The sequence below is a fragment of the Diceros bicornis genome, chromosome 17, assembly GCF_020826845.1.
Source record: "Diceros bicornis minor isolate mBicDic1 chromosome 17, mDicBic1.mat.cur, whole genome shotgun sequence".
NCBI lineage: Eukaryota > Metazoa > Chordata > Mammalia > Perissodactyla > Rhinocerotidae > Diceros > Diceros bicornis.
Genome location: NC_080756.1, coordinates 14,963,656 through 15,035,744, shown reverse-complemented (window position 1 = coordinate 15,035,744; position 72,089 = coordinate 14,963,656). Strand labels below are relative to the sequence as shown.

At 34.2% G+C, this 72,089-nt stretch overlaps 2 protein-coding genes and 3 pseudogenes across 2 annotated transcripts; all 5 read left to right on the top strand.

Moving 5' to 3' along the window:
* Positions 1 to 23,112: 23,112 nt before the first annotated feature.
* Positions 23,113 to 24,005, top strand: LOC131416550 (olfactory receptor 6C3-like; annotated as a pseudogene).
* A 7,467-nt stretch (positions 24,006 to 31,472) lies between these two features.
* On the top strand, positions 31,473 to 32,414 carry LOC131415992 (olfactory receptor 6C1-like). The gene has a single exon (XM_058558053.1). It carries the CDS (start codon positions 31,473 to 31,475, stop codon positions 32,412 to 32,414), a length of 942 nt encoding a protein of 313 aa, XP_058414036.1.
* A 9,806-nt stretch (positions 32,415 to 42,220) lies between these two features.
* On the top strand, positions 42,221 to 43,185 carry LOC131415990 (olfactory receptor 6C1-like). Its single transcript, XM_058558052.1, has one exon. The coding sequence runs from the start codon at positions 42,244 to 42,246 to the stop codon at positions 43,183 to 43,185; it is 942 nt and encodes a 313-aa protein (XP_058414035.1). The 5' UTR covers positions 42,221 to 42,243.
* A 7,593-nt stretch (positions 43,186 to 50,778) lies between these two features.
* Positions 50,779 to 52,244, top strand: LOC131415995 (olfactory receptor 6C74-like; annotated as a pseudogene).
* An 8,099-nt stretch (positions 52,245 to 60,343) lies between these two features.
* On the top strand, positions 60,344 to 61,606 carry LOC131415994 (olfactory receptor 6C74-like; annotated as a pseudogene).
* Positions 61,607 to 72,089: the final 10,483 nt, after the last annotated feature.

Below are 72,089 nucleotides of genomic sequence, written 5' to 3'. Positions count from 1 at the left end.
AGCCATTAAAAATGATGAGATCCAACCATTTGTGACAACATGGATGGACATTGAGGGTATTAGGCTAAGTGAAATAAGTCAGAGGGAGAAGGTCAAATATCATATGATGTCACTCAGAAGTAGAAGATAAACACAACAACAAACAAACACATAGAGTCAGAGATTAGATTGGCGGTTACTAGAGGGGAGTCAGGGGGAGGAAGGTGACAGGAGTGATTATGCACATGGCTGTGGTGATGGATTGTAATGCGTATTTGGGTGGTGGACATGATATAATCCATGCAGAAACAGAAGTGTAATCATATATGCCTGAAAATTATGCAATGTTACAAACCAATGTTACTGTAATAAAAAAATTAATTAATTTAAATAAATAAATAAATAAAATTAATCAAACCCACTACACTTCAAAACTCAGGCAGTGTCTTACCAAGACATGGTTAAAACCCTCCTATTAATATTGACTCTGTTTGCCATATTCAAGCCTGCTATGGTCCTGTAAATTATTTATTGTTTTTGTGTGTGACAGACGCAGAAATTTTCTTATCGGAGAAAGCTAGCACAGCAAATTTTCCCATATTGCGTCAGAACTGTGAAACAACTGATGTTTTGTTGCGTATTTCCTGAATTTTAAAAACAGCGTGGAGTTTTTTTTTCTGTACATAAATAATACTTTCTTAACAGTGGTTTCTAGAGAAAATATTTTCCTACCTTCTTTTCTGATAATTTCAATGGATTCCTTTGTGTCTTTATTGGACAAAAAGACAAAACTGTAGCTTAGTTAAAATCATAGGATGTGTTCAATATCTATACTTGAAGACTGGGTTTTTTCCTAGGTTACAACCTTTCATATAACACTTCTAATTAAAGGTTAATGAAAACTTTCAGAAAATTTAACCAAACTGGAAAGAATGATAGAAATACATTAGGACTTCTCAGTATCTGAATATTGAGTTGTGTAGTGAATATGAACTTAAGTGAAAGTGGGAAATATTTTGAAAAATAAATAATTCTCACATTTCATCTTGTATTTGAATTATTCTGAAAAATAATTGGTTTTTATATCTGTTTAGTAATTTATCAATGTCTTGAAATGATTTTAATCTCTCTTAATTTAGTTAACCCATATATTCTACTCTGTACCGTAACAGGAAAACAAACTCTAATATACTTTGTGTAAGGTAAGTTAATTTTTAATTTTAACTTATCTTTTTCTAAAAGAAAAGTTACGGTAAAGCTTTAGAAATCCATGTCTGTGTATTAAATTTTTTTTTAAATTGTCTTATTTGAGCTATTCCTTTTGATGGAGAAGTAAGAATTCCTATAGTTAACATATACAAAAATATATATTTTTCATTTATAAGTGAGTTTCTATTTCATTTTCTTTCTCTCTGTCCATGAACTTGTAGTTGCATTGAATGAATCATGGAAGGACAATTAGAGAGCAGCTAATCTTTACATTTTGAGGAAGTCTAACAAACATGTTTACACTCCACTTAAGTTTAAATATAATTAAGGTTTTTAGCAAACTCAGAATACTTAGATTAATAGGTAACAATGATAAAATTAAAGAAGCAATGACTTTACTAGTTATATTCAGTCCCCCATGTCATAAAAATTCCATAGACAATGCTTGAAAAAGATTTATTCTTATTACTACATTAAATATAATAATATACATGTTATTATAATATAAAACACAAGTACATATTATAATAATATATTATATATAGTCTATGTAATTTTATTACAGTGGAAGAAGAGTGAATAATGGAAAAACTCTAAGGATGAAAAATAGAATTTTTTTTATGCTGTAAACACCATTATGCATGCATTAACAGGTTATTTATGAAAGATACACAAATTAAGACTGGTAGAAAGCAATCAGATATATTTAAGGCAAAGAATCTAGGGATTCAGTAGCTTTAAAAAGAATATTTGTGATAAAAGAATATCAAGTTATCTAGAAAAGCAGAGGAGTATATTTGAAAACTTTTAATCAAAGAGAAAAGGAAAAATCACTTGGGTGGCATTTGATTTTTTCTGTGATAACGTATATTTTAAGATAAGAAAGAAAAGCTCTTTTTGAATATTACTTGGAATTCTAAAAATTGGCTAAGACAAAGAAGCCTTGCTCTAATGTAAAGAAAATGATTAACAGAGAATCAATTACGTCGTCAGCGTGCTGGAGAGAAGCAGAAGAAAGGCCAGTGTAGCAGGAGCAGAGTGATGGAGGGGGAGGTGATGGGAGATGGCCTTTGCTAGGTAGCCAGAAACCAGATCACAGGGCCTTGCAGACTATGCTTATCACTCATTCCTTTATCAGCTGATTTAGAGGCCAGGTGGCCAGCCTGGGACAATGACGCCAGGTATAAATATATGACTGCGGTTCATTGGTGAGGGTGATGTTAAGGAAATTACTGAACAGAAAAAAACCATTGTTGACTTCGGTTTACTATTATTGTCGGATATTTTCTTGTCTCTAAACATTCTGTGATTCTCTGGATTGTGGCCATCAGTTCTCTAATATAATACTCCATTTCCATAGGCCGGGATAGTTTTTAGAGGATAACTAATGGAGGATATTGATCTGCTATGGATCATGGCAGCACTTTTGGGCAAAGAAGTGGAAAGAGAAGAGCAAGTCCCCTGGAGCCCTGCAAGTAGCATTGTTTCATTTCATTTTCACTTAACTACAGTGATTAGAAACCAACAGGAAACCTTGAAATCACATCTACGACAGTATCCTTCAGAGAGAAGAGCTTGGTCAAGGGACTTCTAAAGACATTGATTTTAGGTCGCAGAATAGAACGATCTTGTAGCCTCGAAAGGGGTATATTAAAAGAATAAAATGTTAAAACATAGCTAGCATTCATCAGGATTCCTAATGACTGTGTTAATTCCTTTTCATTTCTGTAGACTGAGCTGTAGGAAACCTACTCAGAGGTTAATGAAGAAAATAACTTGAGAGTTTACGTTACCTTTTCAGATTGCAGGCCTCAGCCCTCTGGTGGACTCTCAAAGCTTCATCTCTATAACCACTCTGTTTTCTACTGGAACTGTTGAAGTGATAATTTTATCATCAAGACCTATGGTTTCTTAATTGTGCTCTTGACCAAAAGAAATATATTGATATTCAGCCAGAATACCGACTTGGTTTGGTTTTTGGCCTTGTGCATTGTGTTTTGTGAGGATGTTTTTTAAGGCACCTGCAGATTACTCCTAAGAAAGAGAACTAACATAATAAAATATAAGAGATTCCATTAACTCTGTAACTCTTGTGGTTAACGAAAGCTATTGCTGATGCAGCTCAATGTTAAAAAATAGAAGAGGGATAGGCGGACCTTCTCGCTAAATCACCTGCTCTCAGTAAATTATTTCATTAGCAAGAAATTCAAATTAACATTTCTATAGTGACTCACTGATTCAGCAGAGACAATTTGGCACCCCAGCAATTTCAGCTCAAAGGAATACGCTGTGACTTACACAGACCCTCAGTGTCACAATAGCTTTTCTTTCTAGGGCCATTCCCTGCATTCCAGGTGAAAGAAATGCTACTATGTCATTTGTGAACCTCATATCAATCTACTTGAATTGCTCTGATTCAGATAGCAGTTTTGAAACCAATCAATTAACACTCAAAAAAAAAAGAAAACATCTGAGAAGTTGAGAAGTTGAGGACACTAAAAGAAGTCAAAGAGCACCAAGAGGCCAGCTGTCCGGGAGATACGGAAGACAACCACTGGGCATCCTCGCCCTCTGGCCTTTAGACAAAGGGGCCCAGCCTTCAGTAATGGACAAGGCATTTGCAGAATTCAGAGGCCGGGAATATAGGGATACTCTCTCCTCTGCTGTACTTCTTGACAAATAGAACATATGACAAACTAAAGTTAGTATTGAAATACTGCTCTATCTTCCATTGCAAAATGTAATGAACAGTTGCCACTACTATCAACTGAATCCTTAAGTCTCTCAAACCTTACAATTGATTATAGCACTCTTAAATTACCTTCCTAATAAACGACTTCATGAATTAAAAAAAAAGGAATTACAATCAGTAATTACAGAATATAGCTGCAATACTGTCAGTAAAAAGAACTGCAACTAGTATTTAAAGTAATTCTCCATTAAGACTAAAAGATAGGGCTTCTTAATGTATTTGTACAATAAAAAAAGTATTATGAGACTATTGTGAATGGAATAAAGCAAAAAGGAAGTATAATATAGGAAGATCAGTTTTGCTTTCTATATTTGTTTTATTCCCTAAGGCACACAGATTTGAGGCATTGTTAATGATTTACTAGGAATTGTCTAAGTGTTGTATATGAATAGGCAAGCAAATGGAGTTAGAAAAACTTAAGGAATGTGACATCAAAAAAAGAAAAAAGAAAAGGAAATACAATATGGAATTTGGTGATGAATGAATATATGTCTCAATTAACAAATTACATGAGCTATTAGCTAAATTCAGAAATAGGAAACATAAGATTTTTAAATAGTCTACTAGGGCAAAGTCTTTGAAAGATGAGTCATATATTAACACTAACCAAATTGTAGAGCTAAATTTCAAGGACAGATAAGCCTCCTAAGTGGTAAGTAGCATTCATTCAAGTATGAGCAAGGGAAGAATCTCACAACATTTTTATAGAGATGACAAGAATTGGAGACTCTGTTCATTTTCATGAACTTTAAGTAAATTTGTGAAAACGCGCATTGTTAAGTTTCTTAAAATGGAACATTCTGTGGCTGATAATGAAGAAAAATATTTTCGTGAACAGTACCATGTGCTACCAAATTGTAGTTAGCTCTTGAGTAACTGGCTTTATAATGATATTTCTCTCTTTGTTCTTGAGACTCAAGCTGGATTTCTGTGCTTCCAAAACTATCCAAAACTTCTTCTGTGAGACTTCTCCTATCCTGCAGGTCTCTTGCATAGATACACATTTCACGGAATTGACGGGTTTTGCCTTAGCTGTTGTGACACCTGTCGTCACTGTGGTGTTAGCAGGCCTCTCCTATACGGACATCATCAAAACCATTCTAAAACTCCCTTCTGTTTAAAAATGAGCTAATGCCTTATCCACCTGTTCCTCACACATGGTGGTTGTCTCTATTACTTATGGGAGCTGTAACTTGCTGTATATGAAGCCATCAGCAAAGGAAAGAGTGACTTCGACTCACTCTGTGCTCAACACCTCTGTTGCTCCTTTAATAAACCCTTTCATTTACACCGTAAGGAATCAGCAAGGATATGCTGGAATTTCTAGTAAAAATGAACCACAAATGGCGAATTTTAAAGACTGGCTTCTCTTGCTCAGCATATAATTTTGAGGCTCACCCATGCTATCGCGTGCATTCTTAGTTCATTCATTTTTGCTAATGTGATTTAGAAAATCTAATTTTATGATAATTGATTTAGCAAATTTACAATCTCTGGTGGCTTTTTGACATAGCCAGCTTTCCCTCTCTTATTCCCACACTTTCGTATTCTTATTCTCCATGAAATCTCTTCACAAGATTGAATCATTTACTTTGACTGGTGTTAAGTACACACCACATTCCAAAATGTCAGACCTTGACAGCATCTATCCTCCCATTAGGTCCTTTTGAAATAACCTGTCTACCAAAAGGAAATTAGTTGGAAGGGCTTATTCCCCTAAGTTTTGGTGACTCTGATTTTGAGCAAGGGCTCCATCTACTCATCACAAGATAAAAGGCCAAGCAGACGGTGGTAGAGAAAGAACTTTTTAATAAGCAATAAGCTAGTATGTTAGAAGATGACAGACTATCATCCTAAAAACACCCATTTTAAAGGGAACTTATTTGGAAATGACTGACATAAGGCCAACGGTGTTGGGGAGGGGGCTCAGAAATATCAGGTGATGGATGATGGCAGAACATTGGGTGCCTCACCATAGTGGATCTGCTGAATGTAACATTCCTGTGGCATCTAAGAAAATCTCAGTTACTTTCTTATCTGGGACAAAAGGAACAGTTTGGGCACAAGACATAAATTTTCTGCTAACTAGTTACTCTTTCTACTGGTTACAGATTAACTTGCCTACTTGCAGTTCTAATTGTTTTTCCAAAGCATATTGTGAGAATAAGATGCAGAGGGGAGCATGTGGCCTTGAGAGGTGAAGTTCTAAGAGTCCTCTGAGCAGGGTCAACTGTCTTTCATATTTCTTTATGGGCCACATGTGTAAATTCCAGGGGATTCTCTGTGTTGCATGTGATGGATCGTTAGTCTATGATGTGTAAAGTTTACAACTGGTCATTTTAGCTTCTCGATGCTCCTGCATGGTGCTTAGTCAAGTGGAGAGCTGTCAGCAAGCTACTTTCTTATCAGCAGTCCCCCTGCTGTTCTGCAAGGTAAGCTCAGAAATTTTAGTTACTTTGTTTCCCACATTAACCTTGTGGGAACAGGCATGGTTTCATTCTAATCCAGGAAAACTTTAACTGCTTCATCCTGGGTTTCAATCTCTACTGTTTTATCATTATTCCTCAATCTTGGGGAATGGGGCAACGACTGCACCAGCTGCTTCCTGCTGTGAAAGGGCAAAGATCAGGGTAGACGAATTAAACTGTTCTACCTTTATTTTAAAATACTTTTGAGTACTAGGTGGGAAGAAGGAGATATCCTTTGCATGATGAATATTTCAGTACTCTGATCAATGGCTTTGGAACAACTTTTAAGTCTACATTTTATAATTAAATAGATGACCACACGTATTAGCAAAATAGACAGCCTAAATTTTAGTATCCCCTCCATAATGGACCTTAATTCTTCAGGAATCCGGGAGAAGAGGCCTTTAAACCAATCAAGGTTAGGGCCTGGAACCTCAGGTGAAATCTGATGTAGCCAAGTAGCCCTGCTGTCTAATGGTCCAACAAGTAAGGTAAGAACCTGGGACTCATTTATTACTTACCATTAGAAGACTGTCTTTTGAACAGTAACTTGCAGTCTTTCAGGGCTTTACGTATTCATTCAGAAAAGTCAGTGTCTAGAGCTTGAAGCTAGCCAAGGTTTGGGTGATCCAGGCTCTGATGTACTTCTTTGGCATAGTTCCTGTTCCCTGTGGTCTTTCTCTGATGGTCCCATCTTGTGCTTCCAGGATTTTAATTGGACCGAGTTTCCATGACAAAGACTGTGAAGAGGAACATCTGACAGTGCCTAGTTCCTTAGTTCAGTTTCCCTCCAGGTCTTTTGGATCATTTCTAGAACACAGGAAAGGTCTCCCAAAGTTAGGCCTACATTGTGTAAGCAAGTAACCAGGTATTTGATAAGAAGATTTTCTAGAGAAACAAAAAGAAAAACAAGGTTAATGGTTGGAGCAAATTATAAACCAATTTTTGAGCCCAAGGGACAGTCAGTCAAGAAGATTTCTAGACGTCAGGGTTGAAGCATCTCTTGCAGTTCAAAATGTCTCCAATGATGTCATCAGGTGTTTAGGTAAACCTTTTGAGTGGCTTATATAGCAACAGGCATGAAGATTGTCCAAACATGGGCTATAATGGTGCTCTTTCAAGTTTACATCAATTTTGTCCAATTTCAGTTTGCAAGGCTTCAGGAAAAAGGGTGGTCTCAGTTCTCAATGATTTCAAATGAAAAGGATGGGAAAAAATTGAAAACATTAATTTGGAGACCTGTAGCAGATATTTGAGTAAACTAGAGTTCAGGATCCAGTCCAGTTTACAGATAGAAAACAAAAACCTCAAAGACAATTAACAGAACCAAAATCCAAAATTCACATATGTGTACTATAGTTTTTATTGAAACATAATTTTTCTCTGTAAAATCACCCATATTTTTACCAAAGATAGTCAAATTAAGACTCATTGGTTTGTAAAATAAACTAGTTTCAATAAACTTGGCCCAATTATTTAAATGAGTACAGGAAGAATAACAATTGAGGGCTGGCCCAGTGGTATAGCAGTTAAGTTCACATGCTCTGCTTTGGTGGCCCAGGGTTCGCAAGGTCGGATCTCGGGCGCAGACCAACGCACTGCTTGTCAAGCCATGCTGTGGCAGCGTTCCATATAAAGTAGAGGAAGATGGGCACAGATGTTATTCCAGAGCCAATCATCCTCAGCAAAAAGAAGAGGATTGGCAACTGATGTTAGCTAAGGGCTAATTTTCCTCACAAAAAAAGAAAAAAGAATAACAATTGATCATATAAGCTCTTTTAAATCTGTTTTGCTGGAACTTTTTATAGGGAGTATCAGATTGAACTTTAAAGGCCTCTCAAGGACAGGACAGCCAAGTCATGGACTTGTCATCAGACTCCACCTGCTATACCTACAGATTTGGGTGAATTTCTCTCTTCTCTTGAGGTTCCTCCAGATATCCTGAGGTTCTTTGTACCTGCCAAGGAAGTGACCTTCTTTACTCACCTGGTAAGGTTATTGGGAATCCTCTAATCAAGGTACTAGGCCAATCATTCCAAGTGGCTTTATATTATAAAGTCAACCTTTGTTCCTCAAAAGCTGGTCATATCTGAGTCTATGTATGTTTTTCTCAAATATGACACTCCAGTGAAAGCCTTGGTAATATAACCAGTGTTTCCAATTCTGTCCTGTTATAAGGAGAATAGATTCTTATTGAAGTTATGCAAATAACTGTATTGCCATGAATATAAGAATATTCACTCATCAAGAGTTTCTATATTCTGGAGGGATCAGATAGGGAGAAAAAGATAAATGTCTCAATTCTGTTTACAAATTCCTGTAAGTCATAGTTCCTTAAGAGAAAAGAGAAAAATATTTCCACAAATCTTGAAAAACAAAACATTAAAAAAATCAGCAACATTTCAAACAAAAAGTCATAAAAATTATAATCATCCTCATCAATTTATTTAGTCCCATGATATCAACTCTTAATCTTCTGGTAGAAGATTCATGTGGCCATCAGTTTCTCCATTTCTCATCCAGCTCAGTTTCATAATCTCAAAGTTTATCAGAAACCTGTATTTTAGAACAAGTGTCAGAGTCTTTTCCATGAATCTGTCTGAATATGAAACACATCTGCAAAAACATCAAAGTAAATCAACAACTGTTTGCAAATGACAAAACATTAAAAAATGGCAATTGACAAAGACTGTGACATATAACACTTTGAGATAATAGACAGAAATGATTGATAACCAGAACAGATCAGAATTTTAAGAATGTTATATATTTTTTAAAAAACCACATATTAATAATATTTACTCACATAACATAACCTAGGAAGGTTTATCATCACTTATTTGACAATGCTTTTCATGTAATTTAACATACCAAATAAGTTTAATTAGTTTAATATTTTCCTCTTTATAGAAAGACAGAACAAATTGTTTGAGAAGTCCCAGGGCTGATTAGAAATTCTTAAAGTTTCGTTTTTTAAGTCAAAAGAAAGACTTTAATTTAGGGGGAAGTTTGTAAACAAGCTTAGTTATCCATTTAATCAAAGTGACCACAGAAATAGTCAAAGGTAAAAAGAGAGTTAAAACAGTCAAAAAATAACTTAATAGAGAGATCTCAGTCCTTTTGAACATAGGAAATTATTTTTAAAAAATCATATAGATTCTCTGTCTTTTAGGTAAACTTACTCAAAGGTAAAGAAAAATCTCTTTATAACTTTTTTATCCAGAGCAGACCAAAAGTTCAAGAAAATTACCCTTTTAAGAGAGAGAAAGCCAAATTTTAATTTTACACCAGTTTACTTTTGATATTGAAACTCATTCATTTAATTGAATTCCTTTTAATCTTAGTCAACTTGGCCATGCACAAAACTCCTCAAGGTTTTACTTCCACAAACCTTCTGTCACTTACTTTTACATTCAGAAGTTGCCCCATGCCTTCTTTCCTTTACCCGTTCTTAGTACTTTAGGAAAAATTTATCTTTTTTAAACAAAACAAACAAAAATACCTCTATTATTTATATCTTCTTTACTGAAAACATACATTTTACTTTCCTTGTATTCAGATTTTCTAGAAATATATGAGTTTTTTCACAGAAAAGTCCCCAGCATGGCACAAAACATGTTTATTAATAAACTCAAGTGTCTTTTAGTTTCTCTGAGATAATAAACCAAAGATAGACAAACCTATGCCCAGTAAAAAATATTAAAATTTTTAATATTTTATCGTATGTGGAAATGACCTAGGTACTCAATTAATTTTATCATTTAATTTAACTTATCAAAACTCTAAAGTTTTAAGTTACCAAAAAGATTTTGGAAGCTGGTTTTCAAGTATACAGACCATGAAACCTAATTATCACACCCGAAAACTCCTATTATCATCTATCTAAATCATTTGTTCCCAATAATTAGGTTTTGATTACTCACAAAAAATTCTGGTGACATTAAGTCAGTTAGTCATAATCTTAAGTTGTTTTAAGTACATACGCCATAGTGCCTCTATTTAGTTTACTTGTTCCCAATAACTATATTTAGATTACCTGCAAAACTCTCATGAGACATCAGAAAAAATCAGCTATTATTCTGAGTTATTATTTTTGCTGAAAATTTTTGTAACAGAGATAATATGTTTGTATCATACCCAATGTTGATAACTCTGAAAACATGTTTATTTTAACCACGTTAACAAACTTAAACAAGCTTTCATTTACCAAAGATCATTTTATATCATGTTAACTTGAAGGACGTCTAGGTTAGTTTCTGTTACATTTATAAATAATTAATATAAGTGCTTACTTTAAGCCAGTTAAGCAGAGCTCTTAATTTGGGCCATACCATCTGGAGATAAAATATTATATCTAACATATATAGAGAGACACACATACACATAAAGACTCCACAGTTATTGTTTTAAAACTTCAGAACAATGTACCACACCTTTAAAAGTCTACACAAAGTATTTAACAAAGGCCCTCTTTCCAAGTGTACAATTTAACCTTAGACCAATTTACCTTGTGGGGGGAGCCTTTATTCTCTTTTTAGCACTTGATGTTATCCTTTAGTTTTTATCTCCTATGGTGCGGGCTCAGGCAACCTTATTGCTTTCTCTTTAGTATGTTTAATTAACATTATCTGAAGGGCAGATTTATCCCCATAATATAATCAGGCAAAAGAGATGAAATCATTTCACATAAAGCTGATTTAAATATGCCAGATTTTTCAAAATTTTATCAACTCTTATACCTCTAATCATAGCTTTCACTAAGACTCTATCAATAAGTTTTGGTGTTATAATACCGTATAGGAGAACCATTCGCAGCCAGACATAGCAACCATTTCCAAAAACATTCAGGCAAAGTTGACATAGCCTCTTTGTACCATATTAGTTTAAAGACTTGAATCTTTATAATCTTATTAACCTTAGCAGAATAACTGTTGCACAAGTGATTAATGGTCAGATTTCTTGTTGTGATTTCTGCCTTCTCACTTTTTAAAATTATTTTCAAACTGGGATGAGTAGCCCGGGAGTATTTGAGGTCCTTTAATGTTAGACTCCAGTGGGAGTCCCTTTAGTCCCTCCAACCTTAGGCAATGTTTTATTAAAATCTCTGTTTTAACCTCATTCATATCTGTTTCATTCATCCCATTTTTATTTTTAATAACTAGACGAAGATTTCCAACCTGCTGGGGTGAGTCCTGTGACTCTTCTCTTTCTGATTCCTCTTTGTTTTTTCCTCTTTAAATATTTGTTTTATCTACCTTCATGTCTTATTTACTTTATTTTTATTACGTTTTTTAAAATAAACTCTTTCAAAAATTTCTAACTTGTTCAGAAGAATCCCTTTATTTTTTTCTCAGCTTATTTTTATTCTTTTGTTAACTTAACATTTTCATTAGCATCTGTAAGCCCATGAAAAGAAGCTGAGACTCCAAGTTTGATTAAGTTCTTAAGACTAATCATTGTATTTCCTTTTAATTTGGTCTTTTCATAGATACCAATAAAACAGCTGTTTATGATGAGAGCTCTCTAAAAATTTCCCAAGGTAGAACTTTTTCCAACTTAAGGATCCATTGTCTGGTCATTTTCTCTCCAGAGTCTAAAGAATATTGTGGCCAGGTGATGTTACAAAAGAATATCATCTTCTTCTTAGACATTGGCTCATAACTATAATCAGACCATCTACTCAGAATCAGCCCCAATGACTCCACTTAGGGACAGAAGGTGTATTCCCCATTCTGATACACAGAGATGGACAGATATAGATTCAGACACAGAAAAACCAGACACCAGTGAACCAGTTACAGATTTTAGGTAAAAGTCCTCCAATTATTCCCATTCTGGCAGGGTGCCTTATTAACTGAATGGTCCTACCTCTCAAAGAGGGAGGACCCCAGATGGAGAAGAAGGGAGTTCTCAGTGGTGGACCCCAAGGGGACTTACCCTACTCCAGATTGAACCCATTGACTCACCAGAGACAATTATTTCTCTTTTCTACCACAGACAGTATTTAGAGGCAGCCGGCACTGGTAGGGGAAATCAAAATGGATAAATCCCAAGGTGAAAGGGGCCTCCACAGCTGCTAAGGACTTAGCCAAGAGATTACTTGTCCAAGGTCAGCTAGCCATGGCCAGAACTTAATCATCCCTTCATGGCTACCAATTTGATACCGAGAAAGGGCTCCATCTGCTTGCTGCAAGATAAAAGGCCAAGCAGATGGTGGTAAAGAAAGATAAGTGATAAGCTAGCATATCAGAAGATGGTGGACTATCATCCTGGAAAAAAACCTATCTTAAAGGGAATTGATTTGGAAATGACTGATATAAGGCCAACAGGGCTGAGGAGGGAGCTCACAAATGTCAGGTAATGGATGACCTCAGAACATTGGGTGCTGCTCTGTAGCGGATCTGCTGAATAGAACATTCCTGAGGAATCTACGAAAACCTCAGTTACTTCCTTATGTGGGACAGAAGGAACAGTTGGGGCAGAAGACATAAATTTTCTGCTAATAAGTTATTCTTTCTGCCAGTTACAGATTAGCTTGCCTTGTGCAGTTCTAAGTGTTTTTCCAGTGCATATTGTGAGAATAAAATGGGAAGGGGAGTATGTGGCCTTGGGGGTTGAAGTTCTAATAGTCCTCTGCGTAGGGGGTGACTGTCTTTCATGTTGTTTCATGAGCCACATGTGCAAATTTGGGGAGGTTCTATGTGTTGCATGAGGTGGATCTTTAGTCTCTGATGTGTGAAGCTTACAGTTGGTCATTTTAGCTTCTCAATGCTCCTACATAATGCTTAGTCAGGGGGAGGGCTGTCAGCAAGCTACTTTCCTGTTGTACTGCAAGGCAAGCTCAGAAACTTTGGTTACTTTGTTTCTCACAATAATTTTGTGACTACAGGCACAGTTTCATCCTAATCCAGGAAAACTTTAACTCCTTCATTCTCAGTTTCAATCCTACTCCTCAATTCTCATTCTCCAAGGCAATTGGAATTACATGAATTGCCTTTAGAGGAAAATAAGAAGGATACATGTGGAGGAACACTCTTTCCCACTATGTTCCTCTTTTTAGCATCTCATCTCAACCCCAAATTAACTCCTTCTACCCTCTATTTAAATTCAGCAGCCAGCAAGACTCAACCTGCTTTTCTGTTTTGTGCTAGCAGCTCATTTGATCTTTTGGAGTTTTCAGTCATAAAGAGTTGCTGTAGAATAGTACACTGTCTTACTTGCTGTCTTTGCTAACCATGAATCAGCATATTTGGTTTAAAGTTCTGCTGTCAAATATATATGGGATCACGCAATACTGTAATTATGGGAAATTACAAATTTACAAGTTCTTAAAGCATGGCTCCTATATCAGTCAGGGTTCATTTGAAAGTAGAATTTATGTAAGTACTCTGGAAATAAAGGGGGTAATGGAGGATTTACAGCTTTTAAAAATAATGGGAGAGATGGGGGAGCAAACGTTTGAATGACACATAGAATATTGAGGTAACTAATACCAAAGATCTCAGGTTGAAGCCCTGTAGAGAATGGCTCAAGAAAGCTTGGGAAATGGCAGTGACTCTCAGTTATTTCTGGGAAAGCATTTACCAATAGTCTTAGCAGTAAAGTGGGTAGTTCTCACTTGCTTAGAATCCACTATGGATATTGACTCTGCTCGCCGTTCTAACTACAAATACCTCTGCAGAGTAATAGCCTCTGCTTCTCTTCCAACTTCCGAATTTTGCATAAATTCCTCTCATTGAAAAACTACAAATTAGAACTATACAGAGAAGGGGACTCTGGGAAATGGCATCCAACTTTGCCATTGCACTTAGAGAACTAAGAAAGTCATATGTGATGCTGAGTTGGCAACTGGCAATTAAATGCAGATACTTTGAAAATAAGCAAACACAGGGTCTCAGATATTGTAAATCACTGCTTCTATCACTGGCTCTGCCCAAAGAGTGCTGTCAGTATTGGGGGTAAGTTAGGGTAGATGAGATTCATTTTACACTTTCTTGTTTAACTTACTCCCAATAAACAGGACACTGTTTGAAGAGTCTGACATTATGCATACTTAAATCCACATAACACATTCATTCTATTTCAGACATCTTTGGCACCATGGTTGAAGATTATGTTCTACAGTGCGACTATATGGGTTTCTGATGCAGTAAAGAAAGAGGAAAAAGAATAATAAAAGTAGGGCAATAAATTATATTACTACTAAAGTAATTCAATTTTCCCCTGAGTCTTGCAGGTTTACATATTTAGCTCTAGAATTATGTCCCAGGGAGAAGAAGACCTCTGCTACAAGGTCTTCTAGGATAAATTCTTTACACTCAACAAATTGACAACACTTGAAAGAAAATTATGCTTGTTCATTTGTTGATTAATTAGATAATTCATTCATTCATACAATTTTCTTTCATTTTTTTTTTTAACCTGTACAGATTGTGCTAAGTGGCTTTGTCTTTTTAAAACAAGTATCAGGGTGACTTTTCCAAAACCAGGATTTAGTATAAAAAATTAGAACAAACGTACATCTAAGAGTCAAACTGCCAAAGATTATTGAACATATATTTGTTCTTTGTTCTTTCCTTATGTAGATTTGATAATGCTCACAAAAGAGAAATGTAGAACCAATTGATGGAAATAGAGTTCATTCTCTGAGCACTGACAGATGACCCACAGCTACAAGTTGTGCTTTTTCTGTTTCTATTTTTCAACTACACATTGAACCTGCTGGAGAACTTTATCAATATTTTCCACTCTGCTGGATCCTTGCCTCAAGACTCTAATTTATTTCTTCCTCCAAAATATCTCCATCTTAGGAATTTCATTCAGAATCCTCTGCATTCCACAATTCTTGACAAGCATTCTCACTGGTGACTAAACAATCTCCTACAGTGGTTATTCAGCTCATTTATTCTTTTTTTCTTTTCTTAGCAGTTACAGAGTTTTATCTTCTGGCCGTCAAGTCCTGTGATGGCTCTGTTGCCATCTGCAAACCCCTGCATTACGCAATCATTACGAACAGCAAAGTGTGTTACCAGCTTGTACTCAGCTCTTGGGTAACTAGATTTCTAATCTTCTTTCCCCCATTGGTCGTGGGACTTAAGCTGGATTTCTGTGCTTCCAATGTAATCGATCACTTTATGTGTGAAACGTCTCATATCCTGCAGCTCTCCTGCACAGGTGCACATGTCCTAGAATTGATGTTTTTGTCTTAGCTGTGGTGACACTTGTGGTCGCATTGGTACTAGTGATTCTCTCTTACACTTGCATCATTAAGGCCATTCTGAAATTCCCTTCTGCACAGCAGAGGACCAAAGCTTTTTCCACCTGCACTTCCCACTTGATTGTTGTCTCTGTGACTTCTGGTAGCTCTATCTTCATGTATATTAAACCATCTGCAAAAGGAAGAGTGACTGTCTCCAAAGGTGTAGCTTTACTGTAGACCTCAATTGCACCTTTACTAAACCCCTTCATTTACACCCTAAGGAACCAGCAGGCAAAAGAAGTCTTCTGGGATACGTCACAAAAGATGCATTTTTCAAAAAACAATTGTAAGAAGTGCTACAAATGACAACTTACCATAAAAACTGAAAAAAACATGTTTCATGCATTTCTTCTGATCATGTTTTTCTATCTAATTCATTATCTCATACAGGAGATTCTGAGATATTAGTAAAGTCTGAAATCAATTAAGTAGATTCTCCACCATTAAAAATAGACTAGAATAGAACATATCAGAGTTCAGAAAAATTAGCCAAGTCATATATTAGTTTCACACAATGTATGATTCTATTATAAATAATGTATATTTATATATGTATATAGTTTGTTATATGGTGAGTGAGTATCAAATAAGTTTGAAATCACAGCTTCTATGAGAAATTAATTCAGATATTATATTTTCAATAAAATTGGAACTCTCCATAGGGGTATACAAATAAATATCTTGGTCAATGACCCCTGTGAAAAACAGGACAAGGGGACACCCAAAGGAAAAAAAGTGTTTGCTATTCTCTGTAAAAACAAGCTAATTATCCTGAGTTCTTATGAGTGTTTGATAATAATAATGAAAGATGAAAATGTTGATAGGTAAATTGAAATCATAGAAAGAATGTGTCACTGTCTCTTTGGATTATAATAAATTTCAAAACTTAATAGTCATTGTGAATTTAGAAATATCATTGTACATACTTCAATCATGAATATAACCCTGTTTTGAACAATATAAAAATAAGTATATATCCTATAGTTCCACCGAAGTGTTTGATTATGATAAAAAGAACCTCAGACTTACAGTCGCATATTAGGTTAAAGTCCTGATTCTGCCTGAATCAAGGGATGATGGAAGGATTTAATTACTAATATTCAATTTCCATATATCTAGTAAGCAGAATTACATATTCTGTTCTCTGTTCACATGGACTATTGATTACATAATCATTAAATCTCTTCAAGATTTTGAGATTTCCGATGGTAAAACTTTTTTTTTTTTTTTAGAAACAGAAAAAGCACAACTTGTAGCTGTGGGTCATCTGTCAGTGCTCAGTGCTCTATCTTTATGTTTAGCTTATGGTAGCGACTCAATTAATACTTCTCAAGAGTACATGAAACATTCACCTAAATAAACCAAATTCTGGTCCAAAAAACAAAACGAACAAATTTAAAGACTAGAAGTCATAGAATATGAATTCTCAGCCTAAAAAGGAATTAAACTAAAAATAAATAATAGAAATATATCTAGAAAATCTACTAATATTTGGGAAATAAGAAATATAGTTCTAAATTATCCATGGGAAAACAGAAATTCTCAAGGGAAGATTATCTTGCTAAATGAACTAAATGAAAATAAAAACACAACATATCAAAACACGGGGGATACAGCTAGCACAGTGCTTAAAGAGAAATATCAGCATTAAATGCATACTTAGGGGAACAATTAAAACCATACTACAACTGAAATGAAACACTGTTTCCACCTTAGAAAATTTAGGAAGGAAGTGCAAATTAAAAATAAAGCAAGCAGAGAGGAATACATAATAAATAATACAGAAGAATTCAATGGACTGAAAACAGAAAAACAATAGAGAAGTGAAACCAAAACATAGTTTTTAAAAAAAGATTAGTTAAACTGAAAAATATCCAGCAAGACTAAGCAAGACACAAACTACTAATACATATAATGAAGGAGAAGGCATAACTATAATCCCATAGACATTAAGAGAAATGAGAGAAAATTGCAAACACTATGCTCATAAATTTGATAACTTAAATGAAACGAAACAATTATTAAAAAATACAAACTACCAAAGTTCACGGAAGAAGGCATGAATATCTCTATATCTATCAAATAATTTAAATTTGTAGTTAAAACCCTTTCAAAAATAAAACTCCAGGCTCAGGTGATTTCGCTGGTGTATTCTACCAAAGTTTTTTTTCTTAAATGTCCTTTTCATCCCCACTCCCCCAAACCCCAGTGCATGGTTGTATATCCTAGTTGTAAGTCTTTCTAGTTGTTCTATGGGAGCCACTACCAGAGCATGGTAACTGACAGACCGGTGATGTGGTTCCGTGACTGGGAAATGAACTCAGGCCACCGAACTGGTGAGAGTGCTGAACTTTAACCACTAGGCCCTCAAGGCTGGCTACTACCAAACTTTTAAGGAACAAATTATTTTAAATCTGTCCTACTCTTTCAGAAATCAGAAGAGCTGAGAAAATTTACCAACTATTTTTATGAAAGTAGCATTAGCCTAGTTTGAAACTATAAAAAGTAAATTACAAGAAAAGGAAATTTCAGCCCAATATCTCTCTTGAACGTAGATGCAAAAATTCTTAACAAAATTTTACTAGCCATTCAAATACAGTAATACATAAAAAGGATAAGACATCACAATCCAGTTTGGTGCTGTGTATCTCTCCATAGCACCAGATATATAAATATGAATTAACCAAAGCCTATTGCCTCAATATTGGGTAGCTTTTTAATGGAAACAGACATATGTACAAAAAATTGCAATAGAGGAAGGTAAGAATACAAAGTTTTAGGAGAGCAGAGAAGAGAGAGCACCTACTCCTGGCTTTGCAAACAGGGAAGATTTCAAAGATTACATGAAATTTAGAAGAAACCTTAAGGAAAAGTACGTGTGTGTGTGCATGTGTGTGTGTGTGTTTGTGTGTGAGTAAGAAAATGCCTAGCAGTTACAAGAAATGGTGAACAATTTGATGCGGTCATAGCAAAGGTCACACAGGGCCTAGATTTTATAAAAGGTTGTATACACTTAGTTAATTTTTTCAGAGTAATGAAAAGGAGAAATATGGGTCCAAAACAATTTTCGGCATTAATGGAAATGTTCTATAATCTGTGTTGTCCAATGTTTTAGCCACTAGCCACATTTGACTACTGAGTACTGGAAATGTAATTAATGTAACTGAGGAATTTGTATCTTATTTAATTAATTAATATTTTTAATTTAAATAATCACGTGCAACTTACACTGTGAAACTTACAGTCTAGCAAAGATGACACCTGGTTAGCAGTTAAAACGTATATACTACTGCAAAGGTGAAGCACAGGGCATTTGGAAACATATAAGAGTTTGAGAAAATCAAAGAATCAGAGAAGACTGCCAAAAAGACACTAAAATTAAAGTGGAATTGCTGAATTAGCAGAAGTGAATTGAGGTGCCAAAGAAATGACTTCCAGGAGGTAAAAGAACATATATACGTGTGAATGTCGTGAAGAAGAGAAAGTGTCAGGTATTAAGACAAATAAACAAACAAAACCCACAGATACCCCGGAATGGAAACAGTGAACATGGATGGTATGAAATGATTCAGAAATGGTAGGAGGCGGTCAAACCATACAGGGCCTTGGCCCGGTTAAATTAGATATTTTATGTTGAGGGCACTAAGAAACTTTTGTTTTTTCCTGAAATATGAGAAGTATAAGTTTCTCAGGCTGAGGGTATATTTCAATGGACTCAATTCCATCCCCAGCTGAAAGATTACAGGTGGATCTTGTTAATGAGAACTCTGGCTGGAAGCATGACTAAGAGGGGATAACATGACACTGGTGCTCTTAGTAACTTACTGTCCAAACTCTTAGATTGTCTCTCACCTAATGATGTTGGGGAAGCGGGTTATCTGTTAAAAAAACAACAAAAATAGATCCATATGTCAGATAAGAATAAATTCTGGATGGATGAAAGATGTAAATGTAAAAAGCAAAGCCATAGAAGTATTAAATCTAAGCAAACATTTATATAATTTTGAAGTATGAGTGGAAGGATGTCCTAAGAAGAACAGGTGACCAAGAATTCGTGATGGACTATACAGTCTTTTCGAGTTGAACCACACCATAAAAAAGTTAAAAGATAAGGATAGGATCTGAAAACTCATGTTGCAACAGATAAGACATACCAAGGGTTTATACCCGTAATACAAAAGTATCTACTACTGATAAATAAAATCACATAAACACAATGAAAATTGAACACAGGTTGTGAATAGGCAACTCATAGATGAGAAATAGAAATATTAAAATGTTCATTCTCTCTATTAATTGGAGAATATGAAATTTAAAAGAATATATAACATTTATACACTAATCCCTTACTGTATCCTAAGTACTCTGCTAAGTACTTTTACACATTATCTCATTTGACATTTACAATATCCTATGAGTTAGGACTATTAGTCTTCTCATTGCATGAGTAGAGAAACTGATGCTCAGAAAGACTAAATACATTTTGCAAGTTTACAATGATATTGGATCTCTTTAACCTCAAAACCCAGGCACAGTGATTCAGTCTTTATGATACTGTTTATATCATTAAATGAATTGTGGCAAAAGTTTTGCCTCTCTGTTTGCAAAATTTGTAAATGATTTATCATATCTATTGTTGGTTACGATGTAAGGAAAAGAACTTGTCTGTATGAGGGAAGTTCTGAAGTATCAAAATTTAGTACTCACTTATATGTTATACCAATACTTGTGTACATGCAAATGAATACATAAAAATTGACATAGCATTGTTACTGATGATGTGAAATTGGTAGCAACCTAATTCTCTAAATTTTAATCAACAATGAAATTATTAAATTATATGCAAGTCTCCTCCGGTATTCTGGAAAACTGTTATAGAAGGACAAGTTCTGTCTAGATAATTCGACAGGAATGATATCCATTACATAATGTTAACTGAAAAAATGACAATTGCAGAATGTTTTGTGTAGTAAAGTTGTAAAAAGAAAAAATCTCTCTGAGTGTATGAATGTCATTGTGTTTGTGAGTGAATATATAGAAAAAATACCTGGTAGAACATACTGTAAGTGTTTACTACTGGTTAATTTGAAGATTTGAGAATAAATGGAGGATCAGTTGGAAACATAAGGGCCATTCCATATGTCACTATATACTATTGATTTGATAACTTTATTCTCTGACGCTTGATTCTCATAATATTAAGCATATATTACTCTTAAAATGGAAAAATAAAAAACTAAAGTTTAAACTACTCTTCTGACCTTTAAAGATATTAAAATGCTTTTTTTTTTATTCATTAGTTCTGCTTTGTGCTGGTGGAGATGTACAAATGAATAAAACATGGGTACTACCTCAATGAAGGGTCCACTGTTGTGCAGCCGAGCCCTGTATTTAACTAACTGCAAAGGAACTGAGATTATTATCTCCTGAGTGTAGACTGAGTGCCATGTGCATATTAGGAAAATTAAGTTGAGCCAAAGGGAGACCAGGTTGATGGTATAAGGTGGTTGGTACACTCCTGCTTTTATCTGACTATCTTGCATAGGTTTTCAGAAAAGTGTATGTCATGACATCACTATAGCTCTTGAGCTTCTCTCTCCTTGCACCCTCCCTTTCTTCGTTCTGGTCTTTTGGGGATTTACGCGCTGACCAGAAAAGGTAAAATTGATTTATCTTTGTGTAGCAGTCAATCTTCATCTTATCCAGGCAACTCTGAAATGTTTTACTTTCCAGTCATTCAGCAGGATTCCCTGGAAATTTACTTAAAGAACTCTCAGGATTTCAATAGCAGCTTCTTGAAGTTCAGGTCAGAACAACACATATGTTTATATGGAAAGATAAAAGGGATCCAGAAAAATTGATTTTACTTTGAGCAGGAGCTGTAGAAAACTTGCATGCGATCAATCCTGTACTTTTTCTATGTGAGAGGCTTTTATGTAATAGACAGAGGCAGGGTGAACTAAATGACAGAAAATCTCCTGAAGTATATTATGAATGCATTACATCTCATATTTTAAGTAAGTTAAGAAAAATCTGGGATTATATTTCTGACTGGAATCATTGGACATAGAAAGTATGTTCACTATTTGTCAATAAACGCAGTTTCATCTTTCTCCCATCCAAAAGTTTATTTTTTGGGAATAAATTGCAGGGATCCTCACATTATTATTTTAACATATTTACTATTATTAATTTTACATTTTAATATTTCAGTCATTGTTCAAAGCACAGTAACAGTCTCTGCCTTTTGTTCTGCCAATGTTGCTGATATGTTAATGACAAAACGTGTATATTCCTAAAGGAAGAGAAGGCTGATTGTCAGAAAATATAAGAGGAAAAAAGGCACAATACCAGCTTTGGTACTTATCGCTGCTGACTCACCCAGTTCAGGCTGCAGAAAGAGAATAATACAGCAGATATTATTGAGAACCTATATCATAGATAAAATGCTGGCTGCTAAGAATAAAGAGAGGACAAGGCAGATAAAAATCATATAGACTACAATTTAGCAATTTGTGGTTTCTACAAAGTAAATCTTAAAAAGAATTTTATTTATTCTAATTATTTCTAGAAAGAAGGCAATGAGATATTTTGGCATCAAAACACTCCCTTATGTGGTCCTTCTTATCCTCAGGCAAGTTTAAGAGTAAAAAGAAAAAGTGAATATAGTAAAAAGGAAAAAAAAAGGTCAATTGTTAATTTAAATAAGGAACATAAAAATGATACAAACAGATCAGTATGTTGTAGAACTATGTCATTGATATAGCTCTATCTATGTGAGCATTAATCAATATCTCTGGCTTCTGTTTTCTTTCTCGTTAGTAAGAACTTTCCTCTTGTTTACGACCAAGGCAATTCTAGTCCTATGTTTCTGTGATTGCAAATACATTTATTTCTGTTGGTCATATTTAAAAGAATATATATTAAGAATAAAAATAATCATAGCTGTCATTAAGTTCATGAATTGTGATTGAGTCATCAATTTCCACCACAGCCTTGTAAGACAATAAAGTCTGCAAACGACATCAGAATTAAAATTCAAAATTAGATATTTCTGTCCTAAAAGCACACAATCTTCAAAACTGGAAAGCGATATCTTCATGTCCAAACTAATGAATAAATATTGTTGTAGAAACATATAATTAAAAGATATGTTGCACATATAGAAAATGTGGTACTTGTAGAGGTTTTATGTAAAGTCTCTAATGAGGGGACTTTTAACATAGACCTGTGAATACATGTTTCCTTTTCAATGAAGGATATGTGAATTTTTTCTGCTTTAATAGGAGTGAGCGGATATTGCAAAAATGCTACAGCAAAGAAAGTCTTCATTTCATTGGAGCTATTAATACTAATAATTAAATCTTTGATTCATATATAATTCATTATTCTTTCTTTTTGTTTTGTTTTTCACCAATAGATTTTGATTAAAGAAAAATATCAGTATGAGAGATCACACAATGATTACAGAGTTCATATTCTTGGGCATGTCAGACAGCTCAGAGCTTCAGATTGTAATTTTTATCTTTTTATTTATAACTTATGTATTAAGTGTCACTGCAAACCTAACCATCATCATCCTCACCTTGACAGATTGTTGTCTAAAGACTCTTATGTATTAATTACTCCAGAATTCTATCCCCAGATTTTTGTGGGCGATCATTACTAGAGTCAAGACCATTTCCTATAACAATTGTTTAGCTCAGTTACTTTTCTTCATCTCCATGGGTGTGTCTGAATTTTTTCTTCTAACCGCCATGTCCTATGACCATTATGTTGCCATCTGAAAGCCTCTCCATTACATCACCATCAGGAACAAGAAAATCTGCATGCTGCTGTCTTCAGTTCATGGCTAGGAGGTTTTCTTACTTTTTTCTCACCACTCAAGCTTATCTTCCAGTTAGATTTCTGTGCTTCCAACGTAATTGATCACTTATCTTGTGACTATTTCCCCATTTTTCAACTCTCATGCTCAGATACATGGCTTTTAGAGATGATTGGTTTTCACTTTGCTTTCATGACCCTGCTGTTCACACTGGCATTAGTGATTCTGTGCTACATGTGCATCGTTAGTACTGTTTTGAGAATCCCGTCTGCCAGTCAGAGAAAAAAGGCTTTCTCTGCTTGCTCCTCTCACATGATTGTCATTTCCATCTCCTATGAAAGCTGTATATTCATGTATGGCAAGCCTTCAGCAAAAGAAAGAGCATCATTGACCAAATGAGCAGCTATTCTCAACACTTCAATTGTCCCCATGTTGAACACTTTTATTTACACCCTGAGGAATCAGCAAGTAAAACAAGCTTTCAAAAACTTGGTTCATAAAGTAGTTTCCTAGAAACAAATGAAAGTATGTATAACATGGATGAATGTCATTGTGAAGATGCAACAAAAAACAATAAATTTTAACTTCTACCGTATCCTCCTATATCCATCTCACAGATACCTGCAACGCTGAGCTCATTTGCTTCAGCTTTTCTTTTTAATCTAAAAGTGACTATGTTGTGTCTTCTTTTCAAACTATCTGTAGGTTCCATGTAATCATTGATTTACAATCGTAAATAGAAAACCAATGGCTATGGAACATAAATAATTTTGCTGATTTTTCTAAGTAATAAAAATACTTTATATAGTAATGGCTGAAGGAGTGTACTCTTGTTTTTATCAACTTAGTCTTAAATATTTTCTCCTGTTAGCTAATATAACACTTTCTTCTTTAAAGTTGAAATATGAAATGAATCAAATATCTATAACAACCATATTTTTTTGTGCACTATCTGCAGTATCTGTTCATTTCTTCCCATTCATCTGATGGACTTAGATATTTATTTTCCTACTTACAAAAAATTTAAAGTTCATAATATCCTATATTTCTTAGTTATACTGAAGGCATGTGTTATATTTTATTTTATATACTCTCCTTGTTTATCTGTGTGATTTAAAAAAATATGTAAAAGAAGAATATTTAGGCAGCTACCATTACTCTTATGCCTCCTGGAAGTTTGATAGGAATTTCAAAAGTAATAATATTTCTTCTACAGAGAACATTTATTCTGTGCCATATGCTGAACTACATATGTTTTATACCAGCTCTTATTTGATCTTCACAGCTATATAGAAAATTAGACATGATTATCTCTTTTTAACAAATGTGTAAATTGATGCTCAGAAAAGTTGAGTAATTTGCCTGAGGTCTTGAGCTATAATAGCCAAGGGAAAAAAGGAGCTATGATAGCCTGAGGGAAAAAATGAAACAAAATAAAGAAACCAAAAACCTGTGTTTGCTCTATTTTATACATATTTGAAACTCTCTAAGGACCTGCAAATTATGCATAGTTTTTACTAAGGACTTACACAAATTTATTGCTTTTCTTCGCTCAGATTATCCCATTTGGGCATGATTATATTATTATGGTCTCATTAGGAAAGGTACTAACTCCTAATATTATACCTAGCATATAAATTACAACATTAATCAATGAAAACAAGAAATTCTTTAACTGCCATTCCTGGTGAGCAAGAGTGAGCAGGAGAAAAAAGTATAAAGTATTGGCAGAATTATGGTACCAAAAAGGCTTATTGGAAGGCAGATTAAACATAATGGAGTTAATGAATGTACTTAGCACAATTTGGTAGATTACCAGTTTAAAAATGGCATGGAGGGGCCAGCCCGGTGGCGCAGGCGGTTAAGTGCGCACGTTCCGCTGCGGCGGCCCGGGGTTCGCCGGTTCGGATCCCGGGTGCGCACCGACACACCACTTGTTAGGCCATGCTGTGGCGGCGTCCCATATAAAGTAGAGGAAGATGGGCATGGATGTTAGCCCAGGGCCAGTCTTCCTCAGCAAAAAAGAGGAGGATTGGCATTGGATGTTAGCTCAGGGCTGGTCCTCCTCACAAAAAAAAAAAAAAAAAAAAAAAATGGCATGGAATATTGGGTAGAGATCTGCATCAGGAATTAAGATTTTTGGTTACTAATCTCTTTCTGAAAAATAATGTTAAGGGAAACAAACTTCATGCTTAGTTTTGTTGTTTGAGTTTTGTTACTTTTTTCTCTCTCATTGGACACTGTCTCCCAAGCTTCGTTTTCCAATTTCAATACTAATGAGTACTAGGTTTTATATTCCTTAGTGTTTTGTGCACATTCCTGTTCTGGTAATTTCGATTCACTGAATTAGTCCCCGTGAGCCAGCGGCAGAGAGAATAGACAAAAAGTTAACTGGCTTGTGCTACATAAAAGCTTTGTGGAAACCATATCAGAGAGTTTTAAAACAACTTCTGATTTTTTTTCTCTTTTATGTATTTGCTCCTTTCTCACTCTCTGTAGTTAAAAAAATATATCCCTTCTGGAGAAAATTTTAAGACAAAAACATTGACGATAGAAAGCAAATTTATTCAATGAGAGAAAATGTTTTCAGAAATGCTGGTTTCCCTGGGTTACAAAAATGTCAGTTGCAAAAATTTTTTATAGTCCATCTATTCTGAGTGTTAGTGAGGCTGCGTGAAAATCAGAGGTAAGTCGGACGTACAGAAGACGATGTAAGTCTCTCAAGTCTTATCATTGATTCATTACTTATCAGCTCAACTTTAAATCAAATTAAATGGGTATATTGGAGTTATATTTTGCAACTGGATATATTAAAAAGTGTAAGAAGAGGTTAGTATATTTTGTTTTATTATATCAATTTATTCATTCTCTGTTAAAGGCAGGAAATTACTATCCTTGTCTCCGTGTGTTTCTAATTGAATATAGGCTATGTGCTACTTTGTTTAAAAGGATAGATTTTGGGCCGGCCCCGTGGCTTAGTAGTTAAGTGCTCGCGCTCTGCTACTAGTGGCCCGAGTTCGGATCCCGGGCGCGCAACAATGCACCGCTTCTCCAGCCATGCTGAGGCCGCATCCCACATACAGCAACTAGAAGGATGTGCAACTATGACATACAACTATCTACTTGGGCTTTGGGGGAAAAAAAAGGAGGATTGGCAATGGATGTTAGTTCAGAGCTGGTCTTCCTCAGCAAAAAGAGGAGGATTAGCATGGATGTTAGCTCAGGGCTGATCTTCCTCACAAAAAAAAAAAAAAAGAGAACAGATTTTAATTTCCAGTAGTCTGAGATTATATTTTCCATTTGCTATCTATATGAACATACCTAAGTACGTAACCTCTCTGAGCCTAGTTCTTTTTTTGGGAATAACGATAAAAGTTTTGTAGGTGTGTTATAAGGGCTAAATGAGATAAAATATAAAAGTCAGTAGTATTTCACTGGAATAAGTAATGTCTTTGCTAAATCACAATTACCATGAATATCCTTCCCAAAGTTAATTCCAATTGACAGAAAAATAAAGTAAATAAAACAAATATTCTTAAAGAATATTAAGTGACACTTGATTTACAGAGTACTTTCATTTATATTATTTCAATTAATTCTCAAAAACACCCTTGAAATTTCAACTCCGTTTTAAACTGACAAAACTGAAGCTTAAAGAAATTAAGTAACTCATCCAAAGTCACAAATCCATTAAGTGGCCCATTTGTATTTTAATTCATATTTCCCTAACTGTAAAGCCCATATACTTTCTGTGATAATAACTTATTCTAGAATGTACTAAATAAGAAAAAGTAATAGTGCTTTGATACCATAATCTTGTTAATTTTTTACTTTTCCTTCCCTGTTTAAGTTGTAGGGGGCTTGCTAATGAACTGAAAGTGTGAGGTTATGAGTTGATATTCACCATAAACCCCTACACATATGAGTGTTAACTATTTTTGAAGTTATTATTAAATGTGGTTTGATGATTTCTCTTTTCCCTTGATTTGATTCTATGAACAGTGGTATGAATGCTGAGAACTGAATCTGCCCATCATTATTGAAATGAAGAAATATAAATTATTCAGATTTCTCTAGGGAAACAGTCATCTAAAATAACTGTGAGGGAAAAAAGTAAAAAGCATCTAATAAAACAATCCTTCCAACCACTCGGTGGGGTCTCATGAAGAGTCTTTGCTTCATTCAGGTCAAGAGAAATTCTTAAAAGACCACTGTGTCAGATCCCAAAGCCCAGAATGATTGAGCAGTGTCCAAAATAAATTTAGAGTAATTATGAAGCCTAACTAGATGTTACGCACAGCATTGAATTCAGCAATTTTCTATTTCTCTACTGTATTAAACTAAACCCTGAACAACAATTTAAATTCACTTAAAGTGGAAAGAAGCAGAGTTATATGATTAATAAAGCGTGTTATTTTGGAGATAGGGTTTGTGAAGTTTGTCTAATGAGGTTTACCTGAAGAAGAGAGAATGTAGTAAACCTAGAAAAAGTTGAAGCTAGTAGACTTTCAACGTTATTGCAGTACTAAGGGATGTTTGCACACAGTGCAACATAAACCGTTATTAAAAACAAAAACAGCGACAACAAAACACACCAGAAATAAAATGGAACCAGTCTAAGGCTCTTCTCTCAGTCTTTCAAAGGAACATCCCTTGGTCTTTCAAACTGAGTGTAGCCTTTAATAAAGAGTCCCTTTCTCACCTTGGGCATTAAGAAATCGTCCATATCTAGTTTATCTAAAAGGTCATTGTTAATATTAACTTAATGGCAGGGATTTTGGAAGGGCAAGATATAAGGGTGTTTTCAGAATGACCATTTGAAGATGCTTTGTAACCATCTTATTTAACAAACATGAAATATTATTGTTAATTTTCATTTTGAATAGGTCAAAGAGTCTGTCTCAGGTATTTTTAGAAGGCAAGTAAGAATTGATTTTAATGAAATGAGTGGAAGGAAATATCAGGCTTAATAACCTAAACCATATTCTTCCAGGGGGAAATATGGATCTGCGTTCAGAAATAAAAAGCTGAAAAGATGAGTTAAACGCTTGGAGATAGCCTTTGTACTCTACATGAACGCATCCTTGGGATGGCTAAAAGTTCTAGGAATCATACACATCTTGCTAAACATTAAAGTTTATTTCTCTCAAAAGATAGACGAATGAATGAGTGAATGCAGATAATGTTTATCAGGCTTACTTGATGTTGGTAAATGAATACCATTGAATCCATTTTTACCTAAAAAGTATAGTATCCCACTTCCAATTCTGTGGTATTGGATCTACTTTTGCTAGAGTTTCTTTAAGCCTGTTTTCTCTGGTCCCAGAAGACTGGCTATGTAAATTCATTTTCAGGGATACTGACATGAACCCTCTCAATATCTGTTAATAGCTTTCTTCACGGCTCTTCATACATTCCTTCACAGGCTTAATCGGTAACCAAAATGTGTGAGTCATGATATTATTATTTGGAGAAGTGTTAAAATTAACAGGAAACTTAAGGGGAAAAACAAATATGCAAAGAAGTTGACATAAGTTTAAAAATACAGTGCAATGACACATTATTCACTTTGGAATTGTAGTAATATATATATATATTTTTTTTTAAAAAGCTAGGTCTCTGGTGCCAGTAAGTTATTGCAGAAATTTCAATCTTGAGATTGAAACCAAATCTTGTCTGTTTGTTGAGAATGCATTTTGTGACTTCATGGTGTTGTGAAAAACTAGTACTTTCAACGAAAAGCAAACCCTGACAAAGGAAGAGTGATAATTCTGAGCAGGAGTAACGTTAATTAAGAGGATGAAGTGTAAAGAAATTTAAGGAAAGTAATTTTGAAATAATGTTTTATGAAATTTTCTTTTAAATTATATATTAAAAAATTTGGCTCCTTTTACATGTCCTTTGTTATAAATTAACTTAATACAGGAAATTTAGGCCAGGTAGATAAGTGCATCTTGAAAGTAGGTAAAATAAGAAAATACATCTTGTAAAACAAAGACACAACCTAGATAATATACAGACTAGAATTTGGCATAAAATAGAGATCTGCACATGATAGCAGTGTGTGATTCAATGACAAACAACATTAATTAATTAATTAGACAAGTATTTATTTTAAACCTACTATGACTATAGCAGGCACTGGATTATGTTGCAGTAGCTTTGAAGGTAAGACTCTGTCCTAACGTTCAGAAATGCACTGAGTAGTGGAGGAATTCACAAGAGATTTCAGTACTGTATGTGTGGTGGGTTGGGAAGAATGAGTACAAGATTCTTATGGCCCTCATACAATGAGTATTAAACCTAATGCTGTAGGAATGAAAAAAGAGGTGATTTGGGGTTTCATTTAAATCTGCTACTCACATTGCCAGTTACATACGTATATTTTGTTTAATGCAAGCTTCACATTCATTCTCAGAAAGGTTACCTTTACTAACGAGGGGCAGAGAAATGAAGTGGCCATTGGTAGCAATGTTGACATGCTGAAAATACCTAACACGTCTCAAACGTGCTGATCAAATGCAAGCTGAAGATGAGAGAGGTAGATTGTGTGTGGGGGCAGGATGGGGGTGGTGATGGGGTGCAGGAGGCAGATACACCACGGTGGGAGAAGTCACCATGTGCACAAAGCGGAAGAACAAGGCTAAGATTCACTTGCCTAGAATGCCTGACAGGTGTGGCACAACCAGGTGATTCTACCTCATTTTTGTTGTTATTGTTCCTAGGTGATTCTCTGGGTGCTAAATTTATTTGTTACTATTTATCTTAGACATAGCTTTTTACACAAGACACCTTCTTAGTCCCAAGGTTTTCAGCTCAGTAGTTAAGGAACATTTTCTCCCTTGAATAAACCTTATAAGGCTTTTATTAAATGCTAAGCATCTTTATAAATGCATTACATATATTAACTCACTTAATGCTCGCAATAACCTTATGACACAGGCTTAATAACTGCATATTTATAGATGACGCACAGAGGGACTAACTGAATTTCAGACCTAGTAAGTGGCTTGGATTCAAACCTAGATATCTTCACTCTTCCTTATGGAAATATCTATGGTAATATCATTTAAGTCTTATTTAAATAAAGAAAAATTAAAACCATTTTAAAAGTATATACAAATAAAGAAATTAAACTATTAACCTCAGCTTTCTTGGAGAGCACTTATCTAACTCTGAGGGAATTTTTTCAATATAATAATAGTCATTTTAAATAGAAAGGGAAATAAGTTGTATAGGAATAAAAGTCATAAAAATGACACATGAGTAGGCTGAAATGTCATAAAATATTGCCAGGGATTCAGATGTAATCAACGTAAATTTTAAACCCTTCCAGCTTAAATTATTTACCACCCCTGTCTCTCCTCTATCTCTACATCTGAGGTTGCCCATGGCAATGACTTTAGCATTTCTGACTTCCAACGAGGTAGTAGTGGGAGTTGGAAAAGCTGAGTGTCAGCAAAAGTTGATAGATGGCTGAAGACACTATCATCAACAAAATGAGACACTATCAACAAAAATGAGGTAGAACAGCCACTTAAAAAAATAGTAAAGTATCTTTCCCATTTTTGAGGATTCTTTGTGTAATTAAACTTTTAGCTTACATAGACTGGGAAAGTTGTATAGGGATTGGAGCAATAGCAAAAATGTGGTTCTTATTGGGTAGGAACCTTGTGGGCACGTCTCTGAAAGTTCACAGGTGGTATTTGGAGTCAGAAAAGTCTGGGAACAAATCACTGCCCAATCACACCAAGCTTTGTCATACTCACTTTTTTTAAGTCTGCCTCAACTAAAAAGTTTTCACTTGTAAAAGAAAGGAAATTAATAGATCCCTGTTATTATCAATTTGCTTTAAATTTCCCCTGAAGGTGGAGCCAAATCCAGCTCCACACTTGGATATGTGGTAAGACACTCTACATATTTGTTCGCTGTGTTTTCTCCCACAGGTCGGGCAGGAGAAAAACAAATAATAACTGAAGAATGAGAAACCAGACAGAAATAACAGAGTTTATCCTCCTGGGACTGTCAGATGACCCACAGCTTCACGTGGTGATCTTTGTCTTTCTGCTCATCACCTACATGCTCAGCATCACTGGAAACCTGACCATTATCACTCTTACTTTGCTGGATTCCCACCTTCAGACCCCCATGTATTTCTTCCGCAGAAATTTCTCCTTATTAGAAGTTTCATTCACAACTGTCTGTATACCCAAGTTCCTGGGTACCATTATTTCAGGAGATAAAACCATTTCCTTTAATGATGGCATTGCTCAGTTATTTTTTTTCATTCTCTTGCCAGTCACTGAATTTTATCTTCTGGCTGCCATGTCCTATGACCGTTATATTGCCATCTGCAAACCTCTACATTACATGACCATCATGAATCGTAGTGTCTGCACACTCCTTGTCTTCTCTTCATATCTAGCTTCATTCTTAATCATATTCCCTACACTCATGTTGCTCTTAAACCTTGATTACTGTAGGTCTAATATTATTGACCATTTTACCTGTGATTATTTTCCCCTGCTGCAACTTTCTTGTTCAGACACAAAATTCCTAGAGATAATGGGGTTTTCCTATGCTGTCTTGACTCTAATGTTCACTTTGATATTAGTAATTCTATCTTACATATATATCATCAGAACCATTTTAAGAATTCCTTCTACTAGTCAGAGGACAAAAGCTTTTTCCACGTGTTCATCTCATATGATTGTCATGTCCATTTCTTATGGCAGCTGCATTTTTATGTATATTAAACCCTCAGCAAAAGACAGAGCATCTTTAAGCAAGAGTGTTGCTGTGCTAAACACCTCAGTAGCCCCCATGTTGAACCCCTTTATTTACAGCCTAAGGAATCAGCAAGTCAAGCGAGCCTTCATGGACATGGCAAGGAAGACTATTTTTCACAGGCAAGTGAAATGATGTAGTGTCATGAATTAGGGACATATTGCAGGGAAATTTAAATAATATAAACATGAAATTTCACTAGCTTCTTCAGATCACAATGGCCTCCCTGTCATCCTTGTTCATTCTCTTTCTTTTTTTCTAACAGTTTAAAATCACATTTGTTTAATATATTTCTCATTCAATTTAATAACTTTTCTTATGTCTTTCTGACTCCCATTCTTCTGAATACTCTGTTAGTTGCAACTTCTTAAACAATAATTATTTTAAAAAGTAAAATCGTATTTGAGTTTTGTTTAGAAAAAGAAATCATCACCAAGCATAGAGGAGACAGTGTATAAATGTTGGTGTGATATTTTACTTACTCGACATAGAAAATATAATTTTGTGATTTGCATTTATATTTGACAGAAATTCCTTTCACCATTTGCAGTTTCTCTGGGGAAAAAAAATAAATGCCATATAATTTATTGAAAAATGTAAATGCTTCATTTAAAAACCAAGAAACATTACCTATTGCCCACTTTAATAGGGTATGTCCATATAATTTATCTGTTGATAAAAACGCATAGACCTTTAACAATGTATACTTTTGTAGATATGGTGCTAAATAGATCTCCATATTTCCGAATCTCATAACAACTCAATAGATATAGGGAGATACATGCATACATACAAACCACAGAAATCTGTGAAGAAATAGTCATTTTAGATACATAGCGTAAGTTCACTTTCTCTCATTCCATAGAAGGAAAGCTCTGTTTTCTGACTGTATATAATCTGTATATATTTATATACATAGCTCCTTCTCAAGTTTTGGGCTAGTTTGAAACAGGGCGTGTATCCAAATTATTTTAAACCTAAAGAAAATCACTTAATCACTTTTGTAGAATATAAAAGATTCATAACAAAGCAAATCTTTCCATTTTATATAAGATTAGGATTTCATCTGTTAAAATACTCTTCCACTCATTCTACTTAAGGCATTAGTAAGTGCCTAAAATATTTTGAAAAGATGTATGTGCGTGTGTGTGTGTGTGTGTAAAGCTGAAATAAGAATTACTGATACTAAAAAGTATTTTAAATTATATAAACCATTTTGTAGTAATAAAAAATATATTATAATCTTAATTAGCGGTGGAATATTCCTAACGATCATTATGCGATACATTCAATTGAGGGATACAGCCCAGGATTTGTTGAGAAAGAAAAAAATGAATAAAAAATTGAAGTGGATTCAAAATGTTAGAGGAAACTTATGAATTGTTTCTCAATTTCATTTCATCCTATCTGTAGTACAATCTATATGTTAAATAAGACAGCCAGTGGAACAAACTGGAAGTTTGTATAACATCTAAGCATATGTCTCCCCATCGGTAAATCAGGTATAATATCAGGTCAGTCAGGTATACCTAACTTACTATAGGGTTGGAAATAAATCTGTAAAGCACATAGCATGATTAGCTATTAATAAATGGAGCAATTATTAATATTGTTGTTATTATTAATACTGTTCTACATATCTAACTGTTATCATTGTATGTACAAATTATATTTTTTAAACTGATAATAAGACAACACAAGATCTACCCACATAAAATTTTAAGGGCACTGTTGTATAGCAGATCTTTGCAACATATTCATCTTGTATAACTGAAATTTTATGATCCTTGATTAGAAACTCCCCCATTCCCCTCTCCCGTATCCTCTGGCAACCACATCCCACTATCTGAGTCTACGACTATGAATATTTTAGATACCTCATGTAAGTGGATCCAGGCAGCATTTATTCTTTTGAGACTGGCTTATTAACTTAGTGTAATGTTCTCAAGATTCATCTATTTTGTCACATATGACAGGATTTCCTTTCTTTTTAAGGCTGAATAATATCCCATTTTGTGTATTTACCACATTTTCTGTATCCATTCATCCTTTCACAGACATTTAGGTTGTTATCATGTCTTCACAATTGTGAATACTGCTGCAATGAATATGGAAATGCTCGTATCTCTTAGAGACACTGATTTCAATTATTTTAAATATATACCCAGAAATCGGATAGCTAGATAACATGGTAGTTCTATTTTTAGTATCTGAAGAACCTCCATAGTGTTTTCCATAGCAGCTGCTCAGTTTTGCATTCACACCAACAATGTGCAAGAATTCTAATTTCTCCACCTGCTATGAACACTTCTCTTTTTTTTCTTGCTGATAGCCACCCTACAGGAGTGAGTTGATATATCACTACAGTTTTGATTTGCATTTCTCTGGCAATTAGTGACACCGAGCATCTATCATATACCTGTTGGCCATTTATCTCCTTGTATTTGTATATCTTCTTTGGGAAAATGTCTACTCAGGTCTTCAGCCCATCTATTAAGTTATTAGGGTTTTTTTGATTTGTTTTGTTTTCTAGTGAATTGTAGGATTTCCTTGTATATTTTGGACATTAAAACCTTATCGATACAGAGCTTGTAAATATCTTTTTTCCATTCTATAGATTTTCTTTTCAGTCTGCTGATTGTCAGTTGAATCCTTTGCTGTTAAAATGTTTTTCAGTTTGGTGGAGTTCCACTTTTCTGTTTCTGCTTTTGTTGCCTATGCTTTGGGTGTCATATTCATTAAGCCATTGCCAAGTCCACTGTCATGAAGCCTTTCCTCTACGTTTTCTTCTAAAGATTTTTAAAGTTTTAAGTCTTACATTTAAATCTTTAATCCATTTTGAGTTGATTTTATGTATGGTGTAAGATAAGGTTACAATTTCATTCTTTTGTACATGGATATCCAGTTTTCCCAACACTATTGGTGAGGAGACTAACCTTTCCCCTTTGTCTGCTTTTGGCACACTTGTGAGAGATCAGTTGACTGTGTATGTGTATTTATTTTGAGCTCTCTATTCTGTTCCTTTGGTCTATATGCATATCTTTATGCCAGTACCATAGCATTTGATTTACTATAGCTTTGTGATATATTTTGAAATCTGGAAGCCGGCTTTGATCTTTTTTCTCATGATTTGTTTGGCTACTTCTGGTCTTTCAGAGTTCTATATGAATTTTGGAATTATTGTTTTCTATTTCTGTAAAAAGATGCCATTGGTATTTTCACAGGGACTGCATTTGGAATTGGTAGATCACATTAGGTAGCTTGGACATTTTCACGGTATTAAGTTTCCCAATCCTTGACTACTGGATGTTTTTATATTTCTATTTCTTTGTGTCTTCTTTAATTCCTGCCATCAAAGATTTTATTTTTCAGTGTACAAGTTTTTACCTCCTTTGATAAGTTTATTCCTAAGTATTTGATTCTTTTGGATGATGGTGTAATTGAAAATGTTTACTTAATTTCCTTTTCAGATAGTTCATTAACAGTGTATAGAGACACAACTGATACTTTTAGTGTTGGTTTTGTATCTTGCAACTTTACTGGATTCATTTATTAGATCTAACACTATTTTATGGAGTTTTTAGGGTTTTCTTTATATAAGATCATGTCAACTGGAAATAAGAATGCAATTTATTTATTAATTAATTTTTATTTAATTTGCCTAATTATTGTGGCTGAGACTTTCAGTACTATGTTGAATACAAGTGGCAAGAATGGAACTAGAAAGTAATAAATCCTAACATTATAATTGGCATATAAATCACAATATTATTCACCAAAATAAGAAACTCTTCAACTGCCATTCCTGGTGAGCAGGAGTTAGCAGTAAGAAAAGCATAAATTATTAGCAGTATTAAGGTACCAAAAATTCTTATTGGAAAGCAGATTCAAAATAATGGAGTTAATGAATATACTTAATACAATATGGTAGATTATCAGTTTAAAAAAAGCATTAGGTAGAAATCTCCATTAGGAATTGAGATATTTGGTTGTTAATCTCTGTCTGAAAAATAATGTTAAGGGAAACAAACTTCACACTTAGTATTGTTTCTCTGGTTTTTTTTTTTTTTCATCCTCATTGTACACTATCCCCCAATCATCCTTTTCCAATTTCAATACTAATGTGTATTATGTTTTATATTCATTAGCGTGTTGTTTACATTCCTGTTCTGGCAATTTTGCTTCACTGAATTATTCCCCTTGTGCCATTGGCATTGAGAATAGATACAATATTAAGTAGCCGGTGCAAGTAAAATCTATGTAGATTGTGACAAAGAGTTTTTAAACACCTTTGAATGTTTTTTTTTCTTTTGTGTATTTGCTCTTTTTTTACTCTCTATAGTCAGGTAAATATATTCCTCCTGGAAAAAATGGGAAGGATAAGACAGAAAATGTTGATAATAGAGAAGATACTTGTTCAATGGCAAAGGGAATGCTATCAGAAATGCTGGCTCCCCTAGGTTACAATGATGGGATTTGCTACTATTTTACTATTCCAGCCATTCTGAGTGTTTGTGAACCTGTATGAAGAGCAAAGGTAAGTTTGGCACGTAGAAGACAATGAAAGTCTCCCAAACCTTATAATTGATCCATTATTTATGAGCTCAACTTTTAATCAAATTAAATAGGATACATTGGGGTTATAATTTGCAACTGGATAAATTAAAAAGTATAAAAAGAGATAGTATACTTTGTTATATTATATCAATTTATTCCTTCTCTATTAATTAAAGACAGGAATTTACTACTTCTATGTCAACTTTTTCTCATTGCATATAGGCTATGTAGTACCGTGTTTAAGAGAACAGACTTTAATTTCAGGCAATGTGAGATTAAATCTGACACTTGCCAGCTATATGAATTTATTTAAGGTGCATAATCTCTCTGAGTCTCAGTTCTTCACTTGGGAATAAGGATAATAAAGGTTTCATAGATATGTTATAAGGACTAAATGAGATAAATAATAAAGGTCCTTAATATGTCGCTGGAATAAATAATGCCTTTGCTAAATCACAACTACCATGAGCATCCTTCCCAAAGTTAGGGTGAATTCCAACTAAAAGATAAATAAAATAACTAAAGCAGCTATTCATGTATCCTATTAAGTGCCACATAAATTATAGAGCACTTTCATTTATATTATTTCAATTAATTCTCAAAAACACTCTTGAAATTTGAACTTCATGTTAAACAGAGAAAACCGAAGCTTGAAGAAATTAAGTAGCAGCAAAAGTCACAAATTCACTAAGTAGCTCATTTGTATTTTTAATCCATTTCTCTCTAATGGCAAAACCCGTAAACATTCTATGATAATAAATTGATCCTATAAAGTCATCAATAAAAAATTAATAGTAATTTTTGATGCCGTAATTTTCTTAATAATTTATTTGCTTTTCCTTTCTTGTTTAAATAATAGATGGCTGGTTAATGAACAGAGAGCATGAAGTTATGAGGTGATCTTCAGCATAAGCAGGTATGAGTGTTACAATTTCTGAAAATATTATTAACTGTGATTTGGTGATCTCTCTTGTCCCTTGATTTGATTCTATACACAGTAGTATGAATTCTGAGAATTGAATCTGCTCATCTTTATTGAAATGAAGAAATACATATTATTCAGATTTCTTTAGGGAAATAGTCATCTAAAATTGTTGTGAAGAATATTAAAAGATTATTCTAATAAAACAATTATTCCAACCACTCAGTGGGGTCTCCTATGGAGATTTTGTTTCATTCGGGCAAAGAGAAGGTCTCAAATGAACTCTTTTTCATTTGTCAAGAATGATTGAGCTGTTCCAGAAGTGTATTTGGGTGCATCTAGGAAGCTGAGCTAGATATTACCCATAACATTGAATTAAATTCTTTTCCTTTTGTCTGATATATTGAGCTAAACATGAACTACTGTTTTATTGTACACTTCAGCGAAATAACAAGAAGCAGGATAACATGATCAATAGAGCAAGTTGCTTTGGAGACATGATGTCTGTATTTTTCTAATGAATTTTAATGAGGTCTAACTGAAGAAGAGATAATTGAGTAAATACAGAAGATGAAAAAAAAGTACACTTTCAAAGTTAATGCATTGCTAAAGGACATTTCTACCCAGCACAACAGAAACACCCAAAATGAAGTGGATCCAGTCAAAAGCTCCTCTCTCAGTGTGTCAAAGGGACATTCTTTGAGCCTTAAAACCTAACAGAGTCACTTTAAAACAAAGTCACTCTCTCACCTTGAGTGTCAATGAAATTGCCATTATCTAGTTTATCTACAGGGTCATTGTTAGTATTTACTTGATGGTAGGGATTTGGGAAGGGAAAAATATCAAGATGTTTTAAGAATGAAAACCTTGGAAGTGCTTTCTAGCCTTCTTATTTAGCAATGTTAAGCATGTTTTGTTTTAATTTTGAACGGCTCAGTGAATCTGTCGCAGGGATTAATTTTGATGAAATGAGTAGAAAGAAATGCAAATGTCAGTAGCATAAGCCATTTTCTGACAGGGAGAAATATGGATCTACATTCAGAAACAAAAGGCTGAAATGAGGAGTTGAGTCCTTGAAGATGTGCTAACTCATCTAACCAAATATTTCCTTGTAAGGCTTACAGCTCTGGGAGTCATACGTACCTTGCTCAATAGCCAACTTGATTTCTCTCAAGGATGTAAATGCTGAAAATTTGTATTAAGCTTATTTGATGTTGGTAAATAGATATAATCCATTGAATTTTTGTAAACATTTTTACATAAAAGTATGGTGTACTCTCCCAATTCTTTAATATTGGACCTTTGTACTACCAGTGTTCTCTTTGTTTCTTGAAGCCTGACTATGGATGTGTTCAGTATTTGTGGTGCTCACATGAAGTGTCCAAATATCACTTTAAACATTCTTTCATAGTTCTTCATACATCCTTCACAGTTTTGATCAACAGCCAAAATGGGTAAGTCATCAAATTATTATTCAGAAAAGTGTTAAACTTAAGAGAAACAATAAAAGGAAAATTAGACTTAGCAAACCTTGAAAAAAGATTGGAAATGCAGTGCATTGATGTAATACTCACTGTAGAATAATAATAGCAACAATATAATGTTTTTAAAAGACTTGGTGTCCAAGTCAGTAAATTATTGTGGAGACTTCAATAATTAGATTGGAAGCAAATGTTGTGTATATGGTGAGAATGCACTTTGTGAATCCAAGTGTTATGAAATACCAGTGCTCTTAATGAAACGTGAAAAGTGTTGAAGGAAGACCACTGTCACTGGAGCAGCACGGGGTGAATTGAAAGGATGAGTTGTCATGTACTTTAAAGAAAAGGAATTTTTAAATAATATTTTGTGAAGTTTTTTAACAATTTTTATATCAATAAAATTTGGTTTCCTTTACATACCCTTTGTTTTCAATTTACCCAATACAGGGGACCAAACACTCTATCAGTAAAGTAGGAAAATAATTCAATTTGCAAAAACAAAGACACAAACTTAAGAAAAGTTGAGACTAGAATATAACATAGAGAAGTGTAACTTATGGAAGCATACGTTTCAGCAGCAAACAACATCTACTTATCTACTAATTTGAGAAGTGTTTATTTATTTATTTATTTATTTATTTATTTATTTATTATTTTTTGTGAGGAAGATCAGCCCTGAGCTAACATCCATGCCAATCCTCCTTTTTTGCTGAGGAAGACTGGCCCTGAGCTAACATCTGTGCCCATCTTCCTCCACTTCATGTGGGTCGCCGCCACAGCATGGCCTGACAAACGGTGCGTCGGTGCACGCCCAGGATCCAAACTCGGGACGCCAGTAGCGGAGCATGTGCACTTAACGGCTACACAACGGAGTCGGCCCGAGAAGTGTTTATTTTAAACCAACTAAATACTACACTCAGCAATGGATTATGTTGCAATAGCTTAGAGATAAACACTATCCTAAGTTTCAGGAATACACAGTGTAGTGGAGGAATTTGCTGCAGATTGCAGCACAATATCCTAAGTGTGGTGGTTTGGGAAGGATGAGTATAAGGTGCTTTGGAGACTCATACTATATGGGTATAAAACCTAGTGTTGGAGAAGTAAGGAAGGAGGTGATTTGGAGTGTCATAACAATGTGCTACTCACAATGAGAAACTCACATATATTATATTATTTTATTCCAGAGCCAATCACTCTCAGAAAGGTTATCATCACCAATCAGGAGCAGAAAAACATAGTGGCCACTGGCAGCAATGCTGACATGCTTAGGAACAGGTAGCATGCCTCAAATGTGGTGATCAATTCCCAGATGAAGATGGAAAGACTGTGTGTGTGTGTGTGTGTATGTGTGTTTGCGTCTGAGTGTGTGTGAGAGAGTGTGTGTGTGGCTGTGGTAGTGGTCAGGGGTATGGGAGACAGAATATTAGAGTAGGAGAGGTCAGCACCATGTATATGAAATGAAAGAACAAAGCTAAGATTAGTAAATCTTATGCATAAAAGGTGAAAAAGGTACTGTGCAGCCCAGTGATTTCTACTCCAAATTTGCTTTTTTTATTTTCTGGTGAGGAAGGTTGGCCTTTGCAATCTTCCTCTATTTTGTATATTGGTTGCCTCTACATCATGGCTTGATGGGCGGTGAGTAGGTCTGAGCCCGGGATCTGAACCCATGAATGCCAGGCCACCAAAGGGGAGCACGTAAACTTAACAACTATGCCAACAGGCTGGCCTACAAATTTCTTTTTATCTATATGTGATTCTCTTGCTATAAATTTTATCTTAGACATAGCCTTTTACATAGGACACCATCTTAATCTAAAGGTTTTTAATTCAGTGGTTAGGAAATGTATTTTTCATAGAGCAAAGCCTTATATCATTTTCATTATATGCTTGACCTTTGTTCTAAATGCTTCACATATATTAACTTATTGAAAGCTCACACAACTCTATGAGATAGACAGGTATTCAGAGGAAGAAAATGTATTTATGGACGAGTAAACTGAGGCAGCGAGGAGTTCAGTGATTTTCAGACGTAGTAAATGGGCTGGATTCAAACCTAGAAATACTCACTCTTCCTTATGGAAATATCTAAGGTAATATCTGTTCATTTTGTTAAAAAAACAGAAAAACTAAAACCCACAGTTTTTAAACACATAGAAATAAATAAATACACAAACCTAGGAAAATCGATTTCTTCCATAAGCACCTACCCATGTCTTTGACTCAGGAAAATTCTTCTGAAATAATAATAATAATAGTTATTATTTTAAATAGAAAGGGACATCGGTTGTAAAGCAATAGAGACCATAATGATGACACATAGGTAGGCTGAATCATCAGGAAACATTGCCAGGGATTCACACGCAATCAACTTCAGGGTTAAGCCCTTCCAGTTTACATTATTTTGTACCTCTTTCTCCCCTCTTCCCCTGATATCTGAGGTTGCTCATGGCAACGGCTTTAGTGTATCTGAATTCCAGTGAGGTAGTAGCAGGAGTTGGAAAAGCTGAGCAGTAGATGGCTAAGGATAATCGAGTCACTTTTTATTAAAAAATAAACTATATTTAGCATATTTGAAGTGTCACAATGTAGTTAAACCTGTAACTAACAGGAAATTTGTATAAGGATGGGAGCAATAACACAAAAGTGGTTTTTACTGGGTAGGAATCTCGTGGGCACGACCTTTGAAACTTAACAGGTAGTATTTTATTTAGAACTGAAAAAGTCTGCTTGCAAATCCCAGCCCTATCACTTCAAGCTGTACGATAGCAAAAAGAAATTTTTAACCTGCCTTAGCCCAGAGTTTTACCTGCAAAAGAGAGGAAAATGAAGGATCATTGTAAATGTCAGTTTGTTTTCAATTTCCCCTGAAGGTGGAAATGACATACTACTTTGGCCAAATTCTGGCTCCACACTTGGATATGCGGTAAGCCACTCTTCAGGTTTTTTCTTTGTGCTTTCTCTCATAGGTCTGGCAGGAGGAAAACAAATAAGCAACTGAAGAATGAGAAACCAGACAGAAACAACAGAGTTTATCCTCCTGGGACTGTCAGATGACCCACAGCTTCACGTGGTGATCTTTGTCTTTCTGCTCATCACCTACATGCTCAGCATCACTGGAAACCTGACCATTATCACTCTCACCCTGCTGGATTCCCACCTCCAGACCCCCATGTATTTCTTCCTCAGAAATTTCTCCTTATTAGAAGTTTCATTCACGACTGTCAGTACTCCCAGGTTCCTGGGTACCATTATTTCAGGAGATAAAACCATTTCTTTTAGTGACTGTATGACTCAGTTATTTTTTTACATTCTCTTGGGAGTCACTGAATTTTACCTTCTGGCTGCCATGTCCTATGACCGTTATATTGCCATCTGCAAACCTCTGCATTACATGACCATCATGAATCGTAGTGTCTGCACACTCCTTGTCTTTGCTTCTTGGCTGGCTTCATTCTTAATCATATTCCCATCACTCATGCTATTCATACAGCTCGATTACTGCAAGTCCAATGTTGTGGATCATTATACTTGTGATTATTTCCCTTTAATACACCTTTCTTGTTCAGAGACAAAATTCCTAGAGATAATGGGGTTTTCTTGTGCTGTGTTTACTCTAATGTTCACTTTGGCATTAATATTTCTGTCCTACGTATATATCATCAGAACAGTTTTGAGAATTCCTTCTACTAATCAGAGGTTAAAGGCATTTTCTACATGTTCTTCCCACATGATTGTCATCTCCATCTCTTATGGCAGCTGCATTTTTATGTATATTAATCCATCAGCAAAAGACAGGGTGTCTTTGAGTAAGGGAGTTGCTGTGCTAAATACTTCAGTAGCTCCCATGCTGAACCCGTTTATTTACAGCCTGAGGAACCAGCAAGTCAAACGAGCCTTCATGGACATGGCAAGGAAGATTATTTTTTACAGGCAAGTGAAATGATGTAATGTCATGAATTAGAGACACATTGCAGGGAAATTTAAAAAATATAAAGATGAAATTTCAGTAGCTTCTTCAAATCACAATGGCCTCCCTGTCATCCTTGTTCATTCTCTTTCTATTTTTCTAACAGTTTAAAAGCACATTTGTTTAATATATTTCTCATTCAATTAAATAACTTTTCTTATGTCTTTCTGACTCCCATTCTTCTGAACACTTTGTTAGTTGCAACTTCTTAAACAATAATTATTTTAAAAAGTAAAATTGTTATTTGAGTTTTCTTTAGCAAAGAAAAAATGATCACCAAGAATGGATGAGGCAGTGTATAAATATTGGTGTGATATTTTACTTACTCTACACAGAATATATAACTTTGTAATCTTTAATTATATTTGACAGAAATTCCTTTCACCATCTTATAGTTGATCTAGGGGAAAAAAAAAACTTAATGCCATATAATTTATTGAAAAATGTACACATTTTCATTTAAAAACAAGGAACATTACCTATTGTTCACTTTAATAGAGTATGTCCCCTCAGTAATTTATCTATTGATAAAAAAGCATACACTTTAACATATATACTTTTGTAGATATGGTGCTAAATAGCTCTCCATATTTCCCAATCCCACAACAACTCAATAGATATAGGTAGGTACATACATACATACAATCTACAGAAAATCGTGGAGAAATAGCCATTTTAGATATGTAGGATAAGTTCACTTTCTTTAATTCCATAGAAGGTAAGCTCTGCTTTCTAAGCTAAAATATACATATACATATGTATATACATATGTGTATACATATGTATATATGTATATACACATATGTATATACATAGCTCCTTCTCAAGTTTTAGACTAGTTTGAAGCAGGGTGTGTATCCAAATAATTTAATACCTAAACAAAATCATTTAAATTTTGCAGAAAATAAAAGCTTCATAACAAAGCAAAGTTTTCCATTTTATATAAAATTAGGATTTCATCTGTTAAAATACTCTTCCACTGATTCTACTTAAGGCATTGGTAAGTGCCTAAAATACTTTGAAAATATATGTGTGCATCTGTGTGTGTGTGTGTGTGTGTGTGTGCGTGTGTGTAAAGCTGAATTATGGATGCTAAAAGGTGTTCTAAATTATATAAACCACTTTTTTGGAAGAAAAAATATGCTATAATCTTAATTATTGGTGCAACATTCCTAATGATCATTATGCAATGCATTCAACTGAAAGATAGAGAATAGGATTTGTTCAGAAAGAAAAAAGTCATAGAAAATGGAAGGGGTCTCAAAATAGTACAGGAAACTTATGAATGGTTTCTCAATTTCATTTCATCCTATCTGAAGTACAATCTGTATGTTAAATAAGACAAATAGTTGACAAACTTGAGGTTTCTATCACTTTTAAGCATTTATTTCCCGACTGGTAAATCAAGCATAATATCAGGTAAATCAAGTACACACAACTTACTATAGGGATGGAAATAAATTTGTAAAGCATATAGCATAATTAGCTATATATAAATTGTAGCAATTATTATTAATATTGTTCTCCATATCTAACTGTTATAGTTGTATGTACAGATTATATTTTTTAAGTGCAGTTAACACAGGGTCCACCCACATAAAAATTTAGGTGCACAATACCATGTTGTTAACTATAGGCACAGTGTTGTATAGCAGATCTCTAGAACTTATTCATTCTGTAGAACTTAAAATTTATGCCTGTTGATTAGCAACTCTCTCATTTCCCCCTCCCCCACCTCCTGGCAACCACATTCCATTATTTGATTCTATGACTTGGAATATTTTAGATACCTCATGTAAGTGGATCCAGGCAGTATTTTTCCTTTTGTGACTGGTTTATTTTACATAGTGTAATGTGTTCAAGGTTTATCCGTGTTGTCATATATGACAGGATTTCCTTCCTCTTTAAGGCTGAATAATATTCCATGGTATGTATTTGCCACATTTTCTGTATCCATTCATCCTTCCATGGACATTTAGTTTGTTATCATATCTTGACAATTGTGAATACTGCTGCAATGAACATGGGAATGCTAATATCTCTTAGAGACACTGATTTCAATTATTTTAAATATGTACCCAGAAATTAAATTGCTAGATAATATGGTAGTTCTATTTTCAATTTTTGAGAAATCTCCATACTGTTTTCCATAATGGCTACACAATTTTACGTTCACTCCAACTGTGTACAAGGATTCTAATTTCTCCACATCCTCACCAACACTAATTGTCTTTTGTTTTCTTGATGATAGCCATCCTGACCAGTGTGAGGTGATATATCACTGTGGTTTTGATTTGCATTTCTCTGAAGATTAGGGACCCTGAGCATTTATCATATAGCTGTTGACCATTTATCTCCTTATATTCGTATGTCTTCTTTGGAAAAATGTTTACTCAAGTCTTCAGCCCATTTTTTAATTAGGTTATTAGGGTTTTGTTTGTTTGTTTGTTTCATTATTTTTGTTCAGTATTTCAGTAGCTTTGTGAAATATTTTGAAATGTGGAAGCCAGCTTGGATCTTTTTTCTCAAGGTTGATTTGGCTATTCATGGCCTTTTGTGGTTCTGTATGAATTTTAGAATTATTTTTTTCTATTTCTGTAAAAAAATGCCATTGGTATTTTGACATGGATTTCATTGAATTTGTAGATCACATTGGGTAGCATGAACATTTTTACAGTATTAAGTTTTCCAACCCATGAACGCTGGATGTCTTTCCATTTGTTTGTGTCGTCTTTAATTTCTTTCATCAATTTTTTTATTTTCAGTGTACAAGTTTTTTACCTCTTTAGTTTAAGTTTATTCTTAAGTATTTTATTCTTTTGGATGGTGTTGTAATTAAAAGTTTTGACTTAATTTCCTTTTCAGATAGTTCATTAATAGTATATAGAAATACAACTGATTTTTTTTGTTTTTTGTTTTTTTTTTAGATTTTATTTATTTATTTTTTTCCCCCCAAAGCCCCAGTAGATAGTTGTATGTCATAGCTGCACATCCTTCTAGCTGCTGTATGTGGGACGCGGCCTCAGCATGGCTGGAGAAGCGGTGCGTCGGTGCACGCCTGGGATCCGAACCCGGGCCGCCAGCAGCGGAGCGCGCGCACTTAACCGCTAAGCCATGGGGCCGGCCCACAACTGATTTTTTTTAATGTTGATTTTGTATCACACAACTTTACTGGATTCATTAATTGGTTCAAACAGTTTTTTTATGAGTGTTTAGGATTATATATTGATAGTGTTATAAAGAACAAAAGAAAGGCTGAGATAAGGAGTATAAAGAAGGGATGGGTCAGTCAGTGTTACCAATTATAACAGAGTAAATAAGGAAAGAGTGGAAGGGCATGAAGGTAGACGAGGTAGTGCAGAACTATACCAAGGATTCTTTGCTGGCCACCTGCAATTCAACTAGGTTTGATGACATAATTTTAGCAAAGTAGAATAATGTGAATTAAGTTTTAGAGAACATCATCTTATCTTCTCAATAGAAAATAGATTGAGTGAGGAAAGGAAGCAAAGATTTGTTGGAAGGCTACTATGAACTATTGTTAAGATCAAGTTGATTGGATTAGAATAATAGCAGTGTAAGCAGTCTTTAGTAGTCTAACCACAAGTGTTTTCTGCTGGAAACCCTCTAGACACCGACTAGATAGCCCCAACATTTTTGCATTCTGGCTTATCTGTAAAATTGGTTTCTTATCAACGGAAAATGAATGGAAGTTATGAAAATCACCTCCATGCCTAGCAACATAAACCTCCCATGCAATTCACTACGGTCTTTCTTCCTTCATCTGCTGGCTGACTGTGGATATATGTTGGAGATGGCAGAACCTTAATCAGGTTGAATCTCTGAATGATGCATAAAGTAGAATGGCTCACTCCACCCTCCAAAACAAACACACAAACAAAATCCCTACCATCCATGCTGCATACTTGACTTTAAATTTTAAGGAAATAACCTTTCATTGTATTAAAACTGACAAAATTGATCTGATCCATTGTAAGTAAGGATAATGGCTAAGGCTTGAGAGGGATAATGACTGGAAGAGAATAGGAACGAGGATGCTGGAGTAGTGATAAGAGTCTGTTGCTTCATCTGAGTGATGCTTGTATTGAGTATGTTGAGTTTGTGAAAAGTGACCAAACTATATAATATGATAATTACATATTCTATATATATTTCTTACTTCACTGAAATATTTTGAAGTATTCAGTGTGCAATGTTGCAATGATTTTAAAGTTTATCTGTTATAGCAGATAGTATTAGTTTAAGTACTTAGCAGTGAACATGGAGAAAGGTGAAAGGAATTGAAATAAAATCTTATGTAGAATCCATCAAATATCCTGCAGATTGGATGTGAACACTGAGAGAGCAAATGCAAACATATTAGACTCTCATTTGTCTGTCTTGAGAAGCTCATGGATCTTCAGTCTGGATCTCTACCATTTTGATCCTTAAATGGTAATGTCACCCCAGTTAATATTTTGTTTGTCAATAATGACATGTCTTGACTTCTTAGATCCTAAACTTGATTAAGTCTCTAAATCTGCCACTCAAGGGGATGGCTTTCAGAGGCTTAATTGAGGTAATTATAATATAGGCCCCTTATTAAATCAAGAGTTCAAAATTTTAGTAAACCCCTTAAGATCTTACGGTATAGATGAGTGAGTTTCAATTTCTTGTTTGGAATGTATATTTGTCATAGATATGTAAGCTAAGTTAAATTTTCTAAAACTCCTTATGGCTCACAACATATAGCTGCCTCAAAAAGAAGTTTTTGTAAACTTTATATTGTGGGTTATAGACTTTTCGCCACTTAATATAATTGTTCACATATTTTTAACATCCTTGTATGATGGTCTCCAGGGAAATGTTTCCTTCCTTTTTAAAATTGTTAAACTAATTAATCCTTTTGAGATCAATAGCACAGTGTACTAAAAGGATTATACTTCCTATAATGTTAAAAACTATAAATCAAGCAACTGTGCTTCGCATGTAGGCCAGAAACATCTCAAAGTAAACGAGTCTGAACTCTTCTCTTTTTACCCCTCAACTCTAATTTTTAGAAAGTTTTAGAAAAGAAAAATTTTTCTTTTTCTTAGAAAAGAAAATGTTTTAGAAAAAAACATTTTTTTGTATGGCGTGCAAAATTATGCTCCAAATTTAATATAAGATAAATTGGAGAACACTGTCTCTTTAAAAAAAATAAGAAGAATTGAAACCAGATAAGTTTCTTGTCATGATAAAATCTTTGGGCTCACACATCTTCAGTGTGAGATGCTGGTGATAATAATATATTTATGGATGAGAATGCAAAATAAAACTAGGTTAAAGCCACATAAAAACATGATGAATACACAATGTTCAGAAATTGCCCCTATTCTGGGATTCACATCCAAAGAAGACTGTTGGAAATTAAATTGCTACTAAAGACATGAAGGTTTGGAAAAAAAATTTGTTTTTTTTAATCATATTAATTTTACAGTATGAAGATGGACAAAAAATGGATTCATTTGTAAACCATTGAAATATATGACATGAAATTAGAACTATTTTTTTTCAAAGCAAACAATAAGCTGACCATTTTGAAACTTACACTGAAAGAATCAAGTTATCTTAATAAGAAATCTTCAACCTTTCGTTTTTTAGGAACCAAGCTTTGAATAGATGTCCTTCACAGTATCCAACAGAATCTCAGAAATGCCTTTTATTAAATGAATGCGCTGTTTCCCTCAGGAAATTATAATTGTATTTAGTATGCAGGATCAGTGTGAATATTGTAAAATATGACAATGGAAAAATGAATTAGTCCTGAATTTGAGAAATTTCCTTTTATACTTATTGAATTCAATAGAATTGAAACATTTCATGTAAAGTCCAATTTTGACATTCTAAAGGAATCTCTTACCTATAAATTACCAAAGCAGTTACAGAAGTCCATGGGACTATAACAGTGGTTATACAATGACTATTTTACTATCATCCAACAAGTATTTTATTTGGAGTTAAAATAAAAATGATGTCAAGTAGTTTATAATAGATTTTTATATTTTTTTAGAATTTTGTAATTTAAATTTAGGCTGGGCAATATGCATATATGAATTCACTCTTAACTTTACAAGCTGGCACTCTATATAATTCATCCTTTGATGACTGATGTTTTCCTATGCTTTCACCTTTAAAAATAGACTAATCTTGGATTTCAAAAATATCATTAGTAAGTACAAATTGCACTTAAATGGCCTGAATATAGACATTTCCAGAAGTCTGGGAAAGGAAAGGAAAAAGACAAGAAAAGAATAAAGTAAAAGAGGGAAGGAAAAAATCTTAGTTGCATCATAATAATTTATAATCATTGGAAATATTTGTACATATTTTAACACCCGAACTGGTATGTACGAAATGTAATAAGTTTAAAATACAATTGAACAGATGACATGATATTCTTCTTAGGAAAGTATCGTCCTTCTTTAGAAATTTTTGGTGATAGACTTTTGCAGTGATAACTGTGAGGATGTAGGCGTGGTCTGAAAGAAGATGGGAACAAGAAAAAAATGACAAGGTTAACATAGTTTTGAATTGTTATGTGCTGACCACGAAGAGAGTTTGGATGTAAAGAAGAGAGAGGAGGCTACCACGGCAAGCGGGGAAGCAGACAGAACAACAACACTGATGCCAACTACCAGGCAGGTCTAACTAACATTTTATTTTTAAATAGCTTGTTTTCTAGAACCTTCCTCAGTCACTGCAAATAATAAGTAAAACATGCTGCATAAACAATACAAACAGCATGCACGAGGATATACGTTTTATCTGCTTGGGTTATATATCAGAGAAAAGAGAACAACCAGAGCGAATGAGATGAAAGTAAGTTCAAGTCTTCAGGAAAATGGGGAAAGCAGAATTAAAAGTGGTCATGAGGATTCAAATGTTAAAGAGTTTTCAGAAGTTTGATGAACGTATTGAATCCCCACAGTATGTGGGCTAGAGATGTTTAGGTCTAGTTTATCTTATTTAAAAAGACAAAGCATCCTCAGCTATAATCTGATTGACAGAATAACAAAGTCTACCATAAAGAATAATAAACAGAGAAAGAGATATGTTTACCAAAGGAGAATGAGTCATCTGATGGTGTAAAATAAGCTGATAAAAACTAAATAAAATGGAAAAAATTGCAAATACAGAAGATACAAGTTAAAATACTATGTAGTTTTTCTGTTTCTTTCTTTGTTTCTACTTTTATATGCCTTTATCAATGCAATATGTTCTCGTTAACATGTTGGAATTATGGATTGCCTTTTGCAATGCCTGGATTTATGATACTTGAGAAAAGAAAGCAAACTCAGAGACTTGCATTGAGTTAGTGAAATTTTGAGTAAAAATTATATCAGTGACGTTTTATAGGCTGTTATTGTTGAATAGCAGAATATTGAAGGAGGTTGGGTGTGGGTAGCAATTTGTTTATGGAGGATATCAAAAAGAATAGGTATTTCATGCAGCCTTTTCTCTTTTAACTCGTATTTTTTTTCTTATTCTTTATTTTCTTTCTTTCTTTTTTTTTTGTAGAAGTCAGCTATGAGAAACCACACAACAGTGACAACCTTTATTCTTCTTGGACTGACTGATGATCTATAATTACAGGTGGTGATATTTCTTCTCCTTTTTTTCACCTACATGTTGAGTGTCATTGGGAATCAAACCATCATCACCCTCACCCTACTGGATTCTCATCTAAAGATGCCTATGTGTACAGATACGTGCACCCCGGTGTTCATTGCAGCATTATTCACAATAGCCAAGACTTGGAAGCAACCTAAGTGCCCATCAAGGGACGAATGGATAAAGAAGATGTGGTATATATACACAATGGAATACTACTCAGCCATAAGAAATAATGAAATCCAGCCATTTGTGACAACATGGATGGACATTGAGGGTATTATGCAACGTGAAATAAGTCAGAGGGAGAAGGTCAAATACCGTATGATTTCCTTCATTAAGTAGTAGATAATAACAACAATAAACAAACACATAGAGACAGTTATTGGATTGGTGGTTACCAGAGGGGACGAGCGGTGGGAGGAGGGCGAAAGGGATAATTCGGCACATGTGTGTGGTGATGAGTTGTAATTGGTATTCGAGTGGTGAACATGATGTAATCTATGCCAAAATAGAAGTATAACGATGTACACCTGAAATTTATACAATGTTCTAAACCAATGTTACTGCAATAAACAAAATTAAAAAAAAATAAAAAAAAAAATAAAGATGCCCATGTATTTCTTCCTCTGAAATTTCTCATTTTTAGAAATCTTGGTCACAACTGTCTGCATCCCCAAATTTCTTGTCAGTATGGCAACAGGTGAGAAGACCATTTCTTACAACAGTAGTGCAGCACAAATATTTTCTACTATTCTCTTGGGTGCATCTGAATTTTTTCTGCTAGCTGCCATGTCCTATGACCGCTATGTGGCCATCTGCAAACCCCTGCACTACATGACCATCATGAGTGGCAGAGTCTGCAACTTGTTAGTATTTGCTTCGTGGTTGGCTCATTTCATAATAATTTTTCCATTGCTCCCTGTGGCTCTCCAGCTAGATTTCTATACAGCCAACACTGTAGATCATTTCTTCTGTGATCTTTCTCCTATATTGCAGCTCTCTTGCTCAGACACAGATTTAACAGAACTAATGGCACTTCTCTCAGCCATTTTGACTCTCCTGGCTACACCGGCATTAGTGATTCTCTCCTACACAAACATCACCAGGACTATTCTCAGGATACCTTCTTCTCAACAGAGGAAGAAAGCCTTTTCAACATGTTCTTCTCACGTGGTTGTCGTGTCAATTTCTTATGGCAGCTGCATCTTTGTATATGTAAAACCGTCTGCAAAGGAGAGAGTGTCTTTAAATAACGGGATAGCTCTCCTCAGTAGTTCTGTTGCCCCCATGTTGAATCCCTTCATTTATACTCTGTGAAACAAACAAGTGAAAGATGCTTTTAAGCACATGATCAAAAAGAATTTTTCTCAATGAAATGAACCACTTTAGTGATATTACTGAGGGTATGAGTAAAATAAAACTTGAGGGGTGGAGTGTGTCCCAGAGCTCTTCAATGTTTGTATTCAAATAATATTACCTATCATTTTACTTAATTTCCATTGTGGTTTGCCTAACCTTCAAAGTCTAACGCTCACTGCTTTTTTGTTGTTGTTGTTGTTGTTGTTTATTGCGGTTACATTGGTTTACAACATTGTATAAATTTCAGGTGTACATCATCACACTTCTATTTCTGCATGGATTACATCATGTTCTCATGTTCACCCCCCAAATACTACTTACAATCCATCACCACACACAGGTGCCTAATTATCCCTTTTGCCCTCCTCCCTCCTCCCTTCTCCTGTGGTAACCACCAATCCAATCTCTGTCTCTATGTGTTTGTTTATTGTTGTTAATCTACCACTTAACAAGTGAGATCATACAGTATTTGACCTTCTCCCTGTGACTTATTTCACTTTGCATGATACCCTCAATGTCCATCTATTTTGTCACAAATGGATGGATTTCATCGTTTCTTATGGCTGAGTAGTATTCTATTGTGTATATATACCACATCTTCTTTATCCATTCGTCCCTTAATGGGCACTGAGGTTGCTTCTAAGTCTTGGCTATTGTGAATAATGCTGCAATGAACACAGGGATGATTATATCTTTACTCATTGGTGTTTTCACGTTCTTTGGATGAATACCCAGCAGTGGAATAGTTGGGTCGTATGGTAGTTCTATCCTTAATTTTATTTATTGTCACTGCCATAATATGACAAGAAAAATCTGCACAAATGAAAAGTAATGACTATTTTCAGATCCGTTAGAGGACTAAGGATGTAGGAGAAACTGCCAGCCTGAAATCTGGACAGAGTTACATCTGGGGATTCACAACTGAGATCTGCTTACCTGGAACAGAAGCCCCTACCGCCATAAAATAGTAAGAACACTTGAATGCTCATTTTGATGAATTTCTGGAGCCTGAGTTGGATGGGAATGAGTGTGAGAAATACCTGGGAGCCACAATCTTAAGGTAATACCAACATTTTTTGTGCGCTTTAATTCCAAGAACTCCACCAGGTTTCATGGTGAATATTTGAGAAATACTGCTTCTGCCTCTGGCAAAGGAAGGAAAGAGTCATCACTGTGAAATACGCCTGGAGCCTTCTCCATAGCAAAAGCCCGCTCTCCAGGGGAAAGAATTTGCCAGTGCCTAAATCATCTGAATGAAGGGCATCTTCTCACTGTATTCCCTGTTAACCTTCCTGTCTCACCTAAGAGGAAGGAAAAAATATTCAACAGGCATCATGCCTTTGAGGAAATAGATTGAGAATTCTACAGCCAGGGAAGAGAGTACAGGCCAGTGAAGAAAAAAGATAGACCACTGGAGAAACACTTGTGAAGAGCACAGCCCAGGGACAAAGGCCCACTTAAAGGCTCAGATTTAATTGGAAGATTATAGAATGCTCTGACTTGTCCCTGCGTTACTACCACACCAACAGGCATCCAGTGTAATAATAGTGATTACAGTTGAAAGAGCTGTAAGAGGCAGGCTTCCTCCAGAGGAAGAGTTCTTAGGAAAACACAAAGTTAATAGGCGAAACAAAAATAAGGACACTAGAGAAAACAGAAGCCTCTGACACCTATAGCTATGCAAAACATTAAACACTGCCCAACTCTTAGAGAAATTAACATAAGCCCTCACAGTAAAAGAATATTTACCTACATTCCTATTACATGACACAGTATGTCCAGATTTCAACAAAAACTGCAAGCATGACACAACCAGGGAAAAGCAGTCTGGAGAGAGAAAGCAATCTTCAAAACCAGACTCAGAAAGGACATATATGTTGGCATTATGTCCTGCTAGGGACTCTGATATAACAATGGTTGCTATGTTAAGGGCTCTAGATGAAAACATACACAATGTTAAAGAACAGATAAGAATGTAAGCAGACAGATGGGAATGCTGATAAGAAAGGTAATGCTAGAAATAAAAAAAATCATTCTATGGAAATAAAGAATGCCATTGATGGGCCCATCATCAGTCAGCTGGACATGTCTGATGAAAGAATCAGTGCACTTGTAGGTAGTTCAAAACAGCTTTCCAAACTAATACAAATGCAAAGATTAAAATGCAAAGATTAAAAAAAAGAAAGAAAAAAGAACATCCAACAACTGTTGGTCGATTTGCAAAGGTGAAACATGCACACAATTAGAAGACCAGAGGGAGAAGAAAGACAGAATAGAACAGAAGAAATATTTGAAGTAATGTTAGCCAAGAACTTTCAAAATTAACAACAGACAGCAAACCACAGATCCAAGATGCTCAGAAAACTCCACGCAAGATATATATCAAAACAACATCAAAAACAAAAGCAAAACAAAACAAAAACTACATGTAGGCATAACATATTCAAATTGCAGAAAACTGAAAATAAAAAGAAAATCTTGAAAAGAGTCAATGGAAATTAACACTTGACCTGTAGAGGAACTTTCTGACTTCTCATCAGAAATCATGCAAACAAAAAGAGAATGTAGCGAAATATTTAAAGTGCTGAAAGAAAAAATAACACTGAAAAGAATTCTATATTCAGTGCAACTATTCTCCAGAAGTGAAGGGGAAATAAAGACTTGCAAAGACATAGAATTAAGGAATTTCTCCCAGCACATACACCTTCCAAGAAATGTTTTAAAAAAGAATTTTTTCAAGGGTAGGAAAATAATGTGTCAAAAACCTAGAGATCAAGTAATACCTGTATGCAAATGTTTATAGAATCTTTATATATAGTTGTGAAAAAATGGAAGCAATTAACATGTTATTCAAAAGGTGAATGTCTAAACATACATGACTCATCCATATAGGATACTATACCAGAATAAAAAGAATAAAATATCAAGCCATGCAAAGACATAGATAAATTTTAAAGGCACAATGCTAAGTGAAAGAAGGCAGACTTAAAAGGCTATATCCTGTGTGACTCCACTGATGTGATATTTCAGAAGAGGCAAATTTATAGAGAAAGTAAACAGATCAGAGGTTGCCAGGCCTTTGGAAGAGAGAGGGTTGAATAGTTGAAGAACAGTTGACTTTTTCAGAATAGTAAAACTATTCTATATGACACTATAAAGATGGATATATCACACTCTATAGTTGTCAAAACCAATAAAACTGCAAGACAAATAATAATTCTAATGTGTGCAAATTAAAAAATTTAAAATCCAGGATGTTAAAATGGAATGCAGAAGAATTTAACTGGATTACAAATGTGTGAAACAGCCTCAGTGAAGGGAGTAGGAGAAAAATATGCTGATCTAAGTGACTGTGGAAATGAGTGGAATCAGTAAGACTAAAGTCTATAAAAACTGTACAGAAGCCCTGCACTCTAGTTGATAAAGTTGTTTCCCACTAGACATGTATACTGGAATTGAGTAATTAATTACATGATGGCAGATAGTGGGAAGCAGTGTTTCATGTTGGAGTGAGAGGTTACACACAAGCAAGTGAACAAAGCTAGAAGGAGTCATATAGTGATGGGTTAAAATTGAAGACCATAGTATGAATACATGATTAGCTTAATATAGATACAGATGGACACATATACAAATATTTATAGTTGTGTGTACAGAAGTGGAATATGTTTCTATGCTCTGCCACTTGAGGGACCTAGAAGCAAAGACACTCCAGAAAAAGTTTCATAAAGGGAAATTCTAGAAAATGCCTAACAAGTAGTCCTCAAAATTATCAAGGTCATGAAAAACAAGCAACATCTAAGAAATCATCCTAGTCTATAAGAACCTAATGGTACAAGTCCAATAAATGTAATGTGATATCATCTAATACATTGTCAGAATTATTGCTTTAAACAAACTCAGATCAGTCAATTTGGCACACCTTCCAGTGATGCACTTGTGAGCAATTTCAACAGAAGACAAGTTGGTTTGAAAACGAGGGGTGGAATTGTTGGGAGGAAATTCTACAACATTTCTGTGTGTGTTGTGATAGGGCTTATCTTGGACTGTCTTTTCAAGAATGTTTTATAACAAATAGCCTTGGTAGACTTTTTTTTTTCCTAACCAGTATATTAAAGATACAGTCTTCTAGTGGGTCAAAGTTAGGCAGGCTTGCTCTTTAAAAGATTGGGAATTTACTAACCTTGGGTTCTTCAGCAGTAGTTACAAGTACATTGTATAAACAACATCCATTACTCCCTCCTTGGTGTAGGATACAGAGGAAAAGGGAAATAATGAGAACGTGAAACTCCTGCTTCCTGCTGTGTAGTGAGTAGAAAAGTTCTCTGCCACTGATGCAGCAGGCTCCTCTTTTCTGTCAGTATCTATGAAATGGTGGTGGGCTAACGTGTTAGACTCTAAGCAGTGTAAAAGTTCAGACCCCTCTCAGGTTTTGATAATGACATAGGTTTGTTAGAGTATGAGAAAGACAAATACCACAGCAGTTTAAACAGAAATAAGTTTATTTTTATCGCATTTAAATGTTAAGTCTGGTATGTTGAGACTCTTCCATAAAGTCATTGTGTTTCTATGCTGGTGTGGCCTACAGTGGTGACAGGAATCTGGGTGTGTTCTATCTCTTTGATTCACCATTCCTAGTGTAATTGCTGATGCTTGTAGCTACAAATGGCTTCCCATTCCATCTGCATTACAAAGTGAGAGAGGTAAAGAGGAAGAAGAGGGCAAATCCCTTTTATCAAGGGATAATCCTGGAAATTCCACAGATTATCTCCATTTACATCCTTTGGACAGAATTTAGTCACATGGCCACAAGTTGCGAGGAAGGCTAGAACATTTATACACAGATAAACGTTCTATTAATATTGAAAAAGTGGAGAATGCTTAGTTATTATGAAATATCAGTTTAAGAGCCACTAGACAATATCACAAAGACTATTTGGAGAAAAGACAGCTTTCAGAATAGAAACTGAAGGACATACAGGACATGAAGTGTTAGGTGTGTCTGGGAAATTAATAATGGTGCAGTTAGTCAGCGGTATAATTTTTTCTATTGTCTAAGTTCTCCATCATATATTGCCACTTTTTAATACCACTTAAAATAATATCTTTTCTGTTTCTAAGTCCTTATCTATGTAGCTTGGATTTCAAAACATGAATGTGTGTGAGTGTAAAGACATATTAGGGAAATCTACGCTAAATTCTCTGCAGACATAGGAAAAAGTAGTATTTCTAACTGTATTTTTATTTTTAAATGTTTAGTGCCTGGAGAGAACACTTGTGTGACATATAAATTAGTGATCCTTTGGGAATGAATGGAGTTCTTGGATCTCATATCCTTCTGAGAATTCTTCGTAATCTTTAGATATTTTCTTTCAGGGCACAGAAAGCATAAATACTCCACGAGATCAAGTGATGATTAATTTTATACCACATTGTGGGTTATGTTTAGAAAAGTATTCAACATATAAATACGTAAATTGTAGTAACGGGGAAATTTAATACACTATTCTAAAAATCTTCAAAATAAAAATAGCTACTCAAACCATTTACAAAGTTGCCATTTATAGATAATGAAAAACGATCATAGATTGTGGGGTAGAGTGAGATTCATTCAGAGCAATGGAACATCAGTGTGCCCTGTTCAACGTGATGATGAAAGAGGTAAATATTGAAGCAGAGATGATTTTGTCTGAATAAATCTGTGTATATATCTCCTTTAAAAAAGGTGTTTGCGTTTTTAAGTGTTTTTCGTAGACTGCTATAGGACTCAAAAAGATGAAAAGAATTGGTATGACTCAAATTTAAAGTTCATATTTTCTGTTAGGCATATTTTAATCCACTTTTGTTCTATTTTTACCATTAAAGTATTAACTTTATTTTTTAACCCTTTAAATTTTGGCATAGGGAAAATGGTGAAAGAAGAAAAATGAAATAAAATAAAAATATAGTGTTTGAAAACAGTCCTTTTTCAAAGATATGTGATATTCACAATATCTAACACAACTAAACACCATTGCATCCTTCGGCCTGATTTCTAATGATTTGGTAATGTGAATTGTGTTAATGTTTTTATAGTGTGTAATGGGGATAGTTGGTTTGTGTAATTGTTGAAGTTGGATAAAGAAATAATTTGACATTTATAATTCTGATGTAGGTGTTTTTGATATATGCATTCCTACAATTCTTACCATTGAGTAATTTGTGTAGATGAAGAAAGATTGTAACAGATGGCTTCACAGTCACGTAAATATTAAATGAAGGTCCACGAAAAATGAGTCATTTCTTTTTACTCATGTATGCTTTTATTATTAACATTATTTTGATAGGAAATCTCATTTCTTTATCTTAGAATCCTCCTTAAATTCCTCTAGATATAACTGGAAATAACTTTGATTTGTCCTTAGATGTTTATTTTTATTTATGTATATACCTTTTTAATAATAATATATGTTTTAGAGGTTGGAAATAACTATTTTATATCCTCAAGACAAAACATTGTCTTATCTAGGGCCCATCACCAAACCTTAATCATTTTATGTGTTTGATGATAAAGATGCTGAGGAAGGAAAATTTCCTTAGAGATATCAGTCATCATTTTTTTTAAGAAATATGCTATATCTGGCCTACAATTATTTGTACAAAATGTTATACTTTTAAGAGCACAACTTTGGAAAATACACTCTTTCAAACTTACTCCTGATCTCCAATTTGCTGGCTGTGCAGACCTGAATAATACAACAGTCTTCATGTATGCTGGGGGTTGAGTATAGTGTTCTAGAGTCAGTATTTCTTTAATTATGTGTTAGCTGAACATTTGAATATCCTTATGGTGGGAAATATATGCCTCCTAAAGTTTGTGTCAACGTTATTCTGTGATTCATTATGTGTTGAAATTTACCAAACACTCACTCCTCATCTCTTTTAGGCCATGCTGATCTCAAAATTGTTCATGTTTTCAGTGTGCATTTGAGACAAAGAATAAAATGGTAAGCAGAAAGAATGAAGCAGAGGGAGAAATTTTGTTGGTAATATTTTCTCTTTACACTTTTTACTTCCAAATTTTACGTTACATAGTTTTACTTATTAATTAATTTATTTTTAATTTCAAAAATTTTACTTACTAATTTAAATTTTTAAAAACTTGTTTAACTTTTTACTTACTAATTTATGTATTTAAATCTTCTTTTAATTTTTTCCTCAAACTCAATACCCTATCTCTAAAAAACTCTTCTTACGTCTCAAGATTTCCATATAGCTTTGTCTCTATTTTTCTTTTCTTTCCTTCTCCTGTCTCATTTAATTTCATGAACCCATATTTGTATATTTCTTTTAGCTTTCACATCCCTTTATCTCACTTTTCTCTTTTCTTTACATGGAGCATTCTCAAAATCATAACCTGCAGAGGAACACTGCAGTTTCTTGCCACACACACTGAAATTACCAGACTGTTCCTGCTGATTTTGTTTGGGGAACAAAGTGGGAAGGGTAGGGGTGATAAGAGAAATTGAGGAAATGGAAATACTAATAAGAACAGAAAATAAAATTATTCCCACTGCCTCCTAATCACTTGTCTAAAATTGGATCTCATTAGCCATGAAAGTAAACGACACAAGAATCAGGCATTTGAGTTAGATTAGTTGAGTAAAGTGGTAAAGTTATACTATGTGTTTTGATTATAATTAGGTTTGTGTGTGTGTGTGTCCATTAAATGCAAAATGTGGGATGATGTATTTACTATGACAGGTATCACTTTGTTTCCAGTGTGCAAACTTCTTTAAATGAGCAGGAAATGGCATCCATCCCAACTGGTGTATATTATCAAGAGAGTAGAAACATTTTGCTATGCTTTAAAAGTTCCTCTAATTTGCTTCTAATTTATTCACATAAAAACAATCAACAGTTACTATTATTATATAGGTTGTTCTCTGATAGAATTGCAAACTATCGCTTGAATTCTCTGTCCAGATACTCTAGAAATGCAAACTATTGTTCTTCTTGGCATAATCGTCTTTAAAACATCAATGAGCATTGTATTACTCTATCCAAAAGACCACTTTGCTAACTTTACCTTAAACACTAGTAGTCATTGCTATTTTTCCATTGGAATTATCATTTTTTTCTTTCTTTTTTTTTTCTATTTAGACCTGGAAAAGTAGAGGACAGTAATGGGAAACCATACAAGAGTGACAGTTTTATCCCAGCAGGTTTGACTGATAACCCACAATTGAAAGTCATATTATTTATCTTCTTTCTTCTCATGTACTGGCTAAGCATCACTGGCAATCTGATCATCATCACACTCACCCTGGTGGACACTCACCTCAAGACCCCCATGTATTTTTTCCTTCGAGATTTTTCCTTCATAGAAATTTCCTACACTACTGCATGCATCCCTAAATTTCTGGCTACTATGGTGACTGGGGAAAAAACCATATCCTATAACAGCTGTGCAGCTCAAGTGTTTTTTGCCTTCCTTCTTGGAGCATCTGAATTTTACCTGCTGGCAGCTATGTCCTATGCCTGCTTTGTTGCCATCTGTAAGCCTCGGCATTACACAACCACTATGAACAGAAAAATATGCATACGGCTCGTCCTCAGCTGTCGGCTTGCTGGTTTTTTGTCATCTGTCCACCACTCATCTTAGGCCTAGACCTTGACTTCTGTGCCTCCAACATTGTTGATCATTTCTACTGTGACACGACTTCCCTCCTGCAGATCTGCTCAGACACACAGTTCATTGAGATGATGGATTTCATCTCAGCTGTGGTGACACTCGTGGTCACATTGTTAATGGTAATAATATCATATACCTATATTGCCTTGACCATTCTAAGAATCTCTTCAACTAGTCAGAGGAAAACGGCTTTTTCAACATATTCTTCTCACATGATCGTGATATCCCTTTCTTATGGCAGCTGCACCTTCATGTATCTTAAACCATCAGTCAAACAAAGAATCTCTTGCTCCAATGGAATTGCTGTGCTCAATACCTCCATTGCTCTACTTTTTTTTTTTTTTTTTTTTTGGTGAGGAAGATCAGCCCTGAGCTAACATCCGTGCTAATCCTCCTCTTTTTGCTGAGGAAGACCGGCTCTGAGCTAACATCTATTGCCAATCCTCCTCCTTTTTGTTTTTCCCCAAAGCCCCAGTAGATAGTTGTACGTCATAGTTGCACATTCTTCTAGTTGCTGTTTGTGGGATGCGGCCTCAGCATGGCATGGCCAGAGAAGTGGTGGTCGGTGTGCACAGTTAACCGCTAAGCTATGGGGTCGGCCCCACTGCTCCACTTTTGCATCCTTTCATCTACACCTTACGGAACCAACAAGTGAAAAAAGCCTTCACGAGTATGACACACAGGGTTGTTTCTTTCTCAAACAGATGAATATCATTTCACATTATATGTAAATAAAATGAATGAAGGAGTTTCAAATAATAACCAGTGTATCCAATAGTAGGTTCTAATACATAGTTTCCTCCTTTTTTCTCTTTCATTTCTTTGATATTCATCTTTATCTCTTTTCAAGCTTTATTTTCACAAAAATCTTTGTTTTAAGGACACTAATTCTTTATAATCTTTAATAGAGACTTTTTTCTCATCTTTCTTCCTTTTCCATTGGATATATGAAAGAAATTGAGCTGAATATTTAATGTTTCATTTGTCTTTTGATTCTAATTAGTCAAGACCATAAAATATGATTTCACTTGGAATTATATTTAATGTAGCATATGATGCAAGTTTTATTACTCTCCTTTACTTGTGATCAGGTACAATCTACTTAAAACTAATATTCATTTATACTTTTTGTAATACTACCAATTCTTTGGTGCACATTCTATTTAAAATTATTAAAAGGAAATTGTAACAGAGAATAGCCCTAGTGTTGATGCTCATCTTTGAAAATGTTTGTTTTTATAAAAAATGACTATTGTTTTAAAGTGCATTCCATATTAACTAGTTATTTATAAGAAAGTATATTTGAAAAATACTATCTAAAGAAGCAAATAAAGGATAGGGAGGAATAAAACTACATATAGTATGTAATTGACTCCATAATTAGGTTTATGTAGAAAAGGTAGAATGAACTAGATCTTAAAAGATATTTGAGTCATGAATGTGACTTCAGGAAAAATGGTTATATAAACAAATTATTACATTTTTCCTTCATAATTTAGGTACAACTTTTTATCCATTTTTAGAAAGTAGACCTAATAGTCCTAAAGCATTATCTAACTTTTAGAAATTTTAAGAGCAAGAAATGTATATATAATATTTTGAGATGCTCTAACAAAATAAAATCTAAGGCTCTCTCAATATTCTGATTAATTTTGATTCTGTTATTTTCCAACCAGGAAGAATGTGCTTAAAACACATTGTCCAAGTTCAACCATTAATTTATTATTGAGCTATTCTGTAATGCTTTACTTATATATTTTGTTCTTTAACTCTTAATAAAAATTTAGCACTTCTAAACTGACTTCCCCATTCCCACTCCCAGGCGGACTAAAGTTACATCATCTGTCTTCTCTGTTACTTCAGTTTGACTATGACATGTCACTTCATATTGTATCCATTAGAACCACTACCGTTGACCTCTGAATCCTGACTCCCCAGGTAGTTGACTACTGCTGTTTTGTGGTTTTGTTTTTGTTGAAATTGGGTCTCTAATAAGTGACACAGCTTTTTAAATACAGGTACAACTTATTTCTTGAGAAAGCTTCCACCTGAAATGCTGAAATGCTTTCCCCTTTTCTGCTTTAGTGAGGTCGGCTAGAGGACAAATATGATATTAAAATAAGACCTATATTTTTTGACTACTCACTAAATTATGGGCACTGGTAGGTGTTTTATACAATTCGTGCAGTTGTGGAAACAATAGTGTGATATAATATTTATTATCAGCATTATGCATGGGAGCAAAAGATAACTCAGTGAGGCTAAGATCATTTTGAAAGACATAAGGCTAAAAAGAATAGTGAAAATTTAAACTCAGGAAGGCTTAGTTTTCGTTCCTGCAGTTAAGATCTTGATATCTTTTAAATATTTATTTTAAGCCTATTCTCCAGACATTCCTGAGTTGTCTGATATAGAACATTTCTCTTCCTTACATAGTGAGCATTCTGAATAAAGACTAAAAGATTATTTATAGTATGACTTTTATCCTGCTTGCAATCATCCCTATCTAAAGCTCCTATAATCTTGGGCTTTCTAATATCTTCGTCTTAAAACTAATAAGCTGTCCTGAGCCCTCTAAGTACTCAATCAAATGTTACCTTTCTTAAGAACATTATCTGTATTTCAAGGCAGAGTTAGTCACTCAATTCTCTGGGCAACTTCATCCTTAATACATTGTTTTTTGAGTAACTCAATGGCGTCTGTCCTAACTTGTCAATTGATTTGCCCATAAATTTAGCTGTTTTGAATTAATTTTTCTTAAATATATAGATGTGTACTTCTCTATGTGTTTATGGTCACAGTCTTCCTTTTGTTCACTCATCAAATTAATCTTCCAGAATTTAAATAAAATGCTAATGGTTGAAAACCTTTTATTTGTTATTTGAAAGAAATCTATGAAAACTCTCATGCTTGGTCTCAAGAAACAGTTCAACTTTTGGTCAATTAAACAATATCATAAAATCTGTTCTCCTCCAAATAGAATTTTTATTTGAAAAATTTTTATTATAAACACATCAATATTTTTATCAAATTGAAAAATAATTTAAGTTTAAATCATCTTGGCATTAATCTATGATTAGATTCTCTATAAGGTATACATAATTCTCTCATCAAAAATAAGTTCTAGAGAGAAATTTCCATTTTTTCTGAATATCTCAAATGTAATTTCCTAAAGATTAGAATATATTTCTCATCGTTAGTGCTATCTTTTTCCCAACATGGCTTATTCAGTGCTCCATGTGAGGTAAGACAGATGCCAGCCCCTCAGAGAACATACTGAAAAGCTGCGAATGTTCAATGTTAGCCACACTCTCTCCTCCACCCCATTCCCCGTCCAGGAAAGATTCATGATCTCTTTGCAATGACCTGTGCTGGCTTGATGGAGGGGCTGATATGGGTAAGATGAAATTGTTCCTCTTACCCATTTCAGTGTGATGATCTCAATTTTGTCATCATCTGGGGTACTGCAACTTCTTAACTGCCTTCTAGATTTCTCATAAAGGCATTTGTTTAACTTATGTTGTTACTAAATCTGTTTTTCTGTGAGGGAACAAGGGCTAGGTTTCCTATTCCACCATGTTGGCGAATCACTTTCTTATTATTGTTTAGAGGATTCTTTGTATAGTATAGATACGTGTCCTTTTATCACATATATAACTTAAAAATATATTCTCCCAGTTTGTAATTTTTCTTTAATTATAATAACAGTGCCTTTCAAAAGCAGTTTTTGTATTGTTGATAAAGTTTCATTCATAATTTTTAAAATGGATTGCCCCTTTGATGTTGTATCTAAGGTGTTTGCTTAACCCAAGGTCGCGAAGAAATTCTATGTTTTCTTTTAAAAGTTCTATAGTCTGAAGTTTTACATTTATGTCCATGATCCATTTTTATTTAATTTTTATGTAGTTTTTTCTTATAATTTTATTTATTTATTTTTCCCCCAAAGCCCCAGTAGATAGTTGTATGTCATAGTTGCATATCCTTCCAGTTGCTGTATGTGGGACGCAACCTCAGCATGGCCGGAGAAGCGGTGCGTCGGTGCGCGCCGGGGATCCGAACCTGGGCCGCCAGCAGCGGAGTGTGCACACTTAACCGCTAAGCCTTGGGGCCGGCCCTAATTTTTATGTAGTTTGAGGCACAGATTGAAGTTCATTTTATGGCATACAGATATTCAATTATTTTGCACTATTTGCTAAAAAGACTGTCCTATATTCTCTGAATCATGCAAGCAGAGCTCTATGAGACAGAAAAAAAACAGCATAAAGCAATGAAGGCAAAAGCTAGGTCTTTAGCAGATAAGTATAATTGATATGTCTCTAATTAGAATGATCAGGGGAAAATACAAATGCTGCTTTTAGAATGAAGAAAGATGACATTACTGATTTTAAAATTGAGAAAGATGACATCATTACACATCCTACAAATTTTAAAATAATCATAATAATATATTATGACAAGTTAATGCCAAAAAATAGATAATTTATATGAAATAGACAAAATCCTTAAAAAACACAAACTTCCAAAGATCACCCAAGAAGAAATATGTAAGCTGAATCAACCTATATCTGCTAAAGTGATTGATTTGTAGTGTAACAACCCTCCCACAGTAAAAAAATTTGAGTCCAGATCTGGTGAATTCTACCAAAAATTTTTTAAAATACCAATTTACATACATTCTTTCCAAAATTTGAATAGGAAGAGAAAATTCCCAATTCCTTCTCAAGCTGGCATTACCATGTTCCCCAAAACAAAGACATTAAAAGAAAATAAAACCACAGAAAATAGTCTTTATGAATACAGACAGAAATTCTTTAAAACTATATAAATTGCATCCAACAAAGAAAAATGATAATACCTGACAACTGAGAGAGGTTTATCTCAGGAATACATTGCTGCTTTAACATACAAACATTGATGTATTTCACTGTGTTAACAAATAAAAGAAAATCATTTAAATATACACAGATGAATAATTTGATAAAAGTCAATATTTATTGCTGAGAAAAACTCTGAGCAAACTAGGGATACAAAGGAACTCCTCATGATGAAGAGCATGTAATGTGAACCTACAGCTAAGAGCCTACTTAAGTTAGAAACTGAATGCTTTCCCCCCAACAAAAAAATAGAATATTCACTCTTCTCACTTTTATTCAACATTCAACTGGATGTTCTGGCCAGCGCAACAAGTAGAGGAAAATAAAAAGCATCCAGATGAGAAAATTAAAAATAAACGGTTATTCACAGATAACAAGATTGTCAAAGTGGAAAAATCCAATGAAAGCTAAGAAAATGTTACTTTAATTAGTAAATGAGTTTAGAAAATTTGCAGGATATAAATCGATACAAAATTAATCCTATTTTGGGGCCAACCCCACGGCCTAGTGGTTACATTAGGCACTCTCTGCTTCAGCAGCCTGATTCAATTCCCGGGCATGGATCTACACCGCTCATTGGTGGACATGCTGTGGTGGTGGCTAGCCACATACAAAATAGAGGAAGACTGATACAGATGTTAGCTCAGGGCAAATCTTGCTCTAAAAATAAAAATTAATCCTATTTCTGTACACTATAAATTAAAAATTAGAAAATAAAATTTTTTAAAGTATGAAATTTTCAGTTATAAAACCTTGAAATAGTTAGGGATCAGTCTGACAAAAATTTGCAAGACATTACACTGAAAATTATACAACTTTGTTGAAAGAAATTAAGAAGACCTACAATAAAATGAAGAGAAAAAATATGTTCGCTGATCAGATATAACATTCACAGGTCAGATGCAATATTTTTCAGATATCAGTTATCCTGGAAATGATCTATACTCAGTGCAATCTCACTCAAAATCCCTGAAGGTGCTTTGTGTGTATGTGAGTGCAAATTGACAATCTGATTCTTGAATTCATATAAAAATGCAAAGGACCTCCTAGAATCACCAAAACACCTTTAGAAAAGAACTATATTGGAGGACTAACACTGCCTCATTTAAATATTTACCACAAAGCTACAATAATCAATGTGGTGTAACGTTGTCTTAAAGTAGATAAATAGATTAATAGAACAGAATGGAGTCCAGAAATAGACAACACCAATATAGAAAACTGATTTTTAACAAAACTTCAAAGACAAATCAGTTGAGAAAGGATAGGTTTTTTCAAGGAGCTGATCTGACGTGTTTCTTGTGTAAGAGCAAGTGTTTGGGCTGCCATTCAACCCTGCAAATTCCTAGAGCAGACCAGGAGCTTCCTTAACAATGGATGGCGGTAAGTAATTTTCCTTCATATTTAAACACCAATAGCAGGTCTTTTTTGATTTGCCTTTGATGACTTCTTCTGAGGTTGTGACAACGTCATAGTGTACTTTGTTTCATAATATTTTAGAGCTTGATCTCTGATATAAGATATGTAACCAATTCCTTTTACTCATTTTGAGCATACTCTTTTCTATCACTATAGTCCAAGTGTTTCATATATTTAAGTTCTCCTGAATAGGCCCTCATGTTACAAACTAAATATGCCACCACAGTTTTTTTCCTCCATATTTCAAAAAGAAACACCGTCTTAAAATAAAATATATTAAAACCTTATGTAATATTCCAGTAATATACAATTAAAATCCTCATTTTAAGATTGAATCTATTTGTAATATTAAAGTCTGCTATGGACTTATTATTATTATTTTAGCCCTAGCAAGAGAAAGTTTCTTATTGAAGAAAATTAGACCAGCAGATTTTCCCTTATTACCTTAGAACTATGAAACGATTGATGTTTTTATTACATTTTCCCCAGATTTAAAAAAAAAATGCCTGAGTGGACTTTTTTGCACGTAAATAATACTTTCTGAATACCAGTCTCTAGGGAAATATTTTACCTATCTTCTTTGTTTGCTAATTTCAATAGGTTCCCTTGTGTCTTTATTGAGTCAAAAGATAAAACTTTAGCTGAGTTAGAATCATGGGATATGCTAAATTTCTGTACTTAAACATTGTATTTCCTCCTAGATTTTGATCTTTGATACAACACTTCCAGTTAAAGATTAAAAAAAACTTTCTGAAAATTTAAGCAAACTGGAAAAGATGATGGAGATAGATCAGTGTTCTTTAGTATCTGAATATTGAGATGTGTAGTGAATGTGAACTTAGCTGAAAAATGGGAAAATTTTTGAAAAATAAATAAAGTTCACATTTCATCTTTTATTTGAATCCTTCTTCAGAAAACTTTGGCTTTCTATATCCCTTTAATAATTGAATAATGTCCTAAAATGATCACGATCACTCTTAGTGTAGTTAATCCATATGTTATACTACATGCCATAACAAAAAAAGAAATTCCAACATATCCTGCATAAGGTAAGTCAAATTTTAAGTTTAACTTATCTTTTTTTGAATCAGAAGTTAGAGAAAAATTTTGGAAGTACAAGTAAGAGAATTAAATTTGTCTTTAAATTGTCTTATTTGATCTATTCCTTTAGATAGAGAAGTAAAAAGTTCTACATAATTTTACTACATGCATATATATATAATAACATATTTTTTATATACCAGTGAGTCTCTAATTCATTTTCTTTAACTCTCTGAACTTGTAGTTGCATAGTATGAATCATGAAGGAAAAATTAGAGAGCAGCTATTCTCCACATCTTGAAGAAATCTAACAAGCACATTTACACTCAGTTCAAGGTTAAAGACAATTAGTGTGTTGAGCAAAACTCAGATTATGAAAAATAGGAAACAACAATGATGTAAAGAGGTAATGTCTTTACTAGTTATATTTAGTCTACTGTGTCATAAAAATTCCACAGATAATGAATGAAAAATGTAGATTCATATTTTAATATAATAGAAAGAAAGTGACTAATGGAAAAATGAAAGAGAAAATCAAATAAAAATACTTTTATGTTGGAATGCAATGACTAACATATTATTCATGAATAATAGATTACAATTGGTGGCAAGCATTCAGATATAATTAAGACAAAGATTCTATGGATTCAGTAGTTTTAAAAAATTAATGAGAATAAAAATTAATAGCAAGTTATCCAGAAAAGTAGAAGGACATATTTGAATAAATTTAATTGAAGAGAAATGGAAAATACTTATGTGCCATTTGATTTTTTTGTTATATTTTATATTTAAAAGGGGGAAAAAAGAAAAAGAAAGCCTTTTGCATATTGCCTGCAATACTGAAAATTGGCTAAGACGAAGTCTTGCTCTACTACAAAGAACATAATTATAAAAAAACTAACTACAATTAGTAACTATGAAATATTGCTGTAACACTCGTCAGCAACAAGAACTGTGACTGTGCTTAAAATCATTTCTCACTGAAAAGATACAGCTTCTTACTGTAATCCACACAACCACAAATAAAGAAATATGAGACTATTATACATTGCATAGAGTAAAAGAAAGATTATAATATAGGAAGATCAATTTTAGTTTTTCTATTTATTTTATTTCCAAAGTCACACAGATTTGAGGCACTGTTAATGATTTACTGGGAATTGTCTAAATGTTGAATCTAAAGGCTACTCCTAAGGTATATGAAAAGCCAAGGAATTGCAGTTAAAAAAAAAACTGAAGGAAAATGATACTAAAAAGAAAATCAGAAAGGAAATATGTAATGGAACTTGGTGATGAATAAATGGAATAAAAATTACTTGAGAAAAATTACAGAAAATATAGAAAGTGAACTATTTAAATATCCTATTAGGGAAAAGTAAAGTAAAGTAAAAGTAAAGAAAAAATTTAAAATAAGAAAACAAAGTAAAGTAAATGGTTTATAGGTTTATACTAACTAAATTGTGGAAATAAATTTCAAGTGACTGATAAGTCCTCTGTTAAGTGGTAAATAGAACAAATTTAAATCTTGCCAAGGAAGAAAGTCAGCATTTTTATAAAAATGACCAACATTAAGGAACTGTTCATTTTGATGAACTCAAAGTAGATTTGTGAAAATATTTGCACCTAGGTAAGTGTCTGAATATAGAACATTCCATCACTGAGGGTGAAGTCATGAAGTTTTTTATATAATTTAATTTTTGTTTTCTCTAGGTTTGATAGGAAAAAAAGAGTAATGAACAAATCAATGGGAATAGAGTTCTTTCTGTTTGGACTGACAGACGACACGCTTGCAAATTGTGACTTAACACATTCACATTACTTCAGACACCTTTGGCACCCTGGTTGAAAATTATGTTCTACAGGGCACAGTAGATGGGTTTCTGATCGACGGAAGAATGAGAAAAAAGAATGATAAAAGTAGGTAAATAAATTATATAACTACTAACGTAACTTAATTTTTTCATGAGGTTTGCACAGGAGCTGGATATTAAGCTTTAGAAGTATGTCGACAGGAGAACAAGACCTCTGCTACAATGTCTTCTAGGATAAGTTCTTTATACTCAACAAATTCCAGACCCTGGAAAGAAAACTCTCTTTGTTCATTCTTCATTCATTCGTTCATTTATTCATTATCTCAACAAATACTTACAAAGCTCTAAGAACTTGAAATAGTTATAGAAGAGAACATAACTGATATGCTTCTTGAAATAAAATGTTTATTGTCTCTTTGATTACTGAGAGAGAGGTCCATACAATAAAAGTGTCTTAATAGAAGGATTGTGTCTGGAGCTTAAACCATATGACAGCGGATCCTAAGAGTTTAGTGGGTCAAAGACATTTTCCTTAATAAACATTCTTCTGCCTACTTCTTGCCTCTTAGAGAGTTAAATTTTCATAAATCAGTTAACCATGAGGAATTTAAGTTTCAACTGCTAAAACCTTAAAGATCCTTGCCAGTCCACTAGGGCATTGTTAGCACCAAGTGGACTTGGTGCTCTAAGCAAATGTTTGTCTTATCCTATGGCTTCACAAACTCTGGAAGAGTCTTCCTTAACAATGTCCTTATTGATACTTAAACTAATTTTATATCAATGCTGTATAAAAACTGAGTGGTAGAATAAAGGAAGTGAACATAAGCTAAGACTTAATATAGTACTGTCACAAACAAGAAGAATATTTCTTTCCTTTTTCAAATAAATCGGAGAGTGAATAAACAGACATAGTGATTTCATATGTCAACAAGAAATTTGAGTCAGTTTTATTTATAAACTTGAATGTTTCAGAAATGTGATGATGACAGTGATGAACAAGATGAAGATAAGTTTGTGGTCCTGGCCATGAAATTCTTATATCACTAACCATCTACATGATCTAAGGAAGATTACCTGTGATCATTGGGTTGACTTTCCTGAGATAAAATGAATACATACACATGAAAGTGTATTTTCATAATGAAAATAAAATCATGCTATAATTTTATGCTATGAAGATATAACCCAGGACTTCAGAAAATGGAGGAGAGATTTGTATAAGGGTCAGGCTGTTTCAGACATTCTGAAACAATTAAATCTCATCCAGTTGAAATCTAATCTCTCTTTTTGCCCCCTGCCCCATCTCTCTCTCTTTCTTTATCTCTTTGTCTCTCTGTATCTCACCTTCTCTCTCTCCATACTCTTTTTATCCAGATGCATGATGATCCCAATACAACAAAGTCAAAATCTAGAGGCAAATTGGTTCTCTAGGGGAAAAGAGAGAATTCTTTTAATTCAAAAGCAAAATTTAGTTCTACTACTATAGTATAGTAATAGTAATTCTACTACTACTATAGTATAAAGTAAAACATTCATCAATGTAATACCTGATCTGATATCTCATGCATTCCTACATTTCCACTTGAAATGTACTCCTAGAAGGTCCAGTTGAAAATGCGAAGTAAGAAGTAAACTTCCCATTGATGTGAGAATGTAACTCTCCTAAACAATTTAACTAAGAAAGACTGCTTGATAGAGTTACTGGGAAAGTGGGCGGAGGAAGCTCCTGGGCAGGAGACATGAGAACATCAGCATCATGTGTCACATCGTTAACAGAGTGCAGGTTCTGTCCTGTGGAGAGAAACTTCCAATATCCGGGGACGGAGGGGCAGACAACTCTGAGTACTACATTACTTAAAAATATTAAAGAACAATAAAAGAACAGTTATATTTAGTTCCTGGTTAAAGACCTATGGCACTACTCCCAACGCTTAGATAAAATAAAATATTACTTTTCCTTGCTTTGGCTTTTTGAGAAGAAATTTACTTACAAGTGAACACACACAAATAGAAATTTTTTTTTCAGTTCATTTTATTATTATTATT

Bases quoted from the DNA above. Each gene is read 5' to 3' on its own strand.
- LOC131415992 (XM_058558053.1), top strand. From the start codon at position 31,473: ATGAGAAACCAGACAGAAATAACAGAGTTTATCCTCCTGGGACTGTCA.
- LOC131415990 (XM_058558052.1), top strand. From the start codon at position 42,244: ATGAGAAACCAGACAGAAACAACAGAGTTTATCCTCCTGGGACTGTCA.